At 39.1% G+C, this 61,255-nt stretch overlaps 1 long non-coding RNA gene and 1 pseudogene across 1 annotated transcript; both read left to right on the forward strand.

Annotated features, from left to right (window-relative positions):
* Positions 1–15,121: 15,121 nt before the first annotated feature.
* On the forward strand, positions 15,122–54,365 carry LOC109394454 (uncharacterized). The gene is made up of 3 exons (XR_002126446.1): positions 15,122–15,232; positions 15,979–16,070; positions 54,188–54,365. It is a non-coding gene; the product is annotated as an uncharacterized LOC109394454 (long non-coding RNA).
* Positions 20,454–20,887, forward strand: LOC109394453 (60S ribosomal protein L32 pseudogene; annotated as a pseudogene).
* Positions 54,366–61,255: the final 6,890 nt, after the last annotated feature.

The raw sequence follows: 61,255 nt of genomic DNA on the forward strand, positions 1-61,255 counted from the left end.
AGTATTGTGTCTTCCTGACATATTGTCCCCTTTATCATTATAAAGTGACCATCTTTGTTTCTTGTTACCTTTTTTATCTTGAAGTCTATTTCATCAGATATAAGTATAGTTACACCCACTTTTCTCTGGATACCATTTGCTTGGAGTATCATTTTCTACCCTTTCACTTTGAGTGTGTATTTGGCCTTGTAGCCGAGATGTGACTCTTGAAGGCAGCGTATTGTTGGGTTTTGTTTTTTGATCCAATCTGCTACTCTGTGCTTTTTTATTGTTGAGGGCAGTGCATTTACATTTAGGGTGATTATTGATACATGAGAATTTTTTATAGTCATTTTATGTTTTGTTTTCTGGTAGCTTAGTGTCTCCATTGTTTCTTTGCCTTTGTGTTTCTGTCTGTTATTTTACTTTAGTGGTATTCTATGACTTTTTCCCCCCTCTCTTTCCTCTTTTTTACGTTATGTTATGTTATGTTATGTTGTGGATTTTCTTGGTGTACTTACCATTAAGTTTATGTAAAAGATAGTTTCATATATATACATAGTCCTTTTTCTTTTGCATGCATCTTATCTCCATTCTGCTTTGCAAATTTGGGCCTTTACCCCCTTCCCCTTTATGTTTTGTGTTGTCACAAATTATCCCTATTTATGCTATGAGTTCATGTCTGAGTTACAGTAGCTATTGTCTTCTCTTTCTATTTTTTATGTTTTTACCTCCTTTAATCTGTATGTTATATTTAAGTATATAGTGCCATATTCTGAATAAGGGTTGCAACTTTCTGCTCTGTTAGTCATCTTACTCATAGTTTTGTGTCTATTTGCCTTTTTGTTTCAGGTAGAATAACCCCCTTAAGTATTTCCTGTAATGTAGGCCTTGTGATGGAAAATTTCCTCAGCTTCTGTGTGTCTGGGAAGGTAGTTTTTACTTCTTCATAGCTAAAGGATAACTGTACTGGATATATCATTTTTGGCTGGTAATTTTTCTGTTTCAATAATATGAATATTTTATTCCACTACCTTTTAGTTTGTAGAGTTTCTGCTGAAAAATCTGATGATAATCTAATGGCTTTCCTTTATTGGTTACCATCTTCTTTTCCCTGGGTGTCTTGAGAATTCTTTCTTTGTCAGTAATTTTTGACAGTTTTAGTATAATGTGCCTTGACAAAGGCCTTTTTGGACTGAGATCATTAGGTTTCTTGGATTTAAGAATCCAGTTCTTTCCATAGGTTTGGGAAGTTCTTGTTAACTATTTGTTTGCATAGGCTCTCTGTGCCCATCTCCCTCTCTTATTCTTCTGGTATACCCTTTATTCATATATTGTTCTTTCTGATTGAGTGAGCTAGTTCTTGAAGAGTTATTTCATTTCTGTTAAGTCTCAAGTCTCTCTCTTCTTCCACCTGTGTTATTTCCAGATTTCTATTTTTGATACCATGAATTCTTTCCTCTATCTGGTCAGCTCTATTTCCTAAACTAGCTATTTCATTCTTCATCTCTTCTATTGAGTTTTTCAACTCCATAATTTCTATTTGGTTCTTTTTAAAAGTCTTAATCTCTTTGGTAATATTGTTCTTTGATTGTGTTTCTGAGTTTATTAAACTGCCTATATGTGTTTTCTTGCATCTCATTGAGTTTTTTCAGAACTGCAATCTTGAATTCTCTGTCATTTAAGTTTATTTTCTGGAGATGTTTCATTATCTTTCTGAGCTGCTTTGTTACCTTGGTTGTTGTTGGTATTTGAAGGATTATTTCTCTGTCTATGCAATTATGGGAGGTGAACTCTGGAGCAGGGTGATAAGAACAGGTTTTTCTTTTGTTTTCCAGTAGATGGCGCTGGAGCATTTTATTTTCTCTTGCATTGCTGTGGTTGGCTTCTTGGATCTCTGCTGAGTGATGAAAAATGCCTTTTATTTCCTGGGAAGGTGGATGTCTCCTCTGTGACAGGTCACCTAAGTCTCAGGACACCACCCCCATGGGAGAATGTCATGGGTGATGGGGTTCTGAGTCCCTGAAGTCCCAGTGCTGCCCTTGCAGCCAGACCCAGTGCCACGCTGCCTGAGATGTCCCAGCTACTTCTGCTAGGCTCAGCTGCGAAGCATGGGAGTAAGGTGGGCTAGGAGAGGCCGCTAGTGTTTTTGTGGCTTTGTTCTTCTCCCAGTAATGGCAACTGCCAGACCTGAGCTGCCTTGCCTCTTTATCTCCACCCTTGTCACTGGAGTTAGACGCAGTGTGCATGTGCCACTCAGGAATATCTCAGAGATGTAGATATTCTGTTTTGTAAACCAATACTCACTGCTACAGTTTCTTCTGGGGCCCACTGCTGGCTTTGGGTAGGTGCGGGGAGGCGAGCTCTGAGGGGGTGGAGGGTGTTGGCCAGGCTCTGTTACTTTGTTTTCTGCCTGACAGTGGTGGCTGCTAGAACACAGCTGTCCCACTTCTGTATTTGGTCTCTGCCTTGAGGTGTCTGACCCGATCTCTGGGTTCAGCCATATTATATGCTGATCACTCAGGAAGGAATACTCGGAACCACAGAGAGGGCACTTGCAGTCTGAATGCTCCTGTCTCCCAGAACCGGCACTGAGCCCAGGGCTGCACCCGTAGCACCCCTCTCCGTTCTTCTCCCTTCCCTCTTCCCATCTGCCCTGATTCACCCACCTTCAGATGTTTCAATGAGTGTACTTCTCAGACACATTTGTGTTTCGCGGAGGGAATCCTTTGTTGAATGCTAACTGTTCAACTTGTAATTTCAAGGGGCGAGATCAAAGGGGCTCCTCGCATTGCTAAGCTTAGCCAGTAGCCACTAAAGAGTTTCTTTGGACACCTTTTTTTTTTCCAGCAGGGATGATTGGATGTGACTTTTTTACATCCAGTCTCATAAAGGATGAATTTGTCTTCTTAATATTTTTTACCTTTATCACCGCTTGGTTTGGACCTGAGGAGGAAACACAAAGCATGACCTCACAGAATTATCTTGACCAGGACTCACACTGCCCAGATTTGTTAGCTAATGCCTATCACTTGGAAAATCCTGTTTAGTGTATCAAAGTAATAATCAAAATTACTTTATAATATTTTAAAGACTTAAAAAAAACAACCCCAGAGCAGCGGCACAGATATTTTCAGCGCAGTCAGTTGGCATGTGGCCCTAGAACAGAACGGGAACCTTGCCCCCTCCTCAGACTCCCTTAACAGCTTCCTCATTCTCCCTTCCTTGGTTGCCATGCTACCTGCATTATGTTACTTTCCCACTTTTGCATTTTGGTAAAACTTGACACAGAAGAGTGTGGTACTTGCTTTTTTGAGTCACTGCCAAATGGCTGGGTGGTGCTGCCTGGGCATGGGAGGGAACTGGCTCCCTTTGAGGTAAATACTGTTAAGGAGGAGCTGAGAGATTAAGTAGAATGTGTTCCCTTCCTCTCTCTCTACTCTGGGCTAATCTGAGATGCCGTTCCTTTTTGTAACCCTCCTGGAAAATCATGTGTAATGAGTACACATACTGCTGAGCAACCTGTTTTCTGGTCACTGAATGAAAGACAGTAGCTGAAGCAGTTACACTAATATATCCCATTACACTGCATCACAACTCTGCTTGCCTCACTTCTCTTTTTACTTCATCCTCACTGCCCTGGGCTCGCATTTCCCAAATAAAGTATTAGCACCTTAATCCTTGCCACAGGAAGGATCCCCTTTGAGGAAGGGAAACCTCAAAAGTGAGAGATTTGACTTGCTTTGGGGAAGACTGATAAACTAAGGCACTCTATCTGGTACAACTTTGACCTGGGTTCAATTGAACAAGAGATTCAACTGAACAAATCAGGTGTAGTTCTTAATTCAGGACCCAGGCTCTGCATTCTAGAGGATCTGGGCTAAAAGCAAGGCATAGATTTTGAGCCAACAACTCTCAGTGAACTTACTCTGTCCACAACTATTGAATGACTGGTCTAAGGCTCATTTCCATATCTATCCCATTCTAGAAATCCGGGGAAGAGGTAGGGCGTTTGTTTCTCACTCCCAACAGAGATTCTAAACGAATCCTGTCTTCCAGAGCATGTAGTCTTGATGGTATAAATTTATAAATCTGGGCAGCAATGACACCTAAAGTTTACTTCTAGTACAAAGATCAGAGCAGGAAGAAATATAAGATTTAGTAATATTAAATAGATGAAGAATAATATAAATGACTATTACCTGGCTGGAATATGGATAGGCAGTCTATCCTATGTGGGTACCAGCAGCTAGAGAGCCCAAGAAGACTTGCCTGTTTCCAATCCTCATCATGTTTCTTTTGGGAAACTGAAGCAGTTTTGCAGACTCACATGGGTTAACTGAAAGGTACTTTCTATACATCTATACAATAATCATCTCAGGTTTTTCTTGTCATTTGTACAATAATTCTGCATTCTGTTAATGGTTTTATTATTCTAGCATGTCTCAATTTATTTTGTTTTATTTATTTATGACTTCTTTTTTTTAATTAAAATTTACTGGGGTGACAATGGTTAGTAAAATTACATAGGTTTCAAGTGTAAAATTCTGTAATACGTCATCTATATATCACATTGTGTGTTCACCACCCAGAGTCAGTTCTCCTTCCATCACCATATATTTGACCCTTTTACACTCACCTACCACCTTCCTCCTCCCTTACCCTCTGGTAACCACTAAACTATTGTCTATGTCTATGAGTTTTCATTTCTTTATTTGTTTGTCTTGTTCCTTTGTTGCTTTCAGTTTTATATCCCACATATCAGTGAAATCATGTGGTTCTCAACTTTTTCTGTGTGACTTATTTCGTGGAGCATAATAATCTCAAGATCCACCCATGTTGTTGCAAATGGCATTATTTCATCTTTTCTTATGACAGAGTAGTATTCCATTGTGTGTGTGTGTGTGTGTGTGTGTGTGTGTGTGTGTGTGTGTGTGTGTGTATATATATATATATGCCACATCTTCTTTATGCGATCATCTATTGAAGGGCATTTTGGTTGTTTCCATGCCTTGGCCACTGTAAATAAAGCTGCAATAAACATCGGAGCACATATATCTTTATGGATAAATGTTTTCAGATTTTTTGGGTATATGTCCAGGAGAGGGATTGCTGGGTCATACAGTAATTGATTTATTTTAAAAGTTAACCTAAAGTATTGAATGAAGAATAATGGATCTTTAGAGAAACCAGTTAAGTTGTTTACAACAACAGAGTTTATAGGTATTTCTCATTGGAAATACATACATTTTTGCAAAATTAAGATTACTCTAGTTCTTCTAAGCTTCCATTTCTCTAAACTCTTCTTACACTTTTAACTGCAGTCACATAATTTAATTAAATATGGTGCCAGCTTGCCCTGTTCGGTCTTTGTTTTTTCAGTTTGGTTGTAGCTGCCTAAGTAGGATATAAACATTTTCAAGACTGTGACTCTATCTTTCCACTTCCTTTGTGTCCTTCAGGGCATAGAACAGTGCTTGGGCGTATAATAGGGGCTTAACAACTACCTGCTGATTAAAAACTTATACAACAAATAAGTAAACAATGAATCACTACAGAATTTGAAACCTCAATATAAGGACTAGTTTGCCTGCAGGTGACAGAGTAGTGACAGAAAGCTCCAAATAGCAGTAGCTTTAAAACATTAGAAGTTTATCTTTCTTTTACTTAACAGAAATCCTTAGATCCTTTAATCATTATCTCCTGCTGCTTTCTGAGTTGGGTCATAATGTGGCTCGAGATCCAGTCATGTATTGCAGTTCAGGTCACAGAAAGTAGGGTGGGCAGAAGATGGCTCTGCCCTGAGAAGACTGCATAGAATTTTTCACATAGTACTATAGCTTACATCTCAGTGGCAAACAATTACTCAAACAACTATGCCCCACTGCAAGAGAGGCTGGTGGCAATGGGCCCAGCTACAAACTGAAGTTCCTATGCCCGGAGAAGAAGAAGAAAGGACACTGGGATGCAGGAAGCACCTCTTGCCATGGCCACCTTGATGAAATCATGAGATGAAAATGCATATCATTGACTGTGGACTTGCATCTTTGGACCACTTCTCCTGGCAAATACTCCTCAGGAGGGGCCCACAATTTGGAAACTTTGAGGAAGGGGATCTCCAAAAATGAGAGATTTTACTTGCTCTGGGGAAGACTGATAAACTAAGGTACTTGATCTGGTACAACTGACCTGGGTTCAACTGAACAAGGGGTTCAACTGAAGAAATCAGGTGTAGCTCTTAATTCAGAACCCAGAGGTTTGGGGATAAAGTCAGTTACCATGGGGCCATTGAGAGATATGGGGTGAATGAGGAAGCTGCTATCAACGGAACTCAAGGGAGAAAAAGGTAAGGAGCAGGTCCTAGAAAAGAACGTGCTGTCCTGGGAGCTGGGAGGACTCAGCAGGAGGCCAGACCGATTTAGACCATTTGTAAGAATCAAGAATTACACATACAGCATTAGATGGTTTAGATTCTACCCCCTTCTTTCTGAGATGTTTTTACATTTTTATAATGAAGGTAGAATGGGAAAATAGAAGTCTCTGGGGAAGGGTTTTTAATTTTTGGTTAGAACATATTTTTTTTCTGCTTAAATTCCATTTAACAGATTTCTGAAACACAAAAGTAAAGCACATTCTTTGTAATGAGTTAATTCATCCAAAGAGAAACAGCTGGATTTTTCCCTTCATGCTCCCTCACATTCCCATGAGCCTCTGCGTTGTGCACTGGCAGCTGCCTGGTGTGCAAAGAACACTTTCCTCTCCTTCCTCATGTGTGTACAAACACGTTCAAATGTATATGCATGTAGATGGGCATGCTGTCCGTGTGTGTGTGTGTGTGTGTGTGTGTGTGTGTGTGTGTGTGTTGTGTTTGACCAAAATAGGGTCTGATTATAAACATTATCTTGAAACCTGTCTTAAAAAGAAGACAAAAAAAATATCCGAACACCCCTTCCAATGGATAGATATAGAGTAACTCATACTTTCTAAGAAATACATAGTAGTCCACAACATATATACCCTTTATTTTGTTAAACCATCTTTTTACTGGTGGACATTCAGAAACTCACTAGAAAGTCAACCATGTTAGAATAGCTCATTTCTACACAACAGGTTCGCAGATAAACTGCAAGTACTAAGTTAGTTTGCCAGACCTGAGATGCATGGACACTCTTTACATCTCCCTTAGTTGGGGAGTCATAATAGGATCCAGTATTCCACTGAGGACCCAAAAAGAGAAAATACCATCCAGGCTTCAAAGGGTAAGAATTAATTGCATGACAGAGTATAACTATAAAAAATTTTGAACCATAAGAACTTTGCCAAAATGCCAAAGAGGACAAATGCATTGCTGAAGTAAATGTCCATCTTCCCAGTGAACTAAGTGTTCATTAATAATGGCAGGTCTGTGTTTTTAGTCTGCATGGAAACCTGTGTTGTTTGTCAAGAGGAGAAAAATCATCTAAAAGTGATACCTCCAGGATAGAGATTAAGCCAATACATTAAAATGACAAGCCCCATCCTAGCATAAGCCTGTTCCTCTCTGATCCCCACAGCTTGTCAGGCTCCCCTAATCATACGCCTTCATAACTGTCTTTGTGTAGCTCTGTAAGCACCACTTTACCCAACAGCCAGCCTTTCTTTTGTAGTGCCAGGCCCCTTCCAAGGCCCGGGAAATCTTTCCTAGTGAACTGACAATGCTAGGAAGGCTTCATTTTAAACCTTGTAAATGAGTGAGAATCTTGACTTAATAAGAGCCAACACCTGTTGAACACTAACACCAACCTTACAAAGTCGGCACAGCCAGTTCCACCACCATGTGTGTTTCCTCAGTGCGTATTGGCTCTCATGCAATCCGCAAAGGGGAACAGCACCAATATGACATGAAACCATCATGGTTCATATGTGCCCTCCTCCCCACTAATATTTTAGATTGCTGAAGAGCAAGCTTTTTCCTGAGTAAAAAAAAGCCTTAGCAAATACAAAAAACTGAAGAAAAGGGCTGGAATTTTGCAGAAGTGCTTTCTTCAGTGCACATGGCTGTTTTTGTGGATTCAAGAAACACCATTCTTTCCAAAGTTAAGATATCTGGAGGGCTGCAAGTGCTGATGAAGAAACTGTGAGTGTTCTCCAGAAGGTGTTTTTTTTTTTCCATTGATGTTAAAGGTTGCTCCTATATCTGTATCCTATTTTTAATTTTGATGTGGCAGGTGTCTATTAGATTCAAGTGCCTTCAAGGATTTACCTCTTGATAGTGGAAGCACTGGCTATGGGCTGAAAAGATGGATGGACTATTGTTTTAGGTACCACTGCTGGAAGCTGGGCCCCAACCTGCTAACCAGTTGTCAAGGTGTGGTTTATAAAGCAGAATGTATCCACTTGTGATAAGGTATTGTCTTTCAAGTAGCTGGAATGCTAGAATCCCCTTCTTATTCAAATGTTTTTGCAAAACCAGTCACAATGAAGAACCCTAACCAAAAGGTGGAATATGTCCAATAAAGGACATTTTATTTAAAAAATCGTCCAATAACCCAAGATATGTCTCCCTTTAATATGTTAAAAATGGAAGAAAACCTATTACCCACATTCAATTTATAATTTAAACAATTGAAATATTAAGTTAAAACTAAAGGAAAATATGGAGGAAAATATAATACATGAAACCAATGTTTAGATGGTAGGATTGTGTGCCTTTGCATTTAGATAAAGTCCTGTGTTAATAACAAGTTTCTCAAATCAGCCTGTTTCGCACTATGCACCCTTTCTTCCTCCTCCCACCGCTCTATTATACAGGTGTTTTGTTTTTTTTTCTTTTAGCTTCTTTGCACCTTGCCCCCACTTTTCCTCTGCTTAGCTGCACCATCACCTCAACACCTCCAGCTTCTGTGGGTTAACTATTGCTCCGCTAAAATATTATGTCCAAGTTGGTCTTCTCTGTCCCTCCACAAGGTTGGTTGGGTGCCTTAGATTTCCTTTCTATTTCGTTTGTCATCCTTGTAATTCTTCAACATGCATTTTCTGCCAGAAGCATTGTGGCACTGTGGTTAAGAGCTTCGGTTCTAGAGATAGCCAAACTGGGTTCAAATGTTGCCTCTTCCATTTCTTAGCTATAAAAGCTTGGGCATCTCACATCACTTCTTTAAGCAAAAAAACAAAACAAAAATAAAAAGAAAAAACCCAGATGTAAGTCGCTTGGCACAGTGCTGGTGTATACACTAGATACATGTCATATATTGTTAATATTATTAATCAGCAATAGTTTGTATCACCAACTGTTGTGCAGTTGGTTCCTTCTAGGATAGTTGCCTTGTTATAAATAGTTGAATAAATGAACAAACAAATTAAAGTGTATCTTCTTATGACAAAAATCATTTGACTGAGTTTATATAAAAAAGCAATTTAATTGATTTGTAAAAATGCACCAATGCGTTTAAATCCTAAGCAACATATTCTGCTCACCAGGATATTAGAATCAGTTCCAAAATGTTTTTCTTTATTGACAAATCAAAACAACTGATTCCCCTAAAGATCAATGCTCAGGACTACACTGAGCCTCAAACGTAGACATAACAGAGATCCTCTCTGTAAAATGTATTGAGTTTCCAGCAAATCAAATCTAGGAATTGTTCATTTTTATTGATTGGTACTGCCATTATGAAATGCTATAAAGAGGTACCTTTTAAATGTTCCAGGATACAATTAAATAGATTTTGTGCAATCTGGGTGGAATAACTTTTGGAAATGAACAGTTGTATGTTATGTGTGTTTAAGACTGAAAAAGAATAATTGGTATTAAATTTAGGCAAGCATGGTATTGATTAAGTTTCTTGAGCCTCAAGGTGATAAAGCACTCTAATAGGCTAAACAGGGACATTGTGAATCTGAGTATTAAAAAAAAAAAACAAAGAAAGAAAGACAGATTCCATCCATTTTTCTCCTGGCAAAACTTTATTTTCCCTTATCTACGAAGTCATGTTATTTGAGCATGTATACTCTTCTATCTCCCTTTCCTATTCACTAACATTGAAGACGTTGCTAGTTTTTATGAAAAAGATGGATTATAAGATTCTTTATGCACTTCACATTGCCATGCCTGTTACCACTTTGAGGGTGTTATTTGCCCATTTTAACCAAACAAAAGCAAACGCCTCTTTTCAGGTTCCTATCTTGTGCTTGCATCATCATTTATGTTTTTTTGCTGCTGCTGTCTACTGACCTCCAGATGCAATTTACAATCTCCTCCCCCAAACCGCCTCGCTTTGTGGCCCTGGATCCCCTATGATGTCCTTTGAATAAATCATCTAACGTTGTAAACTGTAGCTGGCCTTGACCCAGGTGGTCCACTGTGCATCTTGAAACAGCTAGTCCTTTTTCTTCCTTGCTGAAGAGCCACACTTTGGTTTGGGTGACCAACTTACCCACATGGTACCCATAGAGTTGTTGAATAGTCTAGGGAGCACCCTTCCCTTTGCAGAGACTTGTTTAGGGGTGGGCATGTGACCAAGTTTGGGTCAAAGACCCAGGAGGGTAACCCTATTGAAGCCTTCTAGAAAACATCTTCCTCGATGCTTAAAAGTGATAAATATCACAAGAAATGCTCCTCATCTCCCTTGCCCATTGTTATGCTGGAGCATAGCACAGGAACTACAGCTACTGTCTTGGAACCATAGTGGAGCCAAACTGACAGGCTGGGGATGGCAGAGTGAAAAATATACTGAAACAGAAACAAATGATAAAATGGTAAATTAGAACAAGTTTAAGCTGCCCAACCTCATGGCAAAAGAAAGGATCTTCCTTCTCATGAGCCAGTTGAATCGGGATTGCTTTTTTATTTACCTGTGATTTTTTTAAAAGATTTTTTTAAATTGGGGAATTGGGGGGATGGGAACAGTGCTGGGGAATTGGGGGAAGGGGAACACACAAGTTGCTGTCGTTTTGTTCTTCAGTCTAGTTGTGGAGGACATTGCTTCACTGGCCCAAGTTAGCACCATCATTGCGCTCCTCGCTCCTCCCGGGCGAGGCAGATCAGTTGCTGGCTTCTGGATGGCAGCTCACGCTGGCTGCTGGCTACACACGGTAGCCCATGGCAACCCACTGCCACAGGGGCTGCAGCCTACGCCATCGCCGGCGACTCACCGGCAGCCCAGCTCCAGGTTGAGCTGTTGTTCAGCATCTTAGCTGTGGAGGGCAGTGTCACTGGCCCTCATATGTGGGATCTGAACAGGGGCCCTCTGGCGTCCCAAGCCAGTTCTTAACCATTGCGCCACTCAGCCGGCTCCATTAACTGTGATAGTTTTTGTCCTGATATTTCCTCATAATTAAAGTTAGGTTATGTATTTGGGGTAGGAGTACTGCTGAAATGAAGTGCAGTCGTGTTCTTTTCTGTGCAGCTCTCTGGAGGCACAGTTGGTCCATTTCTTCTAACACTGGCAAGATCAACTTGATCACTTGGTTAAGGTGGTGTCTGCCTGGTCACTCTACAGTCACTGTTTTCCTTCTATAATTAATAAGTATTTTATAGGAAGGTATTTTGATACTCCAGTTCTTCATTAAACTTTTACTCACTAGTGTTAGTAGTCATTGATGCCTAAATCACTTATTACTGTGATGGTTGCCAATGGTGTACTCTATGACTTTTTAAAAGTTTTTTTAAATTGTGGTAAAATATACATTACATAAAACAGCATTATAGCCTTTCTTGTATGTACAGTTCAGTGGCATTGAGCACATTCACGTTGTTGTGCACCCATCACCACCATCCATCTCTAGAACTTTTTCACCATCCCAAACTGAAACTTGTACCATTAAACACTAACTACCCGTTTCCCCTCCCCTCAAGCCCTCGCAACCACTGTTCTATCTTCTGTTGGTATGAGTTTGACTGTTATAGGAGCTGCATATAAGTGAAATCATGCAACATTTGACTTTTTGCATCTTGCTTATTTCTAATGTCTTCAAGTTTTATTCATGTTGCAGCATGTATCAGAATTTCATTCACTTTTAAGGCTGTATAATATTCAATTGTGTATATATACCACATTTTGCTTATTTATTCATTCATCTATGGACATTTGATTGTTTCCATCTTTTGGCTATTGTGAATAATGCTGCAGTGAACATGGTTGTGCAAATATTTATTCAAGTCCCTGCTTTCACTTATTTTGGGTATATACCTAGAAGTGAAATTACTGGACCATATGATAATTCTAGGTTTAACTTTTTGGGAACCACCATAATTTTTCCATAGTGCCTGTTCCATTTTACTTTCCCATCAACAATGCACAAGGATGCTAATTTCTCCATATCTTTGTCAATAATTATTTCAGGTTTTTAAAATAGTAGCCATCCTAATGACTGTGAAGTTGTATCTCATTGTGATTTTGATATGCATTTTCCTAATGACTAATGATAAATATCCTTTCATATGCTTATTGGCCATTTTCATATCGTCTTTGGAAAAATGTCTAGCAAGCCCTTTGCCCATTTTAGAATCAGTTTTATTGCTTATGAGTTTTAGAAGTTTTTATATATTCTAGGTATTAGTCCTTTACTATATATATATATATATATATATATATATATATATATATATATATATATATATATATATGATTTGCAAAGATTTTCTTTCTTTCTGTGGGTTTCCGTTTCACTCTCTTGATAGTGTCCTTTAATGCACAATAGTTTTTAATTATAAAGTTTAGTTTATCTTATTTTTTATTTGTTGCCTGTGCTTTTGGTCTTATATCAAAGAAGTTATTGCCTAATCCAATGTCCAAATGAAGTTTTCCCCTATGCTTTTTTTTTAAAGGTTTTATAGTTTTAGTTTTTACCTTTAGGTCTTTAATCCATTTTGAGTTAATTTTTGCATATGGGGTAAAGTATAGGTCCACTTATTCTTTTGCATGTGGATATCCAGTTTTCCCAACACCATTTGTTGAAAAAAACAGGATTTTCTTTTAGATGTACTAAAAACATGTTAGCACTGAGGTTACCAAACTTTCTCATGTCACGGCACCCTTATCGTCTCAATTAATTTTTTTATGTGCGCCTAGGCCAAAAGAAATACATAACAATTCCATTTATCAAATAGTTACTTCTAAACAACTTAATATGTATTTATTCCTGAACAACATAGCCATTCAAAAAAATATTACACATAAACAAACAAAAAAAAACCATTTAAATTTTATTCTTAAATAACACAATTCTGTACAAATGTAATGTGCGTTCCTGTTGAGTGATGCACAGCATCTCAGACGTTGGAATCAAAATGGACACTGCTGCCGTCATTTCCTGTTCACACTGGTTTGGTGTGCCGTTTGCTTTCTATCTCAACAATTGCAAAGATATAATGTCATTGACTCTTACATTTCACTCTTTCATACCCTGACCACGCTTTCCTATCATCCATCACACAGGCTTTCTCCTAGTTCTTATTTTTCCTTTGTGAAGATCTCAAAGTTCTTCATTTTTTCTATTTTCTACCAGTCTATCGGCTTCTTTCTGTTTAAGCATTTCCTTATCTAGCCAATCATTCAACTTCTCTGTTTATGTCCCCAGCCTGATAAACATTGAAAACTCCATACAAATTAGGATCAGTAGTCTCTAGCATCATTAAATCCTAAACATTATTTGTCAATCCTTTACATAAATTCTTGGTGGCTACTGCAAAATGATCCCAAAATGATTCCAAACTTTCCTCTTATTTCTCAAAATTGTACTATATTGCCTTCTGCCTCATAATTAGCAGCTCCATGAACTTTACCAAGAAAATAAACATCATAGTCCTCATGCTAGAATTCACCCAGCTTCCTACCTCATCATCCACAAACATCTCCAACTCTACTCAGACATCTTCCTCTCATCGCAGTTCAGTAAAGGAAGGTCCCTTCCTTCTGTCAAGGCTAATCCCCCACCTCTGCGAAGACCCTCCATTTGTCCCTGCAGAAGCACACTCCACTCTTCCCTACCTGTACTCTGCTCCCGGAGGCCCTCTGGCTTCTGGTGGAGTTTCGGTGGGGTAGAATACTTTGGCAGGAGACTGGGAGTGGGAGGAGAGGCAGGCTGGCTGATTTGGCCCCTAGGGCCCTCCATGCCCAGCCTTGAGTTGACAGTGGCTGCGTGTCTCTCAAGCTACATTTGCTGCTGCTCGGCGGCCCTCTCTTAGAGCTGGGTCCCTTTCTCCTCTGGCCCCTTCAGGACACATGTGGTAGTGGCTTTTGCTACTAGCCCAGGAGTGCTCTACCCCTTTGGTTACCCTCACCCCTGCCCACACCATGGTAAATAGGCCTTTCATTAGTCTCTCTTCAACCTTCCTTTTGAATGTATCATGTATTTCTTATTGGAAACTTGATGGGATACAGATCTCATCCCCTATACTTCTTTGTGGCAACTCTTTAGAAAATGCCATTCCCTGGCTAGCGATAATGCTGATGATAAACTAACAGTAATAATATATTGACAACTATGATTTATCAGGCAGTTTTATTGTTCCAGGCACCATGACAACAGTTTAACACATGTAACTTTATTTAATCCTCACATTGAAACTGCGCATTCTTTTCACAGTTCCCTTTTACAGATGAGACACCTGAGATTTAGAGGATAAGCAATGCCAGAGTTGAAATGTGAGTCCAGGACTGTGAGACTCACCTATTAGACAGAAGGATGAATTTCTTTACTGTTAGCCCGGATGGACTGATCATGACTTCCCTAAAGCAAACTGGAGACTAGGAAAAGCCCAACATGATTTGTGGTGTTGCACTGATGATTTCTATTATTTTTGGGTTTTAAATTTGGTGCGTGAATCCCTTGGTTTATGAGGAATGCAAACCAGCCAGTTCTGGAGTTGCAGGTGATTCTGCTAAATTTCTCCTGCAGAGCTGCAATGCAGTAGGGGCAAAACATTTGTGGCAGTGAGCAGTGATGAGTGGAAGGACTACACACATGAAATAAATAAACACATCCCTCTTGCACTTCATTCTTTTGGAGGAAGGACTTACTTTTATCTTAAGCACTGCTCTGCCCTGAGATGGAAAAAATTCACGTCACTTGTGGTCAAGTGTTTCCCTAAGGAAGGGACTGAGTTATATCAGCAAATGTTTAGAAAAGTTCTGTAACAGAACAATACAGAGCACTTACCTAGAAGCTGAACAATGCTCTAAAGCCTCTTGTGGAGCCTCTGCAGAATACAGTCTCATTTCAGGTAGAAGAACAGATGATGAGGTGGGAGTGTGGTGGTGAGAAAGTGAAGGTAAAATATTATTTTTTCCTTGCTTTCTGTTTCAAAATATTGGGGGATAATTAGGAAGGGAAAATATGTAACTGAAGAAAACATAATCCTTTTTCTCATCTTGACCTCTTTAACTTTGGCCATTACTTGAGCAATGAAGGTATTTCTAGTAAAAGTGATTCAAATAAATTTTTTTTAAATACCCACCCTTTAAATCCAGTGAGTTCCTCCTGAATCTATGCTTAGCTTTCAGACAGAGAAAGCACAAGGGGGAGTCCAGACAGATGCATAAGTTAGGTTCTTTCATAGAACATCTGATAAGTTTTAATCTTTTGCTATTCTGGGAAAATGAGCGGACACATGAGAACAAGATCTGAGTCTAGATCTGAGAAGATCTCTTCTGACTTCCCCTCCTGTAGCCCTTGTCTGCCCTGTGGTCAGCCACATCAGTGGTGCCTCTTGAGCAAAAGGCATCTGGCTGAAGAGGACGGTCTTCTCTAAGTCTCAAGATCAGAAGCCCAGAATTCCTCTAAGCATCAGAGCTACATGTCTTACTATCCTACTTTCGTTAGGTCTTCACTTTCATTCTGCCATCCCAGCTGTTTGGCCTTGTGATATATTTATACTTAAGGGCGAGGGATGTAAGGGGAAATGTTGTTCTACCATGTGGCCTACTGTTCCATTTATTGGTAAATAAATGTGGATCTGTGTAGTTTTGTGGTCTTTATCAATCCTAAATCTTCTGGATTTTTTTGCATACTTTGCAGATTCCCTACTGCTTTCATCACATCTTTATTCATTCCTTCCCTGGGTGCTCTTGATGGAACCTCACAGGAGTTTGGTTGAATGCAGCATATTGGTGAGGCAATGGCTCATAATTTTCTTTCTTTCAAAAAAAAATTATTTATTTATTTTATTATTGTTTTTTGTTAGTTTCAGGTGTACAAAACAACATAGTGATTAGACATTTATATACCTCACAAAGTATAGCCCCAATAAGTCTATTACCCATCTGACACTGTACATAGTTATAATATTATCGACTATTGTTCCTATGCTATACCTTATATCCCTGTAAATTATAGTTGACATTCAATATTATTTTATATTAGTATAGTGGCTAGACACTTATATAATTTATGAAGTGATCCACCAATAAATTTAGTACCCATCTGACACTATACACAGTTTTGGCTTGGGTTGGACTCTAGTAGACTTAAATTATGCACTTGCTTAATAAATGAAATAAAACAAACTTCCACCCTGTGTCATTCTATGGCACTGTTGGAGTTACTTCTTGAAGTCTAAATACTTTTCAGTATTTGGTTTCTTGGTACAAATACTTCTGATGGCCTTGTGCTTTTTTAGACTGTCCAACTTGAGGCATGCCAAACCTTTTATTATAAGTATCTTGTTAGGTATGCAATCCTTTGTTAGAAGGTCTTTTTCTAGCCCAGCAAGTCTTCTATCGGTTTTATCAGAATCACCTAGAATGTGCTTGTTAAAAATTCAGATTCCTGGACCCCACCCCAAGCCTACTAAATCAGAATGTCTGGGTTGAAGCCAAGATATTTGCATTTCTAACTTGTTCCCCATATTTGAGAGCCTCTGTTCTCTATTATACAGAGGCTAATGCCAGAGTGAAAATTTCTCACCCTGGGCCTAGACCATTATTTCTCAGCCCTTTTTGTTTATTAGAATCACCTGGAGTCTTTAAAATATAAAATGCCTGGGGCTTACCCCTGGCTAATTAAATCAAAATCTTGGTGGGGTGTGTGGTGGTAGTTGAATTTTTTTTTGTCGCTTCAAAGTGTTACTAATGTATGACCACGATTAGTGCTCCTGGCCTAAACCTAGAGGCCTAACAGTTGCCTTCACTGTGTTGATAAACTTGCTGAAGTTGCATAATATACAACAGTTGGGGCGGCTGCCCGGCTCATGATGAATAATGCCCTTCTTTGAGAGGAGTCTTGATTGGCAGTGTGGGAATCCTGTGGCCAGAGCCCATCAAATCAGCTTAGACATCCAACCCAAGCCAAGTCCATCAGTATCTTTGTCCTGAAAGTTTTTAAAAATTCTTTTCACTTTCATTTTTCCTTTACTAGACTATTTCTCAAAATAAACAAAACTTTATTTTTTCTTGTAATAAAAATAACCCATTAATAGAAATAAATCCAGACAATATAAAAAGGCATAAAAATGAAAATTACCACCACCCAGAGAGAAATCTTATTAACATTTTGATGTGCACCTTGCTATATTTTATCATGCATATATAAAAATGTGATCATATTATACATGCTGTTTTGTAATCTTTTTTATTAAATCTAATATATATGGACCTTTTTCTTTATAATGAATATTGATCTTTATGATTATTTTCAAATCTGCATAGCAACATTTCATTGCATGGCCATATTCTAATTTATTTAATGAGTTCTCTGTTGAGAATTGAGAAAACATGCTTTCCATTTTTTTCACTATTACGAATAACATCATAGTGAACATATTTGTACATTTAACTTTGTATGCCTTTCCAGGTATTTCCTTAGGATAAATTCACAGAAATCAGGTTGTTGGGTAAAAGGGCATGCATATTCAAAACCTGATTACATATTGCCAGACTCCCCCTTGAGAAACTGATCATATTTGTACTACTGCCATCATGGCATGAAAATACGCTGCTCCACACATTACCAATATCATCTATAAGTAATCTTAAAATTTTGCCAATTTGTTAGGCAAAAATGATACTTATTATTTTTTAATTACTTTGATTCCTTGATAGGGGAAGCACTGATCAAATTCTGAGTGAGCAAATTTCACTCTAGCCATGGAAGCCATTAGGGTTCAGTCCTGCGTTAGAGATGAAATAAGTGACCTGGATCTGATAAATACTAAGATGACATCTGCTGATTATTATTATTATTATTATTATTAATTTTAACAGTCTGATTTTGAGGTGTATATAATTAAGTTCTAAGAATTAGTTCTAAGAACTTTTCATCCCCACAAAATCAATGCAGGATGTTTGTGTGTGTGTGATTATGTGTGTGTGTGTGTGTGTGTGTGTGTGTGTGTGTGTGTGTGCTGGGATCGTCGTCTCGTGGAACTGAAGAATGGAAACACAGACCAGAACAGTAAAGTTGCAGAAAAGGACAGTTTATTAGAAGAAAAAAAACATTTCAAAGAAGCAGAAACAGCCCGAGCAGTAGAGAATAGCTCAATGGCTATTATTAGAAGAGAAAGTATACTCCAAAGAGTTTTGAGCGGGCTGAGCAAAAGGAGCTCAAAAGGCTTTGACTGGCCAAGACTTGGAGTTTTTATCTCTTTTTCTAGAATGGGCTGTTCCTCTTTGGGCATGGGACCACTTGATTGACACTTGTGATTGACAAGAGGTTATTACCTCATATTTTTAGACTGTGCATGTTCCTTCCCAGAATTCAGTCTGTTATAATGATATTAACGAACTTCCAGGCATATATACGATACTATAATGATGGTATAATGCGGCCCAGGTGGAATGAAGGTCGTTATGGCTTTTACTGCGCAGGTGTGGGTGACTGGTCTAATCCAGTCAGGTATTTTTTTTCCTGTAGGGGTAGATAATTACAATGAAAAGGGGAAGTTTTGGGTGGAGAGGGGAGGTCTTTTGGGCTGTTGCATTCTGTGGGATGGTGTAGAGACCCAATGCCTGCCTCTAGCTGCCTGCCTTGTTTTCCCCTTGAGAGATGTGATCCCCATAAAATCTCTATGGGAAGTTGAGGGACAGGAGGCCTTTTCTTCTGTGTCTACTTCCTTCTGGGCAGGGGTGTAGAGCTGTCCCTGCCTATTTGGGGGATTCACGGAATTCTCACCCTATCTGATCTCAGATGAGAGGAAGGGGTCTCGAGATCCACATGGAAGACCGTATTGGCTTCTTTGGTGGTGACTGGCAATCTTGCTGGGGTACCCTCTGTATCCCCAAGGCCCCTAAATGAGGAAAAATTGATTTTAATTAATAAATTTCTTAAAGAGCAGAGCTCAAAGCTATTGATGTAGGGTGGCTATGGGTTTGGAAAGAACATTAGGCTTTAATATTTATAATCAAGAAGTATACTGGCCTGAGGAAATGTTAAAACCTATTTAGTCTATGGGATGAGATTATCCAAGAGTTAGGTCCAGGATGGCTTGGGGAATGTTGGGCAGTCACAGGCTTTTAAGTAGTTATCTAAAGCAGGGGTGAGAGATATTCTGTGATTCAGTCTAGGAGCAATCTTTAATCTAGGATTCGGAAACTGATTAGAAGAGTAATCAAAGCCAGGGCCTGAGGAACTAAGAAACTAGGGAAGAGGAGAATTAAAATTTCTATAAGAAAGAAAACTTAAAAGTTGTCCAGTGGGGGGGAGGGGGGGGAAGCAGGGGAGGCTACTCACTTGGCCCCTATCAAAAGGACATCCCACACTCATGAAGTAGTCACTCCCCATTTCCTTATGAGGGGACCCTTTGCTAGTCTGACAGGTGAGCTTAGATGTGGACAACCTAAAGAAATGATCGAACATCAAATATGTTTCTTGTGGGGCATGAATCTCAGCCAGGAATGCAAAAATCTTTTTTTTTTTAAAGATTTTTATTGGGGAATTGGGAGGAGGGGAACAGACAAGTTGCTGTCCTTTTTTTGTTCTTCAGTCTAGTTGTGGAGGACGTTGCTTCACTGGCCCAAGTTGGCACCATCATTGCGCTCTTCCCGGGTGAGGCAGATTAGTCGTTGGCTTCTGGACGGCTGCTCACTGCGGCTGCTGGCTGCTCACGCTGGCTGCTGGCTACATACGGTAGCCCATGGCAACCCACTGCCACAGGGGCTGCAGCCTACGCGGTCGCGGGCGACTCAGGGCAGCCCAGCTCCAGGTTGAGCTGTTGTTCAGCATCTTAGCTGTAGAGGGCAGTGTCACTGGCCCTCATATGTGGGATCCGAACCAGGGCCCTCTGGTGTCCCAAGCCAGCTCTTAACTAACGCGCCACTCTGCAGGCACCAAAAATCATTTTTAAGATGGCTATTATTACACAAAAAAGAGAAAACCCCCCAGAAATTAGTAAGTGCTGGTGAGGATGTGGAGAAATTGGAACCCTTGTGCACTGCTGGTGGGAATGTAAAATGTATAGCTGCTATGGAAAACAGTATGGTGAGTCCTTAAAATAGTAAACAGCCCCTCTCTTCCTGTGCGCTGCTGTGGGAGGTGGCGCTCATCTTTTACTTGGTATCATGGCTGCCCTCAGACCACTCGTGAAGCCCAAGATCATCAAACAGAGGACCAAGAAGTTTATCCGGCACCAGTCAGACCGATATGTAAAAATTAAGCGTAATTGGCGGAAACCCGGAGGCGTTGACAATAGGGTGCGCAGGAGGTTCAAGGGCCAGATCTTGATGCCCAACATTGGTTATGGGAGTAACAAGAAAACAAAGCACATGCTGCCCAGTGGCTTTCGGAAGTTCCTGGTCCACAATGTCAAGGAACTTGAAGTGCTGCTGATGTGCAGCAGATGTGCTGAGATTGCTCACGTCTCCTCCAAGAACCGCAAAGCCATTGTGGAAAGAGCAGCCCAGCTGGACATCAGAGTCACCAATCCCAATGCCAGGCTGCGCAGTGAAGAAAATGAACAGACAGCTTGTGTGCAAATTGTGTTTTAATAAAACCATAAAATTCTTCCAAAAAAAATAGTAAACAGAATTACCATATGACTCAGCAATTCCACTTTTGGATTTATTCTTAAAAAAATTGGATGTAGGGACTCAAACAGATATTTGTACAACCATGTTCATAGCAAAATCACTCACAGTCACTAAAAGGTCTTCCACCAAGCAATCCAAGTGTCCATTGATGAATGAATGGATAAAAACAAAATGTGGTATATACATACAATGAAATATTATTCAGCTTCAAAAAGCAATGGAATTCTGATACATGCTGCAACATGAATTAACTCTGAAGGGGTGCTAAGTAAAATAAGCCAGTCCCCAAAAGACAAATATGTTATGATTCTACTTATATGAGGTAGCTGGAGTAGTCAAATTCAGAGACAGAAAGTAGAGTGGTGGTTACCAGTGGCTGGGAGGAGTGGGGGTAGAGAGTTGGGAGTTAGTGTTTAATGGGCATAGAATTTCAGTTTGTGAAGATGAAAAGAGTTTTGGAGATGGATGGTGGTGATGGTTGCACAACAATATGGATGTACTTAATGCCATTGAACTGTATACTGAAAAATGGTTAAAATGATAAATTTCATGCTATGTATACTTTACCACAATTTTTAAAATTACTAGGGTCATCTCCAAAAGACACAGAAGGCATCTATAGAGGGCAATTTGACCATCAAAAAGAATAATGACTCCAGTAAATTAATACATGCAAATAAGTCATCTTAAAATTTATGTTTCTGGTGCTAAAAAACTTTCTCACTTACTCAGTCACTTTTCGATGCTGCTAAGGCACCAATTAACTAATTACATTATTCTGAAAACAAGCAAATAAAGGTAAAAGAATTATGAAAAAAACATGTGTAGGGAGAAATAACATTTGCAGCCAGTTTTAAGGACCTGTCTTTTTGGCCTTCTAGTTTTGGTGTCTATTTTCACTGAAACCTGGTTATTACCTTGTGTGCGGGCCCCTTGGCAGCCTGACAGATGAGCTTAGATATGGCCATTCAAAAGAAAAATGACTGAACATCAAACGTGTTTCTTGTGGGGTATGAATATCAGCCAGGAATGTAAAAATGACTTTTTTCCTTGATCTGAAGCTCTAGTTGTTGAGATAATATTATATTATTCTCTCATCAAAACCAATTAAATTGGGTCTGTTGAAAATGGAACTTAGAACACTAAAATTAGAAATCTTTTAAATTGGAATTTGAGTGGTATACAATATGATATTATAGAAATATGCATAAAATATCCTTTACCTTCTAGGTTTTGTCCACATTTGCTATAGAACTTTACAAGAAACTGTTGACTGGACTCTTCTCCACAAACAGAAGTACCTCAAACAATAAATAACACTAGCAACTATTTATATTTTATTTAATGTTTATTTTTTAGTCTTATAATTTATTTAAATAATTAACATTCCTTCAAACATTAAACATAAATGATTAATATTCCTCTAAGCATTTACATGCTACTTAAGATGGATAAATAAAAACTTACACATTCAACAAATTAAAATACCCCAGTGCTTAGGTGTCAATTGCAAACTTATTTAATCAAACACGTCTAAACATGAAATAAAATCACAAATCTCATTTATCTAATGCTTCAAATACCTTAAAAAGAAGAAAAAGATGCACAGAAGTATAGCAATAATTTCAAGACTGATTATCCTTACTCATGCCAGTTACAAATGTGCCAATGCCATAGGTTGATTGATTTCTTATATTTTTCTGGGGTTGTCTTCCTAGAGATGCAGAGACTTTATCAAGACCTAACAGAGAAAAAAATACCTCCTCAGACTAGCTGAGGTTGCAGAATCTGATTGTCATGCAATTGATTCTTGGTCAGAACCCAGCATCCATCGTGCTGTCCAAGGTTTTAAGTGCAAGCTTCTATAAAAAGGCTGAGACCCTATTTATTTATTTATTTATTTATTTATTTATTTATTTATGTATTTATTTTAGCTGAGCCATCCTGCCACCTGTTGGCAGCTCAGCGGCAGCTCAGCTGCAGCTCAGCTGCAGCTCAGCTCGGGCTGGACTCAAACCGCTGTTGCCCAGAGCTCAAACCCTTGAGCGAGCTCTTAACCAACTGAGCCACTCGGCCGGCCCTGAGTCCCTATTTATAATTCAGTTTTTCTTCTACAGCAATGAGGCTTTTAGGTCCTTCAGGGGGCTTTTAGTTCTTGAAGCTTCATGTATTTCCAAGAAATAATATACTCTTTACTTTCAAATGGTCTGCATTATCAAGCTTATCTTGCCATTATGACCTGATTTCTTAGCATTACTGGAAATTTTGCGGTTGTATGCATTACATTTAATAAGGCTACCCAGAGTTTTTGTCTACATGTGAATGAGGGACAATTCTATTTTGGGGACATTGACTAACAGATCATCTTGGAACAATTATGTGTGACTACTAGAATTTGTGACTTGGTAACTCCTGCTTTCAACTTTGGATCTCCTAGTTCACTGAGCTTCTGTTGACTTTTTAAAATATTTTTGTTGTGTTTTTAATATTGGATAAGTTATAGTTTTATCTTTTTTTTTATCCTGACATCCTTAACCTACTCCTAAGCTCATCCAGCATATTTATAACTCCAAGTACAATCTTTTTCAGTCATAGAATTTCCATTTGGTTTTTTTTATGGTTTCTATTTTTCTGCCCAGATTCTCTCTCTTTGTATTAATTATGAGTCTATTTCTTTTATGTCTTAGAGCGTAGTCACAATAGTTGCTTTAAAATCTTTGTCAATGAATTCTAACCTCTGAATCATCTCAGTATATACTGATGGTCTATTCTTTTAAGTATGCAACACACATTAAAGTTTAAAAGCTTTCCTGTTGTGTATGTCAAATAGTTTTGGAATGTGTTCTGGATATCATGAGATATTTATTATATAGATGGCGGACTCTGCCATGTTACTACAAAAAGCATTGATGTTTTGATTTGACAGGTAGTTCTTGCTGAACCCCATCTGCAAAGTCTGGTTCCCTGTTTCCCTCCAGCCTGGAGTTGGCTGTGCAAGGATAATTCAGAGGTTGGTGAGGGTTCTGAGACATGTTTACACACAAAATTTGGTCTTTGGCTCTCTCCTTTTTGAGAGTTTCCTCCTCACTTTCCAGCTGCTGGTTCTACCCAATTTCAGTCTCTTACTCTTTAAGCCAGCAAGACTTGAGAGCAAAAAAATTTTTTTATCCCAGGTTTAGCCACATGGTACAGACTGGGACCTCCCCTCAGTTTAAAAAGCATAAAAATGAAAAACTCACCCAGTTGTCTTCCCTTCTTCCTTGTGTTGATCCCCTCTTAGTATTTTCTGGCTTTTGTTTGTTTTATTTAGTGTCTTGGTAGTTGTTTATGTATTTCATCCAGAGTTTATAGTTGTTATTTGTGGGGAGATTGGTTCAGTAGGAACTATATAGCCATTGCCAGACATCTTTTTAAGGTCTAGGGGTTAGCCTAATTTTTCCAATTTACCGTCATTTATGTTGCTCTCCCTACTGTTTTTTACAATATGAAGTCTCATTGGTCATTAAAATGTTTTATTGCATGATCAGAAATGATTGCAAGGGAAAGATTTTCTCTAAAAAGAGAGTACTAAAAAAGTTGGTGAAGTCTTGTATAAATGTAATCCTGTATTATTTTGCAAGAGGTTATGGTGGAATGATCTATGTAAAATCTGACTCCACTTGATAACAACTGTATAATTTGAGGCAAGACTTTTGTTTGTTTGTTTATTTATTTATTTTTTATTGAGGTTATAATTGGCATACAACATTATATTAGTTTCAGGTGTACAATGATTTGATATTTGTATATATTGGAAAATTATCATTACAATAAGTGTAGTTAACATCTATCACTACATAGTTACAAAATTTTTTTCCTTGTGATGAGAACTTTTAGGATCTACTCTCTTAACAAGTTTAATATTCAATACAGTGTTATTACCTATAGTCACCATGCTGTCTGTACATTACATTCCCATGACTTATTTATTTTATAGCTAGAAGTTTGTATCTTTTGGAGCAAGACTTTTAACTTTTCAAAATTTTAATTTCTATTTCTATATAAAAAAAGACAGTGATTCACTATTGCCTCTACACCCACAAAGTTGATATTAGAATTAAATGATCTACTACACTTAAAAGTATTTTCAAATGAAAGCAATTATAATAATTTCTTTCACCTGGTCTCACCAAATATTCTGAGTGTTATGAGTCAGGATTAAAACATAACTGCTTTGCCTCAAACCTTTGACCTTCCATCCTTCATAAGTTGTAAGTAGAGGGCTAGGACAGGGCAGTACTATCAGGGCAGCCTGGTGGCCAGCTGTAGGATGATGACAGTACCACAGGATGACATTCCAGAATCTGATCCTCAATTTTACATATATTTAAGTTTAGTTTTACTGGTGTTTCAGAACTTATCAGACTGACTCACCTAACGAAATTCAAAACAGTCTAGTATACACTCTGGAAAGTTAATTACTTAATTTACAACAGAGACGAGAATATTTGTGTCTGATGTACAGTATGCTCTGCATCATGGTATCTGTGTTCTGTAAGCTAATTAATAATCCACAGCTGTTTCCTTATAAGGAAACAGGGTAAAGAGAGATAAATAGTAATTATAATACCAATAACAATAATGATAAAAATATCTGCCATTGCTGAGTGTTTTCTATACCTTTTTGTTAATTTTCACAATAACCTTGCAAAGAAGATATTATCACTTTTATTTTATAGTTGAAGAAACTAAAACATAGAGAATTTAAATAACTTTTTGAAGATCATAAGCCCTGGAAACACTGAGGCCACTTTTGCACTAGAGCAGAAATCAGACGAGACCTCTTGGCCCTAGAACGAAACAAAGAGCTCCCTAGTGTGATAGGGAGACTTATGTCCACAGAGTCAATGTCTGTGCTGATGGTGCTGGGTAAGGACCTGCAAAGCCTCTTTCTCAAATGCCCTTATTATCTAATCTCCAGGTTGACTGCCTCCCTCCTTCGTATACTATTGCCTTCCTAATTATGTCCAGTACAATTATTTTGTTAGATACATATGCATTCTAGTTCGGCCTCCTTGATATTATGTCAAACAGCTTGCTTAGTTGGACTAGTGAATGTCCCCAAGCTTTTGGGTAAAATATGTAATTATGTGCATTCGCTGAACTGAGACTGTGACACCCTGCTCCTCTCAAGGTGATATTATATATATACATATATATTTTTACTTGTAAGATTAATACTTTATTATTTGAATGTATAGTTTAAAAATTATTTATTTATTTTTTCAGTTACAGTTGACAGTCAATATTATTTTATATTAGTTTCATATGTACAGCATAGTGGTTAGGTATTTATATAATTTATACAGTGATTCCCCCAATTAGTCTAGTACACCCCTGACACTGTACATAGTTGTTGCAACATTATTAACTGTATTCTCTATGCTGTACTTTACATTCCTGTGGTGATTTTATAACTACTGATCTGTATTTCTTAATCTCTTCACCTTTTTCACCCAGCTCCCCAACCACTCTCCCCTCTGGCAACCATCAGCTTGTTCTCTGTATCTATGAATCTTTTTCTATTTTGTTTGTTCGTTCGTTTATTTTGTTCTTTAGATTCCACATATAAGTGAGATCATATGGTATCTATCTTTCTCTATCTGACTTATTTCATTTAGCATACTCTCTAGGTCCATCCATGTTGTGGCAAACGGTATGACTTCATTCTTTTTATAGCCGAGGAATATCCCATTGCATATATGTACCACTATTTCTTTACCCAATAGTCTATTGATGGGCACTTGGGTTGCTTCCCTATCTTGGCTATTGTAAATAGTGCTGCAATGAACATAGGGGTACATATATCTTTTTGAATTAGTGTTTTGGACTTCTTCAGATAAATCCCCAGAAGTGGCATTGCTGAGTCATCAAGAAGTTCTATTTTTGTAATTTTGAGGAACCTCCAAACAGTTTTCCATAGTGACTGCACCAATTTGCAGTCCCACCAACAGTGTGAGAGGGTTCCCTTTTCTCCACGTCCTTGCCAACACTTGTTTGTTGATTTCCTGATAATAACCATCCTAATGTGTGTGAGGGAATATATCATTGTGGTTTTAATTTGCATTTCTCTGATAATTAGTGATGTTGAACATCTTTTCATATGTCTATTTGCCATCTGTATGTCATCTTTGAAGAAATGTCAATTGTTTATTGGATTGTTTGTTTTTCCATGTTGAGTTATATGAATTTTTGAAATAAAATTTAAATATTAATCCCTTATCAGATGTATCATTTGGTGAATACCTTCTCCCGTTCAGTAAGCCGTCTTTTCATTTTGCTGATGGTTTCCTTTGCTGCACAAAACTCTTTTAGTTTCATGTAGCCCCATTTATTTTTTCTTTCGTTTCCCTTGCCTGAGCAAATATATCAGAAAAAAATATCACTAAGAGCAGTGTCAGAGAGATTACTGCTTATGTTTTGTTCTAGGAGTTTTATGGTTTGGGGTGTTACATTTAAGTCTTTAATCCACTTTGAGTTTACTATTGTATATGGTGTAAGAAGGTGGTCTGGTTTCATTTTCTTGCACATATTTGTACAGTTTTTCCAAGCCATTTATTGAATAAACTGTCATTACCCCCTTTTATGTTCTTGCCTCCTTTGTCATAGATTAAGTGACCATCTAGGCATGAGTTTATTTCTGTGCACTCTATTTTGTTCCAATTATCTATGGTTTGTTTTCATGCCAGTACCATGCTGTTCTGATTACTATAGCCTTGTAGTATAGTTTGATATCAGGCAGTGTGATACCTCCAATTTTGTTCTTCTTTCTCAAGATTGTTGTGGTTTATTGGGATCTTTTGTGGTTCCATATAAATTTTAGGATTACTTGTTCTAGTTCTGTGAAAAATGCCATTGGCATTTTGATAGAGATTGCATTGAATCTATAGGTTGCTTTGGATAGTATGGACATTTTAACTATATTAATTCTTCCTATCCATGAACAAGTATATGTTTCCATTTATTTGTATCTTCTTTAATTTCTTTCTTCGGGTCTTGTAGTTTTCCAAGTGCAGGTCTTTTACCTCCTTGGTTAAATTTATTCCTAGGTATTATTTTTTTATGCACATGGGATTGTTTTCTTAATTGCTCTTTCTGACAGTTCATTACTGATGTATAAAAATGCAACCAATTTCTGAATATTAATTTTGTATCCTGCAACTTTACTGAATTAATTTGTCAGTTTTAGTTTTTGGTAAAATCTTTGGTAAAATAGTTTTTTGGTAAAATCTTTCAGGCTCTCTCTATATTGTGTCATGTTTTACTTCTTCCTTTCCAATTTGGATGCCTTTTTTTTATTTCTTTCTTGTCTGATTGCTGTGGCTAAGACTTGCAATACTAGGTTGAATAAAAGTGGCCACCCTTTTCTTGTTCCTGATCTTAAGGAGAACACTTTTATCTTTTCCACATTGAAGATGAGGTTAGCTGTGTGTTTGTCATATACAGCCTTTATTATGTTGAGGTATATTCCCTCTGTTCCCACTTTGTTGAGAGTTTTTATCATAAATGGATGCTGGATTTTGTCAAAAGCTTTTTCCACATCTATTGATATAATCATATGGTTTTTATCTTCCATTTTGTTTATGTGGTGTATCACATTAATTGATTTGCAGCTTTTGAACCAAACTGGCATCCCAGGAATAAATCTCACTTGGTCATGGTGTATGATTTTTTTTTAATGTATTGCTGCATTTTGTTTGCTAATATTTTGTTGAGGATTTTTGCATCTGTGTTCATCAGGGATATATATATATATATATATATATTAGTCTTTGTCTGATTTTGGAACCAGGGTAATGGTGACCTTGTAAAATGAGCTTGAGAGTTACCTCATCTTAAATTGTTTGGAATGGTTTGAGAGGATAGGCATTAAATCTTCTTTGACTCTTTGGTAAAATTCACCTGTGAAGTCATCTGGTCCATGACTTTTGTTTGTTGGAAGTTTTTTTATTATGATTTGATTTCATTAGTAGTAATCAGTCAGTTCAAATTTTCTGTTTCTTTTTGTTCAGTCTTAGAAGATTGTATGTTTCTAGGAATTTATCCATTTCTTCCAGATTATCCAATTTGTTGGCATATAATTGTTCATAATATTTTCTCATAATCCTTTGTATTTCTGTGGTGTCACTTCTCCTCTTTCATTTCTGTTTTTATTTATTTGTGTCCTCTCTCTTTTGTTCTTGATGAATCTAGCTAAAGATTTATCAATTTTGTGTATCTTTCCAAAGAACCAGCTCTTGGTTTTATTGATTTTTTGAATTGTTTTTTAAGGCTTTGTTTCATTTATTTCCATTCTGACCGTAATTATTTCCTCCCTTCTGCTCACTTTAGGCTTTGTTTCTTGTTCTTTTTCTAGTGCCTTTAAGTGTAAGGTTAGATTGTTTATTCGAGATTTTTCTTGTTTCTTGAGGTAGGCCTGTATTGCTATGAGTTTCTCTCTTAAGACTGCTTTCTCTGTGTCCCATAGATTTTAGGTTGTTGTGTTTTCATTTTCATTTGTCTCAAGGTATCTTTTGATTTCTCCCTTAATTTCATTGTTGACTTATTCATTATTTAGTAGCATGTTATTTAGCTCCCATGTGTTAGTGTGCTTTTCAGTTTTGTTTTGTTTTTTTAAGATTTTTTTTTTTGGGTTAGGGAATTGGGGGAAGGGAACAGACAAGTTGCTGTCCTTTTGTTCTTCAGTCTATTTGTGGAGGACATTGCTTCACTCTCCTATGTTGGTATTATCATTGCACTCTTCCTGGGCAGATCGGTCACCAGCCTCTGGACGGCTATTCACAGCGGCTCTTGGCAGCTCACACCGGCTGCCAGCTACTTACGGCAGCCCAACTCCAGGTCAAGCTGTTGTTCACCATCTTATCTGTAGAGGGCAGTGTCATTGGCCCTCATGTGGGATCTGAATTGGGGCCCTGCTGCACAGAGCTGGCATCCCAAGGCAGCTGTTAACCAACACGCCACTCGGCCGGCCCTTTTCAGTTTCTTTTCTTGTCATTAATTTGTAGTTTTATACCATTGTGATCAGAGAAGAAGCTTGATATGATTTCAGTCTTCTCAAATTTATTGAGACTTGTTTTGTGGTCTAATATGTGTTCTATCTTGAAAAATGTTCAGTGTGCACTTGCTTTCTCTTTGTTGAAGTTCTCACTCAGTTCCTTGAGCACCCTTGTAACCATTCTTTTGAACTCTGTATCCAGTAAGTGACTTGCCTCCATTTTGTTTAGTCCATTTTCTGCAGTTTTCTCCTGTTTTTTTTTTTTTTTCATTTGGGGAATATTTCTTTGTTTCCCCATTTTGGCTGCATCTCTATGTTTGTTTCTATCTATTAAGTAAATCTGATACACCTCCCAGTCTTGACTGGGTAGTTTTATGTAGTATGTGCCCTGTGGGACTTACTGACACAGTTTTCCTGGTCACCTGTGCTGTGTGCTTCAGAGGTGTCCCTTGTGGCAGTTGTTTGTGTCCTTCTGTTATTGTTGAGCTTTGATTGTTGTTGGCCCATCAGTGAATGGGATTGATCCTCAGGCTGACTGGCTGTGGTGTTTGGTCATGTCATCCACTTATAGGTTGCTGTGTGGGAGGATTATCCCTGGAGCAGAATTCACTCCAGTGGGTTCTGGAGCCTGCTAATAATGCCCTTTATGTGTGCCACTTATGGGGTTAATTGTGTGGCGCTCTGTTGTGATCTGAAGCTGACCTCCATGTATGTTGGTTCTGGGCCTCTTGGGAGGGACTCCAGTGAAGGCCCTCATCAGCCACTGCCCATGACTGGCTTAGGACTACCTGGTAGGAGCTACAAAGCAATTCCCAGTTGGCTGCCACCTGTGCTGGTCCAGGAGGAATGTGGAAGAGGCCACGCTGTAAACTGGGGACTTCTGCCACAAGTATCAGGCCTGGGGTAGCTCTGCAAAAATCCCTGGACATCCTGAGGCCTGCTGCCATCTGCTGGCTCCCCTGAGGCTCAGCCACTGATAAAGCCTCCTGTGGTACAGGAGTTGAGTGAGGAGGGTCTCAATGAGTCACCAGGGTGGGATGAGTATTCACCAGGTTAGTGTAGATTCTGGCTAAGCCTGGAGCTACTCAGCAAAAGTCTCAGAACACATCAAGGCCAGCTGGTGCTCGCCTGGGGCCCATGGACCCCTGAGAATTGGTCTAGAAAGAGTGCAATATGAGTGGTGCTGGCTATTCACTGAGAAAGTGCCTCAGGAACTGAGCATATTGGGTAAGGCAGCATCCCAGAGAATCACCAGGGTGGAGAAAATTTGAGTGAGCAGAGTTTGCCAGACCATTGTAGATTCAGATTAGGCCATGGGCATAGTGGGAAGGCTCAACGTAGGAAAGATGGTGCCTGCTCACTGGCCAAACAGAACAACCCCACATAGGGAAAAAGGTGACAGTCCCTCCAGTCCTCACCCTGTAGCCACACAACTCAGTCTATATATCTCTGACACTCCCCAGGTCATGGTCCCTCTGTCAGAGACCAGGGTGAGAGCCTGTGTGCAAGTGAGGGCCCTTTAAGAGGAAGTCTGTGTTTTCTGTAGCTTTCTGTCCCACCCTGTGGTTGGAATCCCCACTGTTTCTCACAGCCAGATGTTGTGGAAGCTTCTCTTTTCGGCTCTGGTACTTGGGATGGGATAGCCCAGTGTGGAGCTGAGCTCCCTTGCTCCTCTGGTAGGGACCTCCATAACTAGGCTACCCCTCCTAATTTTCAACCACCACATGCAAGTGTGGTCTTGCCTGTTCCATGTCTCTACTTGTCCAACCAGTCTCAATATGGCTTCTTGTTTATATCCTTAGTTATAAAACTTCTGTTCAGCTAAACTTCAGATGGTTTTCCAGGTTGAGTGTTCTATAATTTAGTTATAATTTTAATGTGGTCTTGGGAGGAGACAAGCACTGTGTTTATCTACTCTGCCATGTTGGATCCTCAAACCAGATATTGTATCTCAAGCTGATATTCTTCACATCTTGTTCAACATTTATGAATGCAGAACAAACTGATTTTCAATTACTTAAAAATTTATCTTTCTTTATGTTAAAAATAAGATAATGTAAGGGCTGGCCGAGTGGCTCAATTGGTTAAGAACTCACTCAAGAATGTGAGCTCTGAGCAACAGGGCCACCAGTTCGATTCTTGGCCCGAGCTGAGCTTCCAACAGCTGCCAACAGGTGGCAGGATGGCTCAGCTAAAAAAATAAAAAAATAAGAAATATAATAAGATAATGTATTTCTGATATAAACTGACATTTATGAGCTTATTTGGAGTTATCTTTCATTTTGGTGTTGCTTTTACTCATAGTTGGTGAGTATACAAGGTCTGACAATTACATTTGTGAACTCGTCCTAGAAAAAGTGCTACATACCTCATTTTTGAGTATCACTACAGTCACCTTCGAAGTACTCCCACTGGGAAGCTAGGCACCAATGCCAGTTCCTAGTCCACCCTTCAAAGCAATTTTGGAACCCTTTTCCTGGAATGGCCATCAGAACTGTTGTCATATTACTCTTGATGTCCTGAATGTCATCAAAATGTCTTCCTTTCAATATTTCCTTTATCTTGTGGGCTGGCCTTGGTTCGGATCCCACATATGAGGGCCAGTGACACTGCCCTCCACAGCTAAGATGCTGAAAAACAGCTCAACCTGGAGCTGGGTTGCCGTGAGTCGCTGGTGATGGCAGGTGGTTTGCCATGGGCTACAGTGTGTAGCCAGCAGCCAGCATGAGCGGCCAGCAGCCGCTGTGAGCGGCCGTCCAGAAGCTGGCGACTGATCTGCTTCACCCGGGAAGAGCCCAATGATGGTGCCAATTTGGGCCAGTGAAGCAACATCCTCCACAACTAGACTGAAGAACAAAAGGACAGCAACTTGTCTGTTCCCCTTCCCCTAATTCCCCAATAAAAATCTTAAAAAAAAAAAAAGAACTCGCTCAAGAGTGCGAGCTTTGAGCAACAGCAGTTAGAGTCCTGTCCCGAGCTGAGCTGCCAACAAGTGGCAGGATGTCTCAGCTAAAATAAATAAATAAATAAAATCCTTTATCTTTGGGTAAAGAAAGAAGTCATTGGGGGCCAGATCAGGTGAGTAGGGAGGGTGTTCCAATACAGTTATTTGTTTACTGGCTAAAAACTCCCTCACAGATAGTGCCGTGTGAGCTGGTGCATTGTCGTGATGCAAGAGCCATGAATTGTTGGTGAAAAGTTCAAGTCGTCTAACTTTTTCATGCAGCCTTTTCAGCATTTCCAAATAGTAAACTTGGTTAACTGCTTGTTCAGTTGGAACAAACTCATAATGCGTAATCCCTCTGATATCAAAAAAGGTTAGCAACATCATTTTGACTTTTGATTTGGACTGATGGAACTTTCTTTGGTTACGGAGAATAGGCTGAATTTTCATTGTGCACTTTGACGTTTTATTTCAGGGTTGTATTGGTACAACCATGTTTCATCACCTGTGTTAGCACGGCCCAAAACACCATCTTGCCTCTCCAAAAGGTCTTGGAAAATGTCGATTCTCCTTAGCTTTTGTTCATCGGTGAGCTCCTTTGGGACCATTTTTGCACACACCTTTCTCATGCCAAAATTTTCAGTTAAGATTTTCCTAGCTGTTTCTCTACTGATGTTTACTTGATCTGCTATGCTTCTCATAGTCAGCTGATGAATTTGACACACAATCTGATAAATTTTTGCAATGTTTTTGTCAGCTCTGTTCATTACTGGCCACCCTGACCTCTCTTCATTAGAGACACAATCTCTCCCCTCAGAAAAAATTTTAATCCATTTGTACACTGATGTTTTCTTCATGGCATTATCCCCATCAACTTGGGCTAACATGTCCCTGATTTCACTTCCACTCTTGCTAAGTTTCACAAGAAATTTAATGTTTTTTCGTTGCTCTAATTCAAGCTCAGATATTCTTGCGACGGCACACAAAAACACGCAACAACAATAATGAACGCCATTCAGCAAGACACTGCCAAACATTGACACGAACACAGCTGTGAGACATGGCTATACCAAGGTTATGAAACCTTACCAAGCTGTTTGTACAGTGCTGCCAATGTAAGCGCATGGTGGCAAGTTTGCAGACTTCATTGTAGACCTCATAAGTGATCCAACTCACTGAGAGTAGAAGTAAATTCCACTGAAATAATAATACTATAATGATAGTAACATTTTCTGAACCAAACAATTGCCTGTCACTGCTGTACATGCCTTTTTTATCCTCAGAAAAACTCTATAAAGTAGATACTATTATTTCCATTTTTATAGACAAGGAAAATGAGGCAGTGAGAGGGTAAGAAATTTGCCAAAAGGCCACACATCTTATAAATGACTGAAGTTGGAATCAAACCCAGGCCTCTGCTAATATACTGACCTGCTGAATTGTTAAAGTTACTAATTGTTATGAGTTGAGTTGTGTCTCCTCAAAATTCATGTCTTTAAGCTCTAAACCCCAGTACACCAGAATGTTTCTGTATTTGCAGTAGGGACTTTAAAGAGGTGATTAAGTAAAATGAGCCATTAAGATGGGCCATAATCTAATCTAACTGATGTCTTTATAAGCAAAGGAGTTTTGGTCACACAAGTTCCTTCTACTTATAAGGGGGTCACAGGGACGTGCACACACAGAGAGAAGACCATGTGAGGACACAAGGAAAAGGAAGTCATCTGCAAGACAAAGAGAGAGGCCTCAGGAAAAACCAAATCTGCTGACACCTGCATCTTAGAACTCTAGCCTCTAGAATTGTAAAAAACTACATTTCTGTTTGTTAATCCACCAAATTTGTGATATTTGGTATGGCAGCCCTACCAAACTAACACATTAACTTTGTTCAATGTAAGCTTTAAAGTTATTTCCCTTCGGTTTCATTTGTGAAACTATTACCTACTCTTATGTAATTATTTTAGCCTTCCTCCCTTCCTTCTTTTTTCCTTTCTTCCTCCCTCTTCCTCCCTCTTCCTCCTCCTCCTTTTCCTTCTTCTCTCGATCTCTCCTTGACTCTCTCTTTCCATAATCTTTCTGAACCAGAAGACTTATTGATCATCATATTAAAGGGCTTAAATATTAGATAGAAAATAAAATCATTAGTCCTAGTAGAAAGCACCAGGCCACACATGATTGATGCACAATTCTGAGGTCTTTGCTGACTTTTGGCCTCTCCCAGTCTCCCAGCGTGCCTTGTGTGGTAAGCATGTGCACGTGGCAGTGAGCCGTGATGCGTGTGGACAAACTCTAGCCTCTACTACAGGGTTCTTTGTACTTCAGAGGAAGTGGGGCAAGTTTACGTTCTGCCAGGTAGGGAATCCTAGATGACTCACAGTACACTTGTGAGTCAGTTTATTGCTGCTGTTGTGCCCTCTAGAAATTAGCCCAGGGTAGCTGACTGGTTGGCCAGGTGCTTAATGTCCTGAAGAGCTGTCTTTTTCTCATTTAAATTCTCAGTGCCCAGGTATTTTAATATAGGTTTTATTATTATTTAGGTATGGTCAGACCAACAGATCAGTAGATAATCACCATTGAAAAAATAGTTTGTTACTCACAGTTCCCAAGAGGAGGGGGCATACCATGCCACACAGGGCCACATGAGGAAGCACTGGGGTCAGTCAGGAGGCAGAGGGGGTCAGAAGGGAACTGTGGACAAGAGCCTTTACCGTGGTTTTCACAGGGAAGAACAGGTCAGGCAAGATAAGCAGGCTTAGACTTTACTAGTGCCAATAATTTCAGTGGGGTTGGGGGCGGAGGAGCTCTTCCTGGTTGTCTGTTACCTGGCTCTGGGTTGATTAGGACACATTGAGAGTGGATCAGAGTGTGAGAGCCTGCTGAAGGAGAGTTGGGGTATGGACTCTCAATTAGTTGGTTTGTATTTGTAAAGTGCACTGGCAGGTGAGTTGTTTACTCTCCCTAGGAAATGGCTAAACCTGTGAGGGACAGTCTCTCTAGGGTCAGTAAGATGACAGATGTCAAAGCATCGGAACACAGAAAATAAAAGACGTGGTTGAAACACTAGGACAGCTAGGCTCACTGACTACTTACACTAAAACACTGGGCTGCAGTGTTGACATGAAAGGCAAGGTACCTGCTCTCATGTAGCACAGCTGTTGGAGCACACAAATCTTTTGAGTTTCTCTTACTGCAGATTTAATCTCCAATATTGTCACAAGACTTTTTTGGGGATGAGTGCATGAAAGAGAGATGGCAGGGGGATCCTATCCTTGTAGCTTCCAGGCCCATGTGTACCTGTCCAGAGAGCACTCCGGGCTCTGGGACCCCCACAGAGCAGGCCATAGAAGTATCCTTTGTCACATCTGAGATGAGGGAGCGATTTGTGCACTGGACACTTTGCTATGTGCATTAACACACCTAATTTCATGGAGCCCTCACATCACTCTCTGAGGTGGGCATTTTATTTGTTCTAGCTCTTCTGATGTGGAAATGAATACACCAAGAGATGAATAACTTGTTCAAAGTCACATAAATAGTAGATCAGGTTGAATTTGAAGCCAGCCTGTTGAATGAAAAGCTATATGCTTAGCTGGCATGTAAAGATGCAATGTCATTTCCTAGTGTGACACCTACCTTGGTTCTGAGAAAGCAAAGAAGTTGATTTAGTAAATAAGTGCACTAATACCTTTTTACCTCCTCGGCCCCACCCCTCCCCTAAACTTTAGGATAAGGTTTTGTTATCTTTTGCAATTTGAAGCATCCTGCTGCCAGTTTGACTATATGGTCTTGGGAGAACTGAGAGGGAGAGAACTCTTATGAGGACTTGCTAGTGAGCATCCTTCACCCCAGATAAGTAGGTTTATGAGTTTAGGAAGAAAAAAGAAATTTTGACAGCATATTCTCTGGAGCCTCAGTGCCACCAGGATTTTAGGTGGAAGGTTAGAGAGTCAGGCAGGGAACACCAAATAAGATTTTCAGAAGCCATGTTGTGCCAACTAGTGTTCAGTCCATGCCTCCCTCTCTTACAGTGGCCAGTAAATTAAAGAATCAGGTCTAAAGAAAGCTGCAAATGGGGATGATCGTGGTGTTTATTATGGTTATTGTTTTCTGCTTTTCCAGATTTTAGGGAATTTACTCAAAAGAGATGAAAAAGGAGATAATTTGAGCTCCACCATTTCTTGTCTGTGGCTGTGTTTTTTGCACAGATGTCCATGTACTTGAAAGGGTCAGTGAGAAGAGAAATTGGAGTCTCAGCAGGAGTTCCAAGCAGGTCTTGTCCTTTCAAGCTCTGTCAGGCTTATTCTTATGACAAAATGATTTGGATTGTAACCCTTGTGTCAGCAGTTCTGCTGCTCTGAGAGCACAGATGAATATTCAGAGTGTTGACACTTCTCTTTGTGCACATTTCTGCCTGGAAATCTGGAAAACTTACCCCAGTACTATGGCTTGAAAGCAGGATATTCTAGCTTGTCAGGAAATATTTTACTAAGAAAAGTCAGGCAACTGAAAGTCGAATTTTTCTCCCTGAGGAACTAGCAAATATGTTCCAGGGAAGAGGCTTTCTGCAGGGCTGTTCCTGCTGACATGGGGGCTCCCACAATGCCTGTGCTTTCCTGGTCGTTCTTCATGCTAAGGGTTTCTACGTAAGGTTTGTTTGCCATCCCCCCACCTCCACACTGTTCCTTCCTTGCTTCCTGCAGGTTCTTAGCTTCAGAAGGTCTAAAGTGTGTCTTAAGAATCTGTTTTTAAACACGAAGAAAAAGCATAGGTGAATGGCTAAGTAAATACTACAGGTCTGGTGTAGTTAAGTCAGAGCAGGGCATTGTCTTTACAGACAAGTTGAGCTTAGTATTAAGTATATTATCTTATTTTCTGTATTCTTGATGATGTGCTATCTGGGTCTCACTGACCATTAGCTCTCTCCCAGGGCCAGCTAATTCTTAGAAATGGCAAACAACTTGCCTGCAAGCCCAACTTTGATATGCAAACCATCCAACCCCAAATCCATATTCCCACCCATTGCCTACACTAAACCACTTCAACGCCAGGTACCAGGAAACTAGGGATGACCCTGTAGCCCAGAGCCTGCTGAAATTATTCAAACTATGCAATCCTAACCCTGCTTAGCTGCTTACCCTGCCTTACCCATTCCTTCCAGTCACAACCACAATGAAAGCTTTTGTCCACACTTTCTCATTACTTCTTTTGCCTCCTGACTGACCCTGATGCTCCCCTCTGTGGCCCTGCATAGTGTGGTGTGCTCCCTCCTTTTGAGAACTGTGAGTAACAAACTATTTCAATGGAGGTCATCTCCTGATCTGTTAGCGTCACCAAACCTGAATAATAATGAAACTTACATTTAAAACAGACATGTTGGTGAGTTTATATCCCCTTGTCATAATTGCTCTCCAAAGATTATTTGTTAGTGATAATCAATATAGGAAAATTCTATAATTCACCCTTATCTTGTCAATGATTTTACTATCAAATTGGGTAAATACATAGAAAGCATATCAAAATTTTAAATGAAAAAGCTTGAAATAGTTTACATGTTAGGTCACAATATCAAGTTTTAAAAAATATCTTGGGCCCGCCGAGTGGCACGATGGTTAAGAACTGGCTTGGGATGCCAGAGGGCCCCGGTTCGGATCCCACATATTAGGCCAGTGACACTGCCCTCTATAGCTAAGATGCTGAACAACAGCTCAACCTGGAGCTGGGCTGCCATGAGTCACCGGCGATGGCGAAGGCTGCAGCCCCTGTGGCAGTGGGTTGCCATGGGCTACCATGTGTAGCCAGCAGCCAGCGTGAGCAGCCGCAGTGAACGGCCATCCAGAAGCCGGCGACTGATCTGCTTCGCCTGGGAAGAGCGCAATGATGGTGCCAACTTGAGCCAGTGAACCGATGTCCTCCACAACTAGGCTGAAGAACAAAAGGACAGCAACTTATCTGTTCCCCTTCCCCCAATTCCCCAGCACTGTTCCCATACCCCCAATTCTCCAATAAAAATCTTAAAAAAAAATCTTGACATTTTAAATTTATCACAATACAAATATGGGAAAGTTAAACAGGATAAATGTAATGAACTGTTATCAAGAAAACAATTGTTTAATTGGTAGCTTAACTATGGCTCATATGAAAAAGATTTAGAGGTTGTAAGATGTAACATGGTGGCTCTAAAAATACAACAAATATTGGGTTCATTCAGTACAACCAGTGTTAATGTCCAGGTCAGGGGATCTGAGAGTTCTATAACATACACTTAACACGTCATGTGAAAAAGGTCATATCCAGTGTGACCATTACTTTTTGAGAGAACTCCCTGTGAATTGGGATGTATCTATAAAAAGGTGACCCAAAATCATAATGGGGTGGAAATCATCAACTTAAATAAACACCTCCAAAATGTTAAGGGTTATATGTGTAAAAGCGATGGATTTATTCTGCGAAGATACAAAGCACAGAACAAAGACCCATCAAGAAATTCACAGAAAAGTGGATTTTACTTTTATATAAGAAAGAGCTTTCTAATAATTACTGTTGTACAAAAGTGAAATTTTCTTGAATCACAGAAAGTATTGAACTAAATAAATAATCACTAGTTATAGATGTTGTAGATGAAATGTCTATGTTGAATGGACAGCTTGACTTACTCCAAAAATACTTTATCATTCTAAAATTCAAAGTTTTGACATCAAAATTACAACTAAACTACCAAACAACCATCATTGAGAATCGCCTGAAGTCTAGCTGAAAGAAGTCCTATAACTAAGGATATACAGAAGAAGCCACATTGAGCCTGGTAGGAGGAGCTCAGATGTAGGACAGGCTGGCCCCACACCAACTTGTGGCAGTTAAAAATTGAGAGCGATATCTTAGCTGTGGAGGTCCCCCTTGAGGAGCTAGGGGTCCAAGCCCCACACCAGGCTCCCCAGGCCCAGGGTCCCAGTGCTGGGAAGAGAAGTTCCCGTAAGTTCTGGCTGTGAAAACCAGCAGAGTTTGTGGCTGAGTGAGACAGAGCATGGCTGGAGTTCCAGATGCTACTCTTAAAGGACCCACAAATGGACTTACTTGCTGATGGACTCACTCACTTTGAGTTCCAGTGTTGGGACAACAGTTCAAAAGGTGTCAGGAACATACAGGGAACAACTTAATTGTCTGGCTTCAGGACGAGGGCTAGAGGGGCAGCTTTCTCCCAGACAGGAGTGCTGACAGAAGCCATTTCTTCCTTTGTTGAGTTTTCCCCCCACCCAGTGTGCACACCCAGGTGGCTGCCCTATTTGAGTCTCCATCAACCTGGCTAACACTCTCAGCCCCACCCTGGTGATTCCAAGAGACCCACCCCACCCAACTTGCAGGCCCACTCAGCTTCCAGTGGTTTTTTCATACAAACGGCCTGTCTTGGCTCATGGTTCAGACTTTTATAAAATCTTTCAGAGATTCACAAACCACAGAGAACCAGCATCTGATTCTTGGCATGCCCCATACCCCTTGCTAAGTAGTCCCAAGCCTGACAGTAGCAACAGCTGGCCTCAGTTTGCAGTTTAGCCTCTCCAGGTACCTTCAACACTAGTGTTGGTGGCAGACATCTTTCGTTTGCTTTGTAGCTCATTCCAGGTGGTCCTGGGCAGGGCATAGGCTGAGGCTGAACTTGACTTGTTGTGGAGCCCTTCCCAGGAGGCCCTGTGGCCAGCTCAGCTGGTGGCTGGCTTTGAACCCAGTCAGAACACCCCCAGGCTGCCTCCCTGGATGATACACCCAAAAGGCAGACTGGGCAGGCACCAGACCCTGCTAAAGCAAATCCTTCTCTGGAAGGTCAGCCTCTGCACAACTGCTCCTCCGCTGTAGTCACAGCCAGTCCTAACAACCAATTCCTCCCATTGATGTGCTAACATCAACCAAGGCTCAACTATGACAAAAGAGCACACACAACCCACACAATGAACCTACCTGGAGCACCCAGCTCAGGTGACCAGGGAGACTGCACCACTGGAACCCACAAGTCATCTGCTACATAAGGCCACTCTACCAAGACTGAGAGATATGAGATCTGCCTAATACATAGACAGAAACACAGGGAGATAGTCAAATGAGGAGACAAATAAACATGTCCCATATGAAAGAACAAGACAAAATTCCAGAAAAATAACTAAAGAAAATGGAGACAATTTACCAGGTGCAGTGTTTAAAACTTTGCCTATAAGGATGCTGAATACTTTCAGTGAGAACTTCAACAGATAGAAGGGAAACATTAGAAAAAGGAGGTAGAAAACCTAAAAAAGAACCAGTCAGAAATGAAGACTACATTAGAGGGAATCAACAGTAGATTAGATGAAACAGAGGATCGAATCAGTGATTTGGAAGATAAATAGCAGAAAACACAAAATTGGAACAGAAAAACAAATTTAAAAAAATGAAGATAGTTTAAGGGCCTCTGGGGTAACATCAAGCATACCAACGTTTGCATCACAGGGATACCAGAAAGAGAAGAGAGAGAGCAAGGAATTGAAAGCCCACTTAAAAAATTAATGACAGAAAGTTTTCATTAACTTGGCAAGGGAAATAGACATACAAGTCCAGGAAGTGCAGAGAGTCCCAAACAAGATGACCACAAAGAGGTCCACATTAAGACACATCACAATTAAAATGCCAAAGGTTAAAAATGAAGAATCTTAAAGCATCAAGAGAAAACCAACTAGTTACTTACAAGGAGCTCTCATAAGGGTGTCAGCTGATTTCTCAACAAAAACTTTGCAAGCCAGGAAAGATTGACAGGAAATATTCAAAGTGATGAAAAGCAAGAATCTATAACCAAGATTACTCTACCCAGCAAAGCTATCATTTAGAATCTAAAGACAGATAAAGAGTTTTCCAAACAAGAAAAAGCTAAAGGAATTCATCACCACCAAACCAGTATTACGAGAAATGTTAAAGGAACTTCTGTAAGAAGAAAAAAAGATAAAAAATATGAATAATAAAATGGCAATAACTACATATCTAGCAAAAATTACTTTAAATGTAAATGGATTAAATGCTCCTCTGAAAGGATATAGGGTGGCTGAATGAATAAGAAAACAAGACCCATACCTATGCAGTTTGCAAGAGACCAACTTCAGCTAGAAAGACACACAGAGACTGAAAGTAAAGGAATGGAAAAGATATTTCATGAAAATAGAAACAACAACAAAATCTGGAGTAGCAATACCTATACCAGACAAAATAGAATTTAAAACAAAAGATATAACAGGAAACAAAAAAATGACCCAGTAATTCCACTTCTGAGTATTTATCTGAAGAAACTGAAAACACTAACTAGAAAACCATATGCATTCCAATGTTCATTGCAGCATTATTTACGATAGACAAGATACGAAAGCAACCTGTGTCCATCGATAGATGAATGGATAAAGAAGAAGTGGTGCATCATATATACAATAGAATATTACTCAGCCATAAAGAAGAATTAAATATTACCATCTTCAACAACATTGATAGACCTAGGCGGTATTGTGCTAAATGAAATAAGTCAGACAGAGGAAGACAAATACCATATGATTTCATTTGTATGTGGAATCTAACAACCAAAATAAATGAACAATAAAACAGAGACAAATGCATAGATACAGAGAACATTTTGGTGGTTCCCAGATGGGAGGGGGTGTTGGGGAGATGGGTGGAATGGGAAAGGGATTAAGAAGTACAAATTTGTAGTTACAAAATAGTCATGGGAATGTAAAGTATAGCATTGAGAATATAGTTAATAATATTGTAATAGCTATGGATGGTGTCAGATAGGTACTAGATTTATCAGGGTAAACAGTTTGTAAGTTATATGAATGTCTAATCACTATGTTGTACACTAGAAACTAGTAAAATATTGTATGTCAACTGTAATTAAAAAATAAAAATAAATAAAAAAATAAATTGACAATGTGATTTGGAAAACAAAAAATAATTCCAAGCAAATTTAAAATCCTTTTTGAGCCTATATTTTCTCAAATAAGATGGTATGTATTTCATAGCATGTTTTTAGTATATTATTATTCTTTTATTAACAAATACAACACAATTTTAAATGACTGATTATTTTTCTTCAATTGCATTGATATTTCTTTGGGAAAAGAATCATAAATCTTATGATTGCATAGGGTAAATCTCATTTCTACATTTAAGCTAGTGTTGAAGACAAAATGGTTAGCCTCCTCCTACTTATTCTCAGCCCTGGTATATGTGGCATGGCCTGAGTGCTCAAATTTGTCCCATCAGCTAGCTCTCTGTCCTGTAAATCTGACCAGTAAATTAAGGTTTTTGGAGAGTGAGGTGAAATGCAACTTTTCAATTTTATTGCTGACTTTTTTCTGTTTGAAGATCTTAAAACTAAGCCTCAACTTCTTTTTATTTATTTATTTATTTATTTATTTATTTATTTATTTATTTATTTATTTTTATTGGGGAATTGGGGGGATGGGAACAGTGCTGGGGAATTGGGGGAAGGCGAACAGACAAGTTGCTGTCGTTTTGTTCTTCAATCTAGTTGTGGAGGACGTTGCTTCACTGGCCCAAGTTGGCACCATCATTGCACTCTTCCTGGGCGAGGCAGATCAGTCGCCGGCTTCTGGACGGCCGCTCACTGCGGCTGCTGGCCGCTCACGCTGGCTGCTGGCTACACACGGTAGCCCATGGCAACTCACTGCCACAGGGGCTGCAGTCTACGCCGTTGCCGGCGACTCACAGCAGCCCAGCTCCAGGTTGAGCTATTGTTCAGCATCTTAGCTGTGGAGGGCAGTGTCACTGGCCCTCACATGTGGGATCCGAACCAGGGCCCTCTGGCGTCCCAAGCCAGTTCTTAACCATCGCGCCACTCGGCCGGCCCAAGCCTCAACTTCTTTGATAAGTTTTTTTTTTCTTCTTAACAAATTATGGACAAATTAAACTGGCTTTATTAATTTAATGACTGGGAAAATTGTAAATCTTGTCCCTTCAAATTTTTGGCTTGGCAAGGACTTTCTCTTAGCTTTAAAATAGAGAAACAGGCAAAACAAAGCCCCAAACTGATCAGATTATGAGGTGTCATATGAAGTAAAATTTGGAAGAGGCCATCACTGATTTTATTCTAAACCCATCTTTTGCCCAAACCCAAGTATAATGAATTGCATGTGAGAGGCTCCAAGTTTGGGCATCTGAAATGGGTTGATGGCAAAATGGTGGACAAAAATACCTGTTTATAATTTTGTGGGTAAAATTGGCAAAGGGCAGAACTTTTTATTAACACTCTGGAGTCTTCTTTGTTCTAGTTTTATAACCAGGGAACAAAGTGCTGTGAACTTTGCATACATCCTCCCTTTATTTAATCTGATACCACTTTCTCATTAATATAGGTGGACTCTAAAGTTAATTAAAACACCTGATGAGTACTTCCTGCCACCCAAATTCCTTGTGGTCTATGATAATTGATGGTTATTTTGTTTATTTATTACAACTCTTTTGGAATGTTCTCTCTGCTTGGACTCAGGATAATTTTTGTAAGTTATAGTTAAACCTTTTACAAGAAAGCTTTTTTCTTAGATAAAATCTTACTTGGAAGAATAGCCAAAGAAAACAGATAAAATAAGAGCTATTGTGGCTGGAGCAGTGAGGCAACTTCTGAACCCCAACTTTCTGGTTCTTCTCTTTCATGTGATTTCACATATGAATACACTGGTCTGTCCCATATTTAAACAGTGAAGTAGTTTAAAAAGTATAAGTAATTTAGAAGAAGAATATATTTTACTTTTCACACCTCTTATAAAAATTATACATTCATGATTTGAACTGCTTTTAGATAAATTAGGATCATACTCCTATGATTCTATTTGCTAATGATGTGGGTTTATAGTCACAAGTAGAAGTTGTCTCCAGAGTGGTGCTGCTTTGTAAGTACTGTCAGACAGAAGGGCTTAAAGCCAACTACTCTAAAATCTTTAACAAAAAAATTTTTCTTTTAAAGTGTATTGGGGAACATTGTGTTTTTCCAGGACCCATCAGCTCCAAGTCAAGCAGTTGTTTCAATCTAGCTGTGGAGGGCACAGCTCCTTAGCCCATGTGGGAATTGAACCAGCAACCTTGAGCCTGCGCTGTAACCACCTGAGTTAACCGGCCACCCTAAAATCTTTTAGATCAACATTTGTGGTAAACGCTGTTCAAAATTTAATTGGCTGATAGTCAACAGTTATGTACAGTTGGATGAACTCATTTCGATATCCATGGGTAAATTTTCCAACTAATTTTGCCCTGGAGGTTTCACCAGAACACTTTAAATCTCATGAGTCCATCACTGAGATTTTTATTTTTTAAGGCAAAAGTGAGGTATTTATAAGTGCCTTACATATTTTTTCCAGTGAGGTCCTCCAGTGTGAACTTTTGGGACGGAGCCCCGAAGGAGGCACAGAACTCTGTTTTGAAGGAATGTTGGCCCTACCTTTGGAGTATTCCTCCTTGTCCATCTTCTAGACTGACATAAATCTAATTGTGTTCTTGACTTTCATAAGAGATTCAAAGCTATTAAAATATATAGCTCTTCTAAAAACCTGCAGCAATAATATGTACCCTGGGCTCTTGTTAGCAAATATAACCTTGAACATAACCTACTTCTCTCTGTAGCTCCATTTCAGGGAGAAAAAGGGACTCAGTGAAGGGTGTATAGTTCATCCACAGTTACCAGATTTGTAGTCACAAAGTGTGGTCCCTGGACCGTCAGCATGGAATCACTGAGGAGCCCCTTAAAAATGCTAAGGCCCTGGCCTCACCGTGTCACTCTGAAATCTGAATCTCTGGAATGGGACACAGAAGCCTGTAATTAAATGAGCAGTGTTACAGTCTGAATTGAGACCCCATGCTCTCCACATTCTCAATCTACCTGGGACCAAGTCAGATCAAAGAATCATTTTCACTAAATTGTGTTCTGGCATTAAGCCCTCAGAGACCTTGGAAGAAGCCATCGTGTAGAGAAAGCATACAATTTTTTGAGGAGCCCGGCTGTTGCAAACCCTCTCTCCTCTCCATCATCAGTGTGAATGCTGGTGGATGGTGCATGTGGCTACTCTCCACCATCACTGTGGATGCTCCTTGCCTGGAGTGGGAGCAACAGGAATTCTTAACTCCCCTCTTTGGCCAGGATTCACCCCCCTTTTCTTCCCAAATGTGTCTCAGAAGGTTTCCAGTTCCTTTTTTACTTTAAACATTTTATTTTACTTTAAATCGAAATGCAACATTGTTGTAGCTATTGTAGAAATATTCTTTAGATGTCATCCACTGTCACTCAATGCATAGTTTACCATTCAGGGTCTCCTGGGATGATTTTCCTTAGGTCCACTTGCTGCTACTGACAGCTGTATCCCTTCAAGTAAGCAACACTTGTTCCATCTTATGGGCCATGTGAATGTGGTAACTGATCATGTTTTTTACTTTGCTTTGGTAACTTGGCAATTCAGCATTAAATGCATGCCTCACTTTTAATAACTAACTGTGCAGGTCATTATGGCATATATTTTTATATGTTGACTCTCCTTGTTTTTATCTCATTATGTGACAAGAAGGAATACAATTCTTTCTTCACCCTGATTTTTTAAATCCTTGGGGTAAAATTTTAAAGTTATCTAATATATGTTTTGTGATTCTTTAAATCCTTTAAGAATGAAGGTGGAAATTCAATAATGAACAAATAAAAACAATACTACATAAAAATTAAACTTTTGTTTTCATTGTGCTCTGCACATAAAGGGCATAATAAATGCTTGCTGAATGAATGAGTGATGAGTTCTAGAAAGCATGTAAAGAAAATCGACATACACTATTTGAGCAGAGGATACAAGAATAGACCAATAGTAATAATAGCTGACAGCAATTGTGAGCTATAGACATGATCTTACTTAACCTTCACAAGGAATGAATGAGCTAGGTATAACTAATACAGATAATGACACTGAGTTGTAGAAACAACAATGAGTTCCTCAGATCATCAGAACGTAAGTGGCATAGTAGGAAGTTTTGAATACATGTCCTATAGCCAAACCCTTGGTTCAGGTATTGGTAAGATCCCAGTGGCTACAGGACTTTGGCTGGCTTCTGCCTTCTTTGTTCCAAGTGTTAATTTGTCCTGACTAACTCAATTTTTACTTGAGGTTGTCCTGTTGTCTGAGATGAAGACAAGATTAATACAAACTTTGCTTCACATCCTGGATGAAATCCAATGTTTTCCCTAAGATCTCTGCGGATTCGTGGACCATTTTGCATCCACAATTTTGGCTCAGAGCTCCTGCTTTGATGGGGCTCATGAGACTCTCCCTGTCTTTCCTCTTTAGCGTCTCTTCTGTCTTCTCTTGCTGACCCACAGTGGAGCATGGTTTCTTTGGTTGATTTCCACAATTTTTCTCTTGTGATGCACTTGCGTGTTGCAGATTTTAGGAAGGTTTGGGGGAACAGAGACAATTTACAGGTAGAATCCCAAACCATTTAACAGTGATCATTGGACACTCCTGTCCTTAAATGTCCTTTGGCTACTTTGCCACAGGAGGTTCCTCATTGGCTGCTTTCTCCAACAGGTGCCAGGTTGTGGCTCAGCCCCTCTCCCTTCTCCCCACCCAGTGGCTATGCAACCCAAAGAGTTGGGGTGGCTGGAGGTAAGGGAGTGCATTCCATGTGATGTGAGCATGGATAGTTTTAAATCAATCCTCAACTTGCAGACCACTTGACCTGCCTGAAAAGGCCCTTGTGGTGTAGGTTTTTTTCGTTTCTTCTTTCCCACTTCCCATTTCATAATGACCCCCCCTTTCCTGCTTTAAGGAAGAATGGCACATGCCTCCTCCATCCCAAATTTTACTACGGTATATTGCTCAGAAGCGTAGAACGTTCGTGAGAGGGGATCATTTGCCACACTGAGGTGGGTCTAAGAAAGTGACAGATGCTGGTGATTGTGTAGCTATTTCTTTTTAAGTCAGGTGTTTTCCGATTCTTGGCTTGTCACAAAATTGAAGGAGGACTTGATCAAGTTGTCAACTGATAGATCTCTTTAAAATACATTTTGAAAATACATAACTATGCTCTATTTTGGGAAATGTAACACAGAGAGAACTCAGCAGTTGGATGATGATACTATACTAAAATACCTTTATTCCCATCTACTTATTTAGGTGAGTAGGGTTTTAGTATTTTCATCTATTAAAAAGCAAAGCCAGGATAGAATTAATGCTGTGCCCTGTGTCATTTTAGCAGTAAATGTAGTCACTTAAAAATATGGGAACTCATCAGAAAAAGACCTGTGCAAGACTTATTAGGATAAACATTTCCTATTTTTCTTTTACTTTTCATGTAATATATTTGATCATTTTCCTCAGTGGTGTACTGCTAATAATTGTAATGAAAATTCAATCTATACAATTTATTAAAAAATCCAAGTTTTCAATTCATAGGAAATTAACCACCAATTTAAAATTTTAACTTTTATTCATTTGGAGTAATCAATAAAAATACTTTCAAACATAAAAATGTATTAAATTTGAATAAAATTCAATGGCAGGAGTGGAATGGAAATCCAAGTTTAAGAATAAAACATAAACATTAACAAAGGGTAAGATAAACACAATATAAAGAGAAATAAATAAAGTTCTAGTCTTTTCCTCTGGCACCTCAGTAGATCATCTTGCACAGGCCTTAGTGCAAATGTACCCAAACCACCTGGGAGGGCCCCGCCATAATTCAGTGGACAGGCAGGTCTCCCCTATGCGCTAGAGGAAGGAAGGTGGGTAAGGATGAATCATGGTCATATTCCTGCCCAAGTCACCACCATAGATTGAGTGTTCCATGTATATTGACCTTGTAGCTATTACTTAGCTTTTCTTTTTTCAATATAGCTACTCTTCACTGAAAAATGAAAATGCTTCATGAATATTAATAAAAACAATCTTATCTCTTCTCCCCAGATGGTGTAATAAAGGCCTAAAAATACCAAGGAACTTTTCTGAAATATTACAAGTAAGTGAAAGAAAGAGGAATAGGGTCCTTGAATCCTCATTCTGGGTTATTACACTATAATTTGTGACTAGAGGTGTGAGATGAAGTAAATAACTTAAAGATTTTAGCATTGTGGTTTATTGTGACTTGTTAAAACAGTCTGCTGAGTAACAAGCTCTTCTTATGACATTTCTTAGAATTGCCTTTCAAAACAGGCCTGATCAAGTTTTTCCTTCACCAGATTCCCTCATTGGTAACAGGATACAGAATTATAGAACAATATTGAAATACTGAAGTTAGGATTCTGACAGGGGTATGTGCCTGAAAAATATTTTCATTGGTTGTATTAGTGATGCCCTTCACTGTCTGGAGCTCAAATGAGGTGAGCACTACAGACAAAGTCAGGAAAGCTGCAGGGAGATGTGGCAGGAAGGGTGAGCAGTGTGATGGTGGACACATTTTCTGACTCAGATAATGCCTTAATCCTACCTAAGCCCCTTTTAATCCCCCAGGATACAAGCACCTGTCAATTTAGGGGCCAGTAGCTGTCCTGTCCAAGAAGGATAGTTGACATCACCTCCATTGTGACCCCATCGAGACAGGTGTGAATCCTTGGCTTTGAGAAAGTTGGAGTGGAGAATGGGGGTCTGGGTGACTGATGCCATCTCTGTTTGTTCCCCTTGAGATATAATTCACATATAGAGTTCAGTCTTTTGAAGTATACAGTTCAGAGGTTTTTAGTATACATGTTCTCAGAGTTTCACAACCCTTACCACTATCTAATTCCAGAATATTTTCTGCACCTCAAAAAGAAACCTCATGCCCACTAGCAGTCACTCCCATTCCTTACTCCTTCCAGCCCCTGCCAACCATTTCTGTCTCTAAGGATTTGCCTAATTTGTTGATTATAGACATTTCATATAAATGGAATCATGCAACATGTGACCCTTTGTGTCTGGCTTGTTTCACTCACCATAACGTTTTTGAAATTCTTCCATGTTGTAGCAGGATTTTGTTCCTTTAATGACTAAATAATATTCCACTGTATGTGCATGCCACAATTTGTTTATCCGTTTATCAGCTGATGGACCTTTGTGTTGTTTTCACTTTTTGGCTATCTTGAATAATGCTGCTATTAACATTTGTGAACAGTTTTCTTTTTTTTTTAATTGGGGTATTGGGGGGATGGGAACAGTGCTGGGGAATTGGGGGAAGGGGAACAGACAAGTTGCTGTCGTTTTGTTCTTCAGTCTAGTTGTGGAGGACGTTGCTTCACTGGCCCAAGTTGGCACCATCATTGCGCTCTTCCTGGGCGAGGCAGATCAGTTGCCGGCTTCTGGACGGCCGCTCACTGCGGCCGCTGGCCGCTCCCGCTGGCTGCTGGCTACATACGGTAGCCCATGGGAACCCACTGCCACAGGGGCTGCAGCCTACGCCGCCGCCGGCGACTCACGGCAGCCCAGCTCCAGATCGAGCTGTTGTTCAACATCTTAGCTGTAGAGGGCAGTGTCACTGGCCCTCATATGTGGGATCCGAACCGGGGCCCTCTGGCATCCCAAGCCAGTTCTTAACCATCGCACCACTCGGCCAGCCCGGGTTTTCTATTTTTTTTAAAGTGCATGTTATTGAGAGCTCATTTTAGTTGAACAATGTTGATAGGTAGGCTAGTCAAGATCCATTTATGTTAGACCTTACATTTGTCTGGCTAGTCCAGAAGCCATTGAGGATTGGAAGTAAGAAATAAAAGAATTTCTGTTTACTTCATTATGTGTCAGGATGTGAAGAATAAAACATTTATTTGCCTGTCCCATGTACATATTTTAAATCACCTTTACAGATTTAGTTCAAAGACATTACCAGCTGATTATTCATTGTCACTGCTGTACCACAATTGCATTTCAGAAATGTTTCCTCATATATAGGGTTGTTTATGGTTTGACTTCAACCAAATCACGAGCCCAATGTTTCCCAAACTGAGTGGTGCGGTGTCGTTGGGTACTGAAAGAAAATCACAGGGCGCTGCAGGAATATTTTAAAATTCAAGTTCACAGTACTCAAAACTAGGTACCGCTAGTTAAAGATAGGTTACAGTTTCAGCATTAGATAGTGATACATTCTGTTACAGTAATGTCTTTGTAAAGCTGGAATTTTGGCAGTATCTCAGATACAAAGCAAGTACTACATGAAAATCAATGTAGAACAGGTAGTGGAGGTGATCATCCTATTTAAAGCTTTGAGAAGTTGTGTAGTATCCAGCTGATGCATCCCCAAAAGAAGTAATTTTGGTTATTTAAGAATAAAATAGAAATAGATATATTTTTTCTTTGTTGTGACCTAAATGTTATTTGAACCTAACTACTTAATAAATAGAACTTTAGGTAATTATTTTGGCCTCAGGGATGCCATGAAAAAAATTACTGAGATACAAAGTTTGCAATAAACAAAGAAGTTTGGGAACCTTTGTTCTAGTCTTTTTCCCCTTAATTTATAATCTTTGCTACACCGAACTCTCATTATCTCTAAAACTTGTCCCACCATTTCATGGGGCCATGTCCTTGTATGCGTCACTTTATTTTGGAGTTTCCCCTTTCTTTCCATTCTTCTCTCTGAAAGACTTTTGTTATTTTTCAAGTCTCTGCTCAAATACGCCTTCCTCTGAGAAGCCTTCTTGGACCTCTCTGGGTGTAATTGGCTGCTGAATCTTCACAATATTGCTACCACAATATCCAGTTCCTTCTTGCACTCTAATGCCCACTGTGGGGCAACGTGCTGTTATCTGTCTAGATCACTCTACTTCCTCTGCCTTTCTGAGTTTCACAGCCACAGAAACCACATCTTGGCACCTCTGTGTCCCCAGTACAGTGCCCAGCACATTGTGAGTGACTGGTTAACTGCATGAATGGGCTGAATAATAATATGAAATATCTATCAAGCTACCTACCACCTCCCCATTAAGATTCACATTTTTCATTGGAAGCAATTTGCAGAGAAGCCATTTGAATACTAATTGTGGCCATTTCAATTTCCTGACTACAACCTCAAAGCACATGTGAAACACAAAAGTTGAGCCAATCTAAGATCTCCAGTTTAAATGATACAGTTCACTTCAAGTTCAGCCTGAATTGGGCTTAAATGAAATAAAATTGATAGCAGATGAAAGCTCAACAGGTTCCAGGATAATTACATACTTGTTATGATATTCTCACTAATTGGAGCGCTAGCTGGATGAACCTCAGCTTCTGGAACTGCTGCTGGGGTAACTGGCAGACACATCTGTTTGGGATGAATCTGCATATTTGCTCATTTGCCAAAAATGTAAAGTAGAGCTCTGGATTAGTTTCAGTTCACTTAATCACTTCCAAGCTGAAGAAGCAGCTGAATATATTATAATGCTTCCCCCTCCCTTTAACATGCCAAATTTCATCCACAAGTGAACATTCAAACAAGGCAACTTAAAAGCAGACTGTCTAGAATAGTGACACACAGAGATACATACATTCTTCAGATTAATGTATATTACTCTCATTTATCTAAAAAGGAGCCAAGTCCTCACACCAGAGAGGAGACTGATAAAAGAAAACCCTTTAGAAGCGCTTATTTTCAAGAGTGGGGTGAAACTTGCATTTTCCTAAAGAAAGACCCTTTTAAACTTATATTTCATTCCCTTTGGCAATGTGTGCATTAAAAGATAAGTATTTGCTTCAGGGTTTCAAAAGTTGTGCTTCTAACAGAATTAAAGTTTAACCTTCATTAGTCCCGGTGGTGTTCTTTCTAAAATAACTTCTGTCACAGTACTTTAATGCCATGTTCATGTTACATTATCATGGTTCTTAAATTGTAGTAATCCTCCTGTCCCTTAGATTCAGTATAAAGCAATTTCATATTATATTGTACTTGGCAGACTCAGGTTATCTTCAAATGTTCTACAAAAATAAAACTATCAGTCTACAGAGCAGTAACCATCCTATGGAGATAAAATGTGTTATAAAGAAAGGGCTTCTCTTCCATTTCAAAACACCAGTTGGAACAATGTCTCCAATTACTCCTCTTGGTTAATATTTATGTAACTTTTATTTCAGAGCATCAGAAGCAGCCAGTGGCTGAGTTAACTTTGGGGTAGAAATTCATTTGTAGGAACTGTCCTTACCTGCAAGGTCAGCTCCACTGTGCTTGGCAGGGGTCCCTCCCCAGGCCCCTGCCTATTTCATTGAATTGGGCCATGTATCAAGGATCAACTGTATCCCTACTATGTGCCAGATGCGTTTTCTAAGGACTGTGTGTTTAGCTGTAAAGAAGAAAGACTATGTATATATATATATATATATATATATATATATATATATTTTTTTTTTTTTAAGATTTTTAAATTGGGGAATTAGGGGAGGGGAATAGTGTTGGGGAATTGTGGGGAGGGGAACAGTCAAATTGTTGTCCCTTTGTTCTTCAGTCTAGTTGTGGAGGACACTGCTTCACTGGCCCAAGTTGGTATTATGATCATTGGCTCTTCCCGGCTGAGGCAGTTGGTCGCCGGCTATTGGACGGCCAGTCACGATGGCTCACGATGGCTGCCAGCCACTCATGACAGCCCAGCTCCAGGTCAAGCTGTTGTTCACAATCTTAGCTGTAGAGGACACAGCTTACTGACACATGTGGGAATCGAACCGGCAGCTCTCTTGTTCAGAGCCCATGCTCTTACCAACTGAGCCACTCATCCAGCTCCGTAGACAGACAATACTTTTGACTCTAACAGTTTATAATCTAATGGGAGACACAGCAAAAGTAACTTAAACTATAAAAATCAACATCATTATTAAATGATGATACAGTTGAAACAAGGTGATGGGAAAGGATTAATTTCTGAATATAGGGGGAATGCTGATGGTCAAGGAAGGCTTTTCGAGGAGGTACAATTTAAGATGAAGGCATGGATGAGAAGGAGACCCAAGGGATGAACACCACAGGTAGAGGGAACAGTAAGTGCAAGGACCTTGAGGACTGAATAATGCTAATCTCTATCCCTCTACTTCTCACCTCTACCCTGTCTCAAACCAATGCTCTCAATACTTTGTTTCCATTCATCTTTCATATGTAATTTGAGGCAGGATAGACAGGCTAGGGAATTGACAACCCCTCCAGGGTACAAAGTGAGGTGCCTCACTGGTTACACAAGTAGCAAGTGACTGTATCCAGTACCTGTAGCTGGAGAAAAACAAGAACCAGCTTCATCCAGCTAAGCTGATCCCTATGACTGGGACCTAATCTTTATCTACTTTTAATGTCATTATTTCATTTTCATTGCAGTTACTACAACGTCTATCATGCATCTGATGCCATGACAGTTCCGAAGAACCAAATAAGGAAGAAAAAGCGGGAAATGAAGGGTCCCATGAACCATGTTAATGGAATGTCACCAATTTCCTCCCTGGGAAGGATAAAACCCCCTGATCATCGTGACATCCTCAGCGCATAGTTCCCTGAATGCAACCACACTTTCCTCTCAAATGTGTACTTTCATTTTCAATAAATCGCTTTCGCTTTCCTGCATCTTTCTCCTCTTGAATTCTTGTGCAGAGACAAAACCCAGGTCACCACTGCTGCGGGCTGAGTCCTCTCTTGGACATCCTCGAGAGCCTCTGGCGATGTCTCAACCAAATGGCGATGCTCATTTATCTATCTACAGAATGCCAAAGATTCCATCTGGTAGAAACGCTCAATAAGCCAAAAGGGTCAAAGCCCGAAGAGCCAGTCATATGAATACCCAGAAAGCAGAGGTCTTAACAAATAATGTGAACTATTATTTGGATCTATGAAAACTAAAAATATAGAGTTCTTTTAGAAGATAGCTTCATGGGGTTAGGGTCTGTGTTCTATCAGTGAATCATGTAAAGCTTACAGGCCTCAAAGATATGCCTGGTTCTAACATTCTATGAGGTCTACTTAAATAACCATAAGTTTTCTACAAAGGTGAACAGTTGCTACTTTGCCTGCCTTATTCCCTGCAGGGAGGTCTCTGAAATGTTGCTAGCTTCTTGGGTTCATTTTAGGTTACAGGGGGTCTGAACAGAAGCAGAACACTATGGCTGTGTTCTTAACCTGTGGCCTGCAAGGCATCCCCATAGCTGTGGCGACCCACAGGCATCTCACAGTGGTTATGGTCTTCATCCTTCGCACTCCAAAAGGATATTTTCATTGAGAAGAGGTAAAGTGAGCACCAAGATGACAATGCATGTAGACAGCCTGTCACCATCTACCTGGGGTAAGAAACAGAAGAGCACAAAGATGAAATGATTTTGCCTGGTGGGAATGGGCTGAGGTAAGAGCTAGTGATACTTTCCCATAAGCCTGATGAATTTCCATTGTTGTTTAAGAGCCAATCCAAATAATTTTCTATGAAATTTTGCCTCACGATGCCTTATTCCCAGCCCTGAGGTCATGGTTAGTTTGCACAGCCTCTGTGCACCCACAGATCTTTGTACTTGCTCATCCCAGTGAACTGAAGTGTATCTGACTGTAAACCTAGATCCTCATTTGGGCTGTGAGCCTCTCTGTGTTTTGCTCATTTATCTATCTACAGAATGCCAGCTCAAAAGATCTTTGTTGTAAATGAATAAATAAATGCGTGATATGAAATAAATACAGCTCTACCAATGCAATATTGGAAATGTTGACTGCAAATCAATGATCATAGCAGAGCTCAATGCACCATGACACCTAGATGAGGAGACAGGTGCCTTCCTCAGCAGAAGCCCTGTCCACAATGAAATAAGGACCATTATCTATTTAGGACTGTTAATCTTTCATACATGTAGACATTTTACCTTCCTTTGCTTTGGAAAATAATGGGCAGAAAATGAAGAGACTGAGATGTTTTGATGAAATGACTCATTATTTTCTGGATTAACCTGCATACTCTTTGTTGCTATAAAGCCTGTCCAAAATGTGTGTTTTGGCATCTCCATCTTAGTAATTTAGTAAGTGCAATATTCTGAACAAATTGTAATCTTTCTTTGAAAGGTGAAGCTATTATAATGCCTCAGGCCATCATAACATCCAGACCCCTGCCCTGTTTTCTTCTGGAAAATGCATAGGAAATACAACCAAGTCTGCATTGAAACCAAGGCATGACCAGCGCAGTATTTAAAAAAAAATAAATCTTAAAATAATCTGATTTTTCTATGATCCATGCTTTCCCCCCAAAGCCACAAGCTATAAAAAAATTCAGATATGTTTATGTTTCTGGTTAATCAAGGTTTACTGTCTGCTTTAAACTTAGTGTCGAGTGACATTTAGCAATCATTCTTTGTTTGGAGCATTCCAGCAGCAGAGAAGTCAAATTCATCACCAAGTGACAGTTGTATTCACATTCCAAAAGAGAGAAAATTCATAAGCCTCTCATCTTTATTTATTTTTCTCCGCCCCTGCCCCCAATCAGGGAATCACCTAGCCTGATACTATAAATAGAGAGAACATGACCTTCCATGATACTATTTCTTCAGTTAGTGTGCTTAGTAAAAAAGTCTCTGGAAAAATGGATATGGAGAGAGCAGAATGCATAATCCCTGCCTTCCTAAAATATGTCATAGTGATAAGTGGTTGATGAATGCTAATGAGACTGCTTCTTCAATGAAGCCCTGGGTTCTGTGTGTGTGTGTGTGTGTGTGTGTGTGTGTGTGTGTGTGTGTGTGTATTTTGCAGCTGCTGTCTAGACTATGTTCTCTATTACTAAACCATCAGAATGATCACAAATAATCAAAGAAAAAAATTGAAATGACACCAGATGCATTACTTTATCCATCTACAATATTAGCAAAGTGGCTTAACAAAACACTCCATTTTGCCTTAATGTATCAGTGGCAATAGCTGTGAAGAGTTTCTGAAATCTCACTCCAGTCACAGTTGTGAACATGTTTTTGAGTTTAATTATAACAAAATAATTCTTTGGACTACAGAGTATGTAGTGGAAGTGGGCTTCATTTGATAATCAATCTTTTTGACATCCATATCTGAAGGCAAAAGGACCTTGATCAAATACTCACTGCTTGGGTAGTTTGCTCAGGTTGTTAGCCCTCCTAAACTTTGCAAACCTGTTGCTGGGACAATAAAGCTGGGGGAGAAAGTTAGAATCTGAGCCTGACCACCAAATTTTACTTCCCATTGGCCTAGTAATAGTGGACAAAACAACCAAAAAGTCCCACTTCCTCATTTAATGGATGTGGACAACAGTATAGTCCTCACAGGATTGTTGTGAAGAATTAGATGGAGACATTTCAACTAAGATGATTGGAATATATAGTAGGCTCTCCTTGGGTATAAAGGCTCTTTACTCTCTCCTCATAAGCCTGAAGAACTTCTATTCCCCATATAAGAGTAAGATCACATGATTCAAGTCAAATTGCTCAGCTCAATAAATAAATATTGAGTAATAAAAAATGATGTGAAAGTATTCTGTCAATATACTGTTATTATTAATGATAGAATCTACCAATCAAGAGACTTGTTCTCTCACTATAAACATCTATTAAAACTGGACACAATAAATTATCCAAGTCTTTTCAGGTATTGAACAATAGGCAGCATTGGTGTCCAACATCTAAAAATTTGTTTCATATATTTTGTTTGTTTTTTTTCGTTGTTTCAGATGGGATAATAAATTCAAAGCACGTTACTACATTGTGGCTAGATGTTGAAGATTTGCCAGTGGTCTGTGATGAGTTAAAGATGCACCTATTTAAAAAAATAATAAGAAGCATAGCTAAGAAACCAATACAAGAAATAAAATAGAATACTAAAAATTATTTAATTAACCCAAATAAAAGCAGGAAAAGAGGAATAGGAGTGAAAAAAATCATATTAAACAATAGAAAACAAATACAAATATGGTAGATTAAAATCCAACCATAGCAATAATTACATTACATGTAAATGGACCAGACAATCTACGTGAAGACAGACGGGATGAAAGTCAAGACTATGGCGGACATGGAGCTTCTCCGCCAGACTCACTTCAAGGAAGAAGACGTTGTTGCCTAGGCTGTCAGAAGCAGGCCTTCATTTGTGAGTTCCTTCAAGGTTCACCACAGTTGCTGAGAACTACCTCATACAAGTGTGGCCTTCCCAGTATGGTCCACGTCCAGTTACTGATTAAGGAAGGGGCATAAAGACCCAGACATACCAGCCCAATGTGAGACAACTCTGACTTCCTATGCGGTGGGCTGAGTCACAGTCACGACTTCAGTGCAGCTGACGTTCCCCTCTGCCTTACCCTGCTTACCCCCCTTCTTTTCTACTGTTGCTGATTCCAATAAATACTCTGCATAGCAAACTCCAGCTCAGCATCTATTTTTGGAAAATCCAACCTATGGCAAAAACCCAATTATATGCTGTCTGTAAAAGGTGAACTTTAAATTAAAGACAGATAAATTAAATAAAAGGATAAAAAAGGATATACCACACAAAGAGTAAATTTAAGAAAACTGATGTGGCTATAGTCATATCAGACAAGATAAAATCCAAGACAAGGAGTATTTCCCAGGGTAAAGAGAGATGTTTTAAATGATAAAAGGGTTAATTCAATAGGAAATCACAAAAATCTCAAATGTATAATAATAGTTTCAGGATATATGAAGAAAACTGACAGCAATAAAAGAAGAAATAGACATATCCATAATCATAATTGGAGAGTTTAATACCACTTCTAGAAGTAGAAAAAAGTCAGTAGGAAATTAAAATATCTGAAAACAATATCAATCAACTTGACTCAATTTTCATTTACAGAATATATAAGCAAAATGACAAAATGATATTTTTTTCAAGTGAACACGGTGTATTCACCAAGATATCATATACTATTTAGAATATGAAACAAATTTAAAAGACTGAAATATTGCAGAGTACATTTTATGACTACAGCCAAATTAAATTAGAAGGCAACAGTAATAAGATATCTAGAAAAGCACCTACATATTGGATATTAAATATTTAGTTATTTCTAAGTGACTTTCAGGGAAATTAGAAAATATTTTTAGTTAAATGATAATGAAAACATACATCACAAAATTTATGTGATGTATGTAAACCAATAATTAGTGTGAAATTTATAGCTTTAAAGGCCTATATAAGAAAAATCTGAAAACAAATAAGTTCCAAAAAAAAATAGAGATTATTGACAAACCAAAATTAGTTCTTTGAAAAGATTAATAAAATTGATAAACTAATCAAGACTTATAAGGAAAAGAGAGAAGGAACACAAATCAACAATGTTAGATGTGAAAAGTGGGGATATTACTACAGATCCTACAGACACTAATTGGATATAAGAAAATATTAAGAAAAACTTTATGCCAGTAAATTTAATAATTATATAAAATGGACAAATACCTTGAAAAACACAAAACACACTCAAGAAGGAATAGAAAATCTAACTAGCTCTGTAGTTATTAAATAAATTGAATTCGTAATTACAAACCTTCCCATAAAGAGCACTCCAAGCCCAGTGTTTTTTCCTGATGAAGTCTACCAATTAATAAAGAAAAAATAATAATACCAACATTATACAATGGAATATTAATCAGTGCTAAAAAGAAATGAGCTATCAAGCCATAAAAAGACGTGGAAGAATCTTCAATGCATATTACTAAACTAAAGATGCCAATCTGAAAAGGCTACATACTGTATAATTCCAACTATATGACATCTGGCAAAGGCAGAACTATAGAGACAGTAAAAAATCAGTGGTTGCTAGGGGGTGTGGAGGGAGGGATGAATAGGTGATACACAGAGGATTTTAGAGCAATGAAAATTACTCTGTCTGATACCATTATGATGGATATATGTCTTTATGCATTTGTCCAAATGCATAGAATGTACTACACCAAGAGTGAACTGTAATGTTAGCTATGGACTTTGGGTGAATATGATGTATCAGTGTTGGTTCATCAACTGAAACAAATGTACCACTCTGGTGGGGGATATTGACAATAGGGAAGGCTATGCATGTGGTGGGGTATGCTGTGTCCCTCCCCCTAAAATTTTTGGTGAACACAGAACTGCTCTAAAAAAAAAAGTTAAAAAGAAAAAGAAAAAACCTAAAAAAACTAATCACATGATTTATTTAATCAATTAACAACACATAGCACAAAAATCAAGAAAAAAGACATGGAGTGTTTTAACACACTTTGGAAAGGTTGCAGGCAGGTAGAAGGGCCACATTTTCTGAATTCGGGGCTATGATATGTTCATAGCCCTGTTCTGTCTCTCCCTCTGCTTCATCAGCCTTCCCCACTAATGATGTGATGACATGGTTACAAGGACAAAAACTGAGGTTTGAGCATGAGAACTCACAGACAGATGGTATCCTGGGCCAGTTACATGCTTGCTCTATCGTGGAGATGTAGGCACAATAAAAGCTGGCCATAGGTGTAGCTTGCTATTTGCCTTGTTGAACAGTCATAGGTTTTGCTCTTCTTGAGGCTAGAATGGATGTCACAAATAGGTCGTGAATTAGGCTTCTTAAATATTGAGTCCCCATGAATATTTAGTATATCCTGAATATTTTGAGCTTCTTGTATATTTAGCACCATTTATTCTTCAGACATGTTGACTATATCATGAATATTTAGTACCTACGGTGTATTTAATGTATCGTGAATATGTAGTATCTAGGTGCTGCATGAATGTTAGGCATTTTTTGCTTCTTTCATTCTTGTTACCTACAATTAGCACACACATGCTCTACTTTGTAACTCCTTATCTTTACCTGACATATTTTATTAATTTTAACGTTTTGTGAATTGTCTATTCTAACAAAGGTTTTGCTTACTAAGTTATTTACACTTAAAACACTTAAAAATTTTTGCCAATGTTTTACAAATTATGAATATTTTCATGTTTTATAATACAATTGAACATTTTGAACAGTAAGTGTACATTACATGTACAAGACCACTAATGTCTGAAATTACAAAACATTGCTATGAATAATTTATACAGGCCTACATAAATGGAGAGATATGCCATGTTCATATTTTGGACACTCAATATGGATAAAATATCAAATCTCCACAGGTTGATTCATAGATTCAACACAATCCCCCCCCACCCCCCCTTCACACACACACAAATACCAGCAGAATTTGTTTGGAACGGTGGTTGGAAATCCACAATCTGATTCTAAAATCTATATGGAAATGCAAAATAATTTTTTTTATTGTTAGTTTCAGGTGTACAGAACAATGCAATAGTTACCCTTTTCACCCTCACAAAATAACAACCCCCCTCCCCCCATCTATTGCCCTCCCACCCCCGATATCATGCTTATCTATTACAATTCCATTGAATCCGTTCCCGCACTCTACTCCATGTCCCGAGGTT

Source organism: Hipposideros armiger, unplaced genomic scaffold, assembly GCF_001890085.2.
Source record: "Hipposideros armiger isolate ML-2016 unplaced genomic scaffold, ASM189008v1 scaffold_425, whole genome shotgun sequence".
NCBI lineage: Eukaryota > Metazoa > Chordata > Mammalia > Chiroptera > Hipposideridae > Hipposideros > Hipposideros armiger.